Here is a 72,089-nt window from a genome sequence, read left to right on the forward strand (position 1 = left end):
AAGATGGCTGAGTAAAAGCAGTGACTTGCTTGAGCTCTCCTCCAACTCTTCCAAATACCTGTACAAAATGGCTCCAAACAAATTCTAAAGCAGCAAAACACAGAGACAGAGGTAAACAAATTTCCAGCCTAAGACAACCTGGATGGTTGATTGGAAAGGTCTATCGCACCAGGCTGGAAGAGAAGCGCAGTTCAGTGTGGGCAGGCAGTCAAAGATCAGGCCTTAGTGAACCTGGAGCAGTCCTCAGAGGACTGAATCACAAGCAGTTGTGGTGGTTTCCAGATTTCTCAACCCATGAATGACAAAGACAACTTAGAAAGTCAGTAGGAAGTGTCTGTGTCTGTGGTGAGAGAGAAGCTTGGTCCCAGCCCCAGTCCCTGAGTGTGGCCCCAGGGTGGTGGCTGCTTCCTGAGCTTCCAGACTACAGACTGAGAGGGAATCCAGTGGCTGATCAGAAAGGGATTGCATGGATCTCTTTGCTTGTGAAGGATTCTATTGCTTTGTCTGTGCTTGGATCTGGGTCACAATTCTGGGGGGGTGGTCCTAGGTTGAGGAGAAGTGCTGCCATGGTGGAGCTTGTGGTGGTAGTGAAGAGAAAATCCTCCTCACCATTTCAAGACAGAAAAGAGTGCTTGTGGTCATTCACTGACCAGAACACAGGCCAAGAAAGGAGTAAACACCTCATCCTTGATCATACCACCTTGGAATAATTGAAAACTTGCTGGTCCCTAGAAGAATCTCTGAAAACAGCTGCACAAAGCCACTAAAGCTTGGGACAGTACATTCTCCACCCTGGAAACAGGCTTCTACCTTAACAAAGAGTTTAGAACTCAAGTAATTGGCTGGGATCATGAGCAAACTGTGCAAAAAAAAGTCAGACCATAGAATCTTACTTTGGTAACAAAGAAGATCAAAATGTACAACCAGAAGAGGACAACTAAGTCAAAGCTCCCACATCCAAAGCCTCCAAGAAAAATATAAATTTGTCCCAGGCCATGGAAGAGCTCAAAAAGGATCTTGAGAAGCAAGTAAGAGAAGTAGAGGAAAAACTGGGAAGAGAAATGAGAGTGATGCAAGAAAATCATGACAAACAAGTCAATAGCTTGCTAAAAGAGACCCCAAAAATATTGAAGAAAATAACACCTCAAAAAACAACTTAACTGAAGGGGCACCTAGGTGGTGCAGTGGATAGACCACTGGCCCTGAAGTCAGGAGGACCTGAGTTCAAATCTGGCCTCAGAGCAAACACTTGACACTTGCTAGCTGTGTGACCCTGGGCAAGTCACTTAACCCCAATTGCCTAAAAAAAAAAGACAGCCTAACTCAAATGGCAAAAGAGGTCCAAAAAGCCAATGGGGAGAATGCCTTAAAAAGCAGAATTGGCCAAATGGAAAAAGAAGTCCAAAAGCTCACTGAAGAAAATACTTCCTGAAATGGGCACACCATACTGGATGGTTCTTTGTCAGTGTCTGACATGTCATGTAATTGATTCCAAAGGTATTCAGAGAGACCTTGAGAGTATCCTTGGACTTCTTCTTCTGATCACCATATGAATGCCTACCTTGAATGAGTTCTCCATAAAATAGTCTTTTATGTAAATGTACATTTGGCATTCAAACAGCATGGCCAGCCCTTTGGAGTTGTGCTCTCTACAACAGAATTTGAATGCTTGGCAGTTTATCCCAAGAAAGGACCTCAGTATCTAGTACCTTATCTCGCCAGATGATCTTCAGACTCTTCCTAAGACAATTCAAATAGAATTGATTCAGTTTCCTGGCATGGCACTGTCCAGGTTTCACACACATGCAGCAGAGCACAACAGCTCTGTAAACCTTCAATTTAGTGATCAGTCTAATACCTCTTCTCTCACACTTTTCTTCAGAACCTCCCAAACACTGAGCTAGCTCTGACAACACATGCATCAACCTCACCATCCATTTGGACATCCCTGGAGAGTATACTGCCAAAGTAAATGAATTTATCCACAGTGTTAAAAATTTCTTCATTTGCTATAACCAATGGTTCCACATATGAATGGTGTGGTGCTGGCTGCTGAAGAACCTGTGTTTTCTTGGTGTTGTTAGGCCAAAATTAGAAGAAGCAGCAGAGAATAGATCCATACTTTTTTGCATCTCAGATTCAGAGGTTGTATTGAGTACACAATCATCTGTGAACAAAAAACCATGCACCAACTTTCTGTCCACTTTAGTCTTGGCTTGTAGCTATTTCCAATTAAATAATTTACTAACAGTGTGGTAGCTGACCTTGACGCCATTTTTATCCTTTTTGAAAGTATCTGACAACATGGCTGAAAATGTCATGCTAAAAAGCATGGGAGCAAGCACACAGCCTTGTTTCACTCCACGGGTGACTGGATAAGAGAAAGAGCATAGTCCATTATCCAAAACTTGGGTAAGCATATTATCATGAAACAATAAAACAAAATCAAAAGAAAGAAAAACAAAAGATGTGAAAGATCTCCTCGGAAAAACAACCTACCTGGAAATATGCTGAGGAGAGATAATTTATGACTTATGGTTGAGTTGTTGTCCTTCATTCTAAAAGAGGACCAAAATGATATCACTGTGCTAGAGTGAAGTTACAGTATGTCTTACTGTGGCTGATCAGACCAGTATGAGCTCAGAATGTTCTACCACAGGTCAGGCAGAAATAGTCCATGTGAATATTTGGGGTGGATTCTTTAAATATACATACATGTATTTTGGCAAGCATACACTTTACATTCGAACAACTTGGCCAGTCCATTAGAGTTGCGCTCTCTGCAGTAGAGTTTGAATGCTTGACAGTTTAGTCTGAGAAAGGATCCCTGTGTCTAGTATCTTATCTTGCCAAGTGATCTTCAATGATCTTCCTAAGACAATTCAAATGGAAGCAATTCAGTTTCCTGGCATGGTGCTGGTATACTGTCCAGGTATCATAGACATTCAACAATGTCCTCAGCACAAAGGCTCTGTAGAACTTCAGTTTGGTGGTCAGTCTAATACCTCTTCTCTACCTCACTTTCCTTCAGAGCCTCCCAAACACTCAGCTAGCTCTGGCAATGTGTGTGTCAACCTCACTATCAATGTTAATATGATGTTTGCTGCCCAACAACTCCAGAAGAAATTCCAGGAGTAGAACAGAGGTCTGTACACAACGTTTGCAAATGTCACCATAGCCTTTGATACTGTCAATCATGAGGGCTTATGGAAAAATATGTCAAAATTTGGTTGCCCAGAAAAGTACATAGGCATTGTATATCAATTTGATGACAGCATGCTTACCTGCGATCTAGGTAATGGATGATGCTCTGGTGCTTTCCAAGGCACCCATGGAGTGAAACAAGGCTGTGCGCTTGCTCCCAGGCTTTTTAGGATGGTGTTTTCAGCAAACGCCTCCAATGAGGATACACATGGCATCAAAGTCAGCTATTGCACTGACAGAAAATTCTTCAACTTGAAAAGGCTACAAGCCAAGACTGAATTGGAGGAAGTGTTGTTGCATGATTTTCTGTTTGCAGATGATTGTGCCCTTAAGACTTATGGGACTACCCAAAAGCCATGACAAAAACAAAAGAGCCTAGATACTATATTTCATGAAATTGTAAACGAAATTTGCCCTTAATATCCTAGAACCAAAAGGTAAAATAGAAATTTCCTGAAAGAGATCACAAAATGAAAATTCCCAGGAATATTATACCCAAATTCCAGAGCTCCCAAGTCAAAGAGAAAAATACTTCAAGCAGCCAGAAATAAATCATTCAAATACCATGGAACCACAGTCATGCTCACACAGGATTTAGGAGCTTCTATTTTCAAGGAGCAGAGGGCTTGGAATATGATATTTTGAAAGGCAAAGGAGCTAGGATTACAAAGCAAAATAACCTACCCACAAAAACTGAGTTTAATCTTTCAGGTAAAACACTGGATATTTAGTGAAATGAATTTTTAAGCATTCCTGAAGAAAACACGAGATGAATAGAAAATTTGCCTTTCAAATACAAAACTCAAGAGACGCATAAAAAAAGTAAACATGAAAGAGAAATCATAAAGAACTAAAAAATGTTAAACTAACTACATTTTTATATGGAAAGATGATACACATAACTCATAAGAACTTTTTCCTTATCTCAATGGTTAGAAGGATTTTACATAGACAGAGGGCATGGGAGTGAGTCAAATATACTGGAATGATCTCAGAAAAGAATAGATGGATGAGAAAGAGGGATGCACTGGGTGAAGTGAAAAGAGAAAGGAAGAATGGGGAAAACTATCTCACACAATGTATGTATGGAATAGAGTTTTAACATGGAGGAGAAAATGGAGGGGCAGTCAACACTTAAGCCTTTCTCATCTGAATTGTTTCAAAGAGGGAAGACCATATATACCCACTTGGGCATAGAAATTTATATTACCCAAAAGGGAAGTAGGGAGGGAGAGTGATGAGAGAAAGGGGGTGTGTGATAAAAGGGAGGGCAGGTTAAGGGAGGCAATGGTCAGAAGCAAAAAGGACTTTTGAGGAGGGACAGAATAAAAATAGAGAGAAAAGGATAAACAGAAGAAAACAAGGGGCCACCAGGTGACACAGTGGATAGAGCACCATCTCTGGAGTCAGGAGGACCCCCAAGTAAAAGGACAGCTCAAGTGAAAAGGCAGGGGTAGCAATCATGATCTCACACAAATCAAACACAAAAATAGATGTAATTGAAATAGGTAAGTAGAGAAGCTACATTTTGCTAAAAGTCACTATAAACAATGAAGTAATATCAAACTAAACATATATGCACCCAAAGGTATAGCATTTAAATTCTTAAAGAAAAAGTTGCAGAAGTTACGAGAGGAAATACATAGTAAAATTACAATAGTGGGCGGCCACAACTTTTCCCTCCAAGAGCTAGACAAATCTAATCATAAAAGAATTTAAAAAGAAGCAAAGAAGATGAATGGAATTTTGGAAAAGTTAGATATGATATATATTGGGAGAGAATTGAATGGAAACAGAAAGCCTGCCTTTTTTCTCAGCTGTACCTGACACTTTCACAAAATTGACCATGTACCAGGGCATAAAAACCTCTTGAGAAAATGAAGAAAAACATACATATTAAATACACTGTTTTGGGATCATAATGCAATAAAGTTATATTCAAGACAGGGCTATAGAGAATAGATTAAAAATTAATTGGAAAGTTAATATTTTAATCCTAAAGAATGAGTGCATCAAATAATAAATAGTAGAAAAATCAATAATTTCATTAAATATAATGGCAACAATGAGACAGCATATCAGAATTGGTGGGATGCAGTCAAAGCAGTGCTTAGGGGAAAATTTGTATCTCTAATCACTTACATAAATAAAATAGAGAAAGAGCAGGTCAATTAATTGGGCATGCAAATTAAAAAAAATAAGAAAAAGAACAACTTTAAAATCCCCAATTAAATACTAGAATGGAAACCCTGAAAATCAAAGGAGAAATTAATAAAATTGAAAATAAAAGTACCCATTGGCAAAATAAATAATATTAGAAGCTGGTTTGTGATAAAAAATAAACCACTGATAATTTGACTAAAAAAAAAAAAAACTAAATTACCAGTATCAAAGATAAAAAAAGTGAATACACTACCAAAGGTAAAATTAAAGCAATTATTATGTGTTATTTTGTCCAATTATATGCCAATAAAACTGACAATCTAAGTGAAATAGATAGTTACAAAAATATGAATTGCCTTGTTTAATAGAAAAAGAAATAGAATGCTTAAATAACCCTATTGTAGAAGAAGAAATTAGTCAAGCCTTAAAAAAATCTCTATGACCAGATAGATTTGCAACTGAATTCTACCAAACATTTAGGGAACAATTAATCATAATACTATATAATCTATTTGAAAATATAAGGGAAGAAAGAGTCCTACCAAATACTTCCAATGATAAAAATATGGTTTTGATACCTAAAGCAAGAAGAGCAACAAACAGAGAAGGAATACTGTAGGCCAATTTCCCTAAAGAATGTTGCGTCAAAAAATTCAAAAAAACAAAAAAAAACAAAAAAACAAAACCACCAGCAAGAAGATGATAACAATACATCATAAAGATCATATGTTCTGAGCAGGTAGGATTTATACCAGGAATGCAGGGCTGGTTCAAAATTAGGACAACGATGAGCATAATTGACAATATCAGTAATAAAAACACAACAAAAATCATGTGATTACCTCAGCAGATGCAGAAAAAGCTTTTAACAAAATACAGTACCCATTCTTATTAAAAATACTATAAAGCACAGGAACAAATGGAGTCTTTCTTAAATTCTTAGCTAGTGTCTACCTAAAACCAAGATCAAGCATTATCTGCAGTGGGAATAAAATAGAAACCTTCCCAAGAAGATCAAATAAAGAAAGAATGTCCATTATCACCATTATTATTCAATATTGCATTAGAAATGCTAACTATGGAAATAAGACAATAAAAAAATTGAGGGAATAAAAATAGGCAATGAGGTTCTAAAATATTTAGAGAATTAAGATGAATTTATAAGAATACAAGTCATTCTCCAATTGATAAATGGTCAAAGGATATGAACAGACAGTTCTCAGATGAAGAAATTAAAGCCATCTATAGTCATATGAAAAAATGCTCTAAATCACTGTTGATTAGAGAAATGCAAATCAAAACAACTCTGAGGTACCACATCACACCTATCAGATTGGCCAACATGACAAAACAGGAAAATGATAAATATTGGAGAGGATGTGGGAAAATTGGAACACTAATGCATTGTTGGTGGTGGTGTGAAATGATTCAACCATTTTGGAGAACAATTTGGAACTATTCCCAAAGGGCTATAAAAATGTGCGTACCCTTTGACCCAGCAACATCACTTCTATTAGGGATATATCCCAGAGAGATCATACAAATGAGAAAAGGACCTACATGTACAAAAATATTTATAGAAGCTCTTTTTGTGGTGGCAAAGAATTGGAAACTGAGGGGATGCCCATCAATTGAGGAACGGCTGAACAAGTTGTGGTACATGAATGTAATGGAATACTATTGTGCTATAAGAAATGATGAACAGGCAGACTTCAGAAAATCCTGGAAAGACTTGTATGGTCTGATGTTAAGAGAAGTGAGCAGAACCAAGAGAACATTGTATACAATAACAGCCATGTTATTCAATGACTAATATTGATAGACATAGCCCTTCTCAGCAATACAAGGATCTAAGACATCTCCAAAGGCCTCATGATGGAAAATGCTAACCACATCCAAAGAAAGAATTATGGAGTTTGAATGCAGATTGAAGCATACTATTTGCTATTTTTTTCTTCTGTTGTGTTTTGTTTCTTCTTTCTGGTGGTTCCTCCTGTTGGTTCTCATTCTTACTTACAACATGACTAGTGTGAAAATATGTTTAATAGGAATGTATTTATATAGCCTATATGAAATTGCACACCGTCTTGGGGAGGTAGGTGAGGAAGGATGGGGAGGAAAATTTAAAACTCAAAAGTTTATGGAAGTTATTGTTGATAAAGCAAAACAAATTAATAAAAATTAGGCAATGAGGAAACAAAACCATCACTCCTTTAGATAATATGATGGGATGCTTAAAGAACTGTATAGTCAACTAAAAAACTAGCTGAAAAATAAATAACTTCAGCAAAGTTGCACGATATAAATAAAATAAACCCACATAATTCATCATCATTTCTACATGTTACCAATGAAACACAATAGGAAGAAGTAGAAAGAGAAATTCCATTTAAAATAACTGTAGACAATATAAAATACATGGTACCCTACTTGCTAAGACAAACCCAGGGACTGAGGACACAATAACAAAAGCTTTTCATACAAATATAGACAGATCTAAACAATTGGAGAAATATTAATTGCTCAAGGATATGCTGGGTGAATGTAGCAAAAGCACCAATTGTACCTAAATTAATTTATTTATTCAGTGCCATACCTATCAAACTATCAGATAATTATTTTATAGAGATTGAAATAGTAGTAACAAAATTCATCTGGAAGAATAAAAGGTCCAGAATATCAAGGGAATCAATTAAAAAAAAAACCTGTGAAGAAAAGTTGTCTAGCCCAGATCTCAAACTGTATTATAAAGCAGTAACTATCAAAACAGTATGATATAGGCTAAGAAATAAAATGGTGGATCAGCAGAATAGATTAGACACATAATGCAAAGTAGCAAACGATCAAGTAATCTAGTATATGAGAAACCCCCAAATCCAAGCTTTTGGGACTCACCGTTTGACAAAAATTGCTGGGAAAACCAGAAAGCTGTCTGGCAGAAACCAAGCATGGACTAACATCTCACATAGTATACCAAGACATGGTCAAGATGGGTACGTGATTTAGACATAAGGATGACATCATGAATAACTAGGAGAGAATGGAGAGCTTTGCTTGTCAGATCTATGGATAAAGCTAGAGTTTGTGACCAAAGAAGACTTAGGGAGGATTACAGGAAGTAAAATGGACGATTTTAATTACATGACATTAAAAAGGTTCTGTAGAAATAAAACCAATGCCACCAATATGAGAAGGAAAGCAAGAAACTGAGAAAGAATTTTTATGGTAGATTTCTCCAATAAAAGCCTCGTTTCTCAAATATGTGGGGAACTGAGCCAAAGTTATAAAAAGAAGGGCCATTCCCCAGTTGATAAACGGTCAAAGAACATGAATAGGCAGTTTTCAGAATAAGAAATCAAAGCTATCTATAATCACAGGAAAAAATACTCTAAATCACTATTGATTAAAGACTTACGATTTTTAAAAATTCAATTTATTTTATTCTGAACTTAAGAAATAAAACAAACACTTCCATGACATAGTAGAATAGGAAAAAAAGATGATTGTGCATGGAACTACAAATCTATTATATACAACTTGCTATTCCTTTTAAATATATAATAAAATTATCTTGTAACTTTCTTCCCTTCTTTCTTCCCTTCTCCCCCTCTCCCCAGATGGCCACCATTAGACACAAATATGTATTTTATGCACACACACACACACACACACATTATACATATGTAAAACCATTCTATACGTATTTCTATTTATCAATTCTTTCTCTGGATGCACAGTGTCTTCCTTCATATGTCCTTTGCAGCTAATTTGGGTATATGTAATAGTCAAAATGACTTAGTCACTTAAAGTTGTTGCTAAAGCAATAAACAGAGAGTTTTCCAATGAAGAAATCAAAACAATTTCTAGTCATATGAAAAAATACCCTAAATTATTATTGATTAGAGAAATACAAATTAAAACAACCTTGAGATATCATTTTACACTTATTAGATTGGGTAAAATGATTCAAGGGGAAAGCAAGAAATGTTGGGACACTAATTCACTGTTGCTGGAACTGTGAACTGATCTAATCATTTTGGAGAATAACCTGGAATAATGCATAAGAATTTTTATGTAACACACACATATGTATATATGTGTGTACATACACATGTATACACACATATACCCTTTAAGCCAGTATTACCACTACTACATCTGTTTCCCAAGATGATTAAGAAAAAGGAAAAGGACCTATATGCTCTAAAGTATTTATAGCAGCACTCTTTGTAGTGGCAAACTGGAAATTTTGGGGATGCCTATCAATTGCGGAATGGCTGAACAAGTAGTGGTATATGATTGTGATGAAATACTACTGTGCTATAAGAAATGAAAATTTAAACAATTCTGAGGTGCTCCCACACACTTATCAGATTGGCTAACATGATAGAAAAGGAAAATGACAAACGCTGGAAGAAATGTGGAAAAATAGGAACATTAATGCACTGCTGGTGGAGTTGTGAACTGATCCAACCTTTTTGATGGACAACTTGGAACTATGCCTAAAGGACCATCAAGCTGTGCATACCCTTTGACCTAGCAATACTACTAGTAGGTCTGTATCCCAGAGAGATAAAAGAAAAAGAAAAAGGACCCATGTACAAATTATTTTTTGGCAGCTCTTTTTGTGATGACAAATTGAGGAGATACCCAAACATTGGGGAATGGCTGAACAAGTTGTGGCATGTGATTGTGATGGAATACAGTACTGTTGTGCTAAAGGAAATGATGAGGTGAATGGTTTCAGAAAAACATGGGAAGACCTATATGCATTGGTGCAAGGTGAATTGAGCAGAACCAGGAGAACATTGTACACAGTTGACAGCAACACTGTGATGATGATCAGCTATGAAAGACTTTGCCACTCTGATCAAGACAATGATCCAAAACATTTCCAAAATACTTATGAAAAAAAATACTGTCTACCTCCAGAGAGAGGACTAGTGCAGATTGAAGCAAACGTTTTCCACTTTACTTTTCTTGTTTTTTGTGTCTAACATGATGAATTTGGAAATACATTTTACATGACTTCACCCGTATTATTGCTAGCATATTGCTTGCCTTCTTAAGGGTGGGGTGAGGGAGAGAATCTCAAACTCAAAAGTTTAAAAGATGGTGAAAATAAATAGATGTTTTAAAAGAGGTAAACCTTGTCAACAATGTCTTGACTTGGGGCAGCTAGGTGGCACAGTGGATAGAGTACTGGCCCTGGATTCAGGAGGACTTGAGTGTAAATCTGGCCTCAGACACATGACACTTACTAGCTGTGTGACCCTGGGAAAGTCACTTAACCCCATTGCCTAGCCAAAAAAAAAAAGAATGTCTTGACTTCTAAATTTCACTTTCTAGGATTTAACAACTTCATGGAGTTTCTCTGAAAGCATACTTTCAGGATATGCTTTAAAAATTGATCATGTGGCCCTCCAATCAGTGCCATAGCCTAGTTGCTGAATCCAACTCTCATCACTAATGAACACTTCCTACCCTAGGAGAAATTCTGCTACTTCTAGGAGAGGTGAGAATTAAAGCATTAATAGAAGACCTCCTCTTCCTTATGGCTCACCCCTTGAGCTCTTTGGTCAGTAACTGATGGAGTCTGTCATCTCTTCTCAAATTTAACACACTCATTCTGCAATGTCCTCTTTGACAGGGACACCTGTGAAATATGACAATTGTGTCTGAGAGAGGTCACATACATGAATACCGTAGCTAAAATAAGCCCTGATTTTTCTTGAAATGACCCTGGAAGTAGAAAAACTGCTACTCATGGACAAGAAGTCATACTGTAGGTTTATTATAAATGTCATGTTTCATGACCTGGGATCTGAGGAGGGTCATCTGGCTTTCAGAAAGACCTTCTCATCCTTTGTCATCTGTCACCTCAGCTGGGAGTTGTTCTTCCTCTTTTCTCACAGGAAACCAAGGCAAGGAATGCACAGCTCTCCTTCGGAGGAAGTTTGAGGACAGGGATGATGCACCAGCTCTCAGAAGAAATCTTCTTTTGGTTTGGAGAGCATCATCCATTTGAGTGACCCTGTCTTATCTATTGTGTTTTCAGCAAAGAGAAAATCATCTCTGCCAGTCCTGTGGGAGAAGTTAGAGAAGATGCCTGTCACCCCATTGGTATTATTGGATTTTACATCATTCTGTGGAGACTTTCATGGCTTGTTGGGACTGAAGCCTCCCTTGGCAGGGGCTGAGGGTGGGTTCTGAGGCAAATAGAGGCTGAGTGTCCAGTTAAGGGCTCTAATTAGTGCTCTCATTAGTACTGTTAGCTCAAGTGTTTTCATAGATACAGGAGGCAGCGGGCCTCTGAGACTTATTGGGAAAGATAAGAGCAGTTGAGAGTTGGTGGGGATGTCTTATCCTTTACTGGATGACTTTCAATTTTTAAATGTTGTTTCTTTATTCCAAGATAGAACCCAAGCCCCATAATTCATCCACTTCAATTGAGCAAGTGTTGATGAAGTACCAGTCATACATTTGGTTCAGGGGTGTGGAACCAAAAGACAAACAAGGCAGATTCTGCCCTCAGAGAATTTCCATTGCCCTGAGAAATGCAGCCCTGGCTTATTAAACCAAGGCTATTAGAGAGACGCAATATGGGGGAGATGGAGGATTGATAGAGCATGTATCCCAGAGGCTGCTGAAACTTCTAGGAGCCTCAAGACATGACAAAAATTCTCAGGTACAGACAGGAGGCATGCTGAGTTGGCATAGGGAAACACCATGTAAAATGCAAAGGGACAGGCACTGGAACAGCAAGGTCAAGGAACCTCTAATCATCTTGTCTGTCTGGAATGTGAAGTGTGAGAAAAGGATATGTAGAATGTAGTGGCCAATTCCTGAAGAATCAGAATGGAGTTCAGTGGTCATTGAGGTCAAGCTGTACCTGGAAGAGACTCCCACAGTGTCCTTGAGAAGTGGTCATTCAGTCTCTCCTTGAAGGCCTCCAAGGGCTGGAGCTCCCACCTCCTGAGGCTCCCCGTTCCATTTTCAGATAGTTCTCATTATTAGGGAGTCTGTGGTTTTGGTGGTTTGTTTCCTGATATTAAGCCTACATTTCCCATTTTGTAACTTGTCCTTCTTGCTGTACTTTGGAAACAAATTCAAAGGGCTTTAAAAGCTGGACGGAAGAGCTTTACATTTGATGTTAGAGGAGATATGGAGCCACTGAAAATTTTTAAGTAGGGCTGGGCTATGGACAGGCCTGGGCTCAGAAAGATTAATTTGGCAGCTCTGTAGGGGATCAGTTGGTAAAGGGAAGACCAGGGACAGAAACATCAACTAAAATCATTTACAATAAGTCATATAAGAGATGATGAAACTCTGCATGATGGCAACCATTGGAGTAGAGAGAAGGGAATGTATGCAAGACATGATGTAGAGTAAAACTGATAAGATGAAGCATATGATTGGCTTTTGGGTGCATGTGGGGGCAATTACAGAAGACAAGGGAGTCAAGGAAGATTTCAATGTTGACAGAAGTGGTCACTAGAAGGATGCTGTATCCCTTAACAGAAATGAGGAAGCTTAGAGAAGGGACAGGCTAAACTAGGAAGGTGATGAAGTGGATGTCTAAAGTCCACCTCAAAAGGAGAGAGGTGGATAGGTGATGGCAGTGCAAGGATTGTCTTGAAGTCACAGTGGGGTAAAAGGAGGATCTCCACTCTACTTCTTAGGTATTGTGTTTTTGGTCAGTCAACAAGCATTTACTCATCATTTACTACATGATGGACATTAAAATGGGGTGGAGAGGTAGGAGGTATGTTGGGGAGAAAGCCAGATGCCTATAAGCTTCAGAAAATAGAGATATTGTGAAACGAAGATGAAGGGGAGTTTGTCGGTAGAAGCGGAGCTCCAGAGGGAACAGTGGAACACATAATAGGTAAGTTTAGATATAAACTCAATAGAGATGGGTAAGAGGAAGAGAGGGAAAATGTGCTTGCTTCAGTAGATCATGACTCAATCACAAAAGTGAGGTGATCAGGAGGTCAGAGTTTCTACCCAGAACATGAAGGAAGAACAAGTTGATTGAGATCCCCATCCTCCAGTGAGGTTGGGAGAAGAGAAAGTAGCATCAGTGTCTCCTGGGTCACAGCAAACACTAGGGAGCTAGTGGTTGAAGTGGTGAGATTTCTGGTTGGATATTTAGGTCAGGAAATCCATAACTATTAGATTCTCAAGGCTAGACTCAATCTATACTCAGCCCACTTGGCACTGTACCCAGTGCCAAGAGAGTGGTCCAAAATACCTGATGTTTCTGGATCCCTGAGCTGTGGGATCTCTGGTTGTTCTGAGAAACAGTCATTTCAGCTGCTCCAGTGTCTGGTTTTGAGGAGCTCAAGACCCCTAGTTATTCCAAACCCTTGGTAGTGAGATGCTCTAAGGTTCACAGATAGGGTGAAGATGCCCTGGGTACCAGTAGGATTTAATTTGACAGCATAAGCCTATGTGCACAGGTGGTAAGAGTTTGGAAATTACCTGTGCTAGGGATAATTAGGATTGTCATTGGCACTGAATACATCAGTGGTGGAGGGAGGAGCCCTTTGTTGCCATCCTGAAAGGAGGGGTGGGTTGTGTGAAATAGGCAGATAAGCTACCCACATGCCCATAGAGGCTGGGCATCGCTGTGTGTCTCCCCCTCCCCAATGCTCAGATGAGAAATACCTGCATGGCAGGGAGCAGGTTAGAGCCGAGCATGCTGCCTGCCTAGCAGCTGTGCTAACAGCTCTTCAGGGGAAAGGGGTGGGCCAGATGTGTCATACTCCTGCTGGTTCCTTCATCCATCAGAAACCCTGATATGCCTTTCAAAGAGCAGGGCCCTTGAGCAATGGAAAATTTTCATGGATCATATTCAGGGAATCATTCTGGTTATGTCCATCTATTAAGTATGAATCATTCGGGTGGTATGTCCAAGATCCAGGCTAGGGACTAAGTGATGGCCTGAGATTGACTGTTCCCAAAGCCCTGGGTAAATTGTGCTCATTTCTTGGACTGCTATTGTCATCAACTGGTTGAAAATCTGAAACCAAACGTATGTATGTGAAATGTGGTGGCTCAGGTGACTCTTCCTGCTCATCAGTTCTGTCTCTGTTATCACTTCATGCATAGTAGATTATCTGAGTCACTTTCTCAATGCCTTCCACTCTCAGAGTGACTTTCATCTGCTCTGCATGTATCTTGCATGTGCCCAGTTATTTATTGAGTCTTTCCCCAAACAGAATAGCAACCCCCTGAGGGCAGGGCCATGTTTTTTTCTTCCTATGTATCCCGGTTTGTTTTTTTTTTTAGCACAGAATAAGTGCTTAATAAATGTTGACTGACTTGGTTTGACCTTCCAAGTCTGAACTCCTATATATTATGGAAATGACCCAAAGCAGTGCTGGCTGTCTGCCATGGACCACAGTTCTTGTCTGGTTCACAAAAGTGCTTTCATGTGGATCCATATTCTAAAATGGAGTTCATGCAGAAACCTCTTTGGTCCAACATAGTGTAGTTTCAATATTCCTTAAGAGAAGTATTAACAATTCTGCTTAGAATTGGTCCACTTGTTATAGGAAATAAAATTAATTAGAAAAATAAGATGTTATATATTTTTTTTCTCAGTATTAAAGAAATATTTGACTTGAATCCCAATTGTAAATCGGGGTTTTCTTCTCAGTCTCCATCAGACAAATCATCCATTTGTAAAGGGTTAGAGACCTACAACATAATGTTGATTTTCCTGTCTGAAAGATATCATGTTACAATTTCATTAAACATTTTTTTTTGATGGAATTAGCCTGACTTTTGGTCAAATGGTTAACTTGTCAACATTTCCTCACCCACTCACAACTTCCTGCAACCTGGCAAGGGACTGGACTAGGAATTTGGGTTCTTTACCATGTGCTTGATCTAATGGGCTCCTAACATGCAAGACATCACTATTCAATCTTCCGTCTTTCAAGATGACTCTTATTAGAAGGGCTCAGGCCTCACCTTTACCTCCAAATTATGGGTCCAAGGCAGCCAGAGTCCCTATTCATTATTTCCATGGAGCTGTGGGTAGCTAAGTCCTGAGGGAAGTTGGACAGTGACTATGAACCATCAAGCTTTCTTCTTTATGTATCCCTTGGCATTTTGGCTTTAGCTTGCATGGAGATCCAGCTCTCCATGTTCCTGGTTTCTACCAGGCCACATGTCTTCCCTTTATATAGCTTCTCCATTTGTGATCTGACTACTGATAGAATTCCAGAAATTCCAAGGTGGAATGGATCTCCTTCAGGTAGCCGTCTAGTCCCACTTTATGCCTGACCAAGAATCCTCTCTAGCCCACATGTAGAGATTTCCCAGGAAGGGGTGCCTGCTGTTGCCCAAGACAGCCCCTTCCTCTTGTGGGCACCTGGGACTAGCAGGAAGTTGTCAGTTTGTGATTGTTTAGTCATCTTAGCCTTGTCCGACCCTCTGTGGCCCCATTTACGGTTGTTTTTTGGGAAAGACACTGAAGTGGTTTGCCATTTCCTTCTCCAGCTGAAGCTTGAGTGTGCCTCTTTTTACCATCTACCAATGAACGTTCCTGGTTCTGCCCTTTGGCACCAAAAGGACAAGCCATACCTTTACTCCACAGGCTAGCCTTTCAGACACTCCATGACAGCTCTCATGGACCTTCCAAATCTTCTCTTCCCCAGGCAAAAAATCTCCACATCCTTTTACTGATCATTATCATGTGTCAGTAATCTCCTTGACTTTTTCTGGATTCTCTCCTGGCTATTAACGTCTTCCTTAAAACACCCCAAAGTGAACAAAATCCTCCAAATGTGTTTTCATCACAGCAGACAGCACCCTCCCCCTCCTTCTAGATGCTAGGCAGTTTAAGCCCTAATACTTCACATCTATAATGTCATGAACCTATTGATTCACATGGTTCTTCCCTTATTAGTATGTAAGCTACTTGAAGGGAGGAATTGTTTTAGTGTTTTTGGCTTTCTATTTTTTTTCCACAGTGCTTACCATAACACATGGCACATAGGAAATATTTAGTAAGTAAATGTTGGTTGATTGAGTGTTTGGTAAGTCAAGTGTAAACTTTTTCAATTTCTCTCTGTTACAATTTGCCTTTTCCATTTTTTCTCAGTGTTCTAACTGTCAAGATCCTTTGGGATCTTGATTCAGGCTTACAGTGGGTTAGCCATTCTTCCCATATTTGCTTCATCCTCAATTTTTGTATGTCCCCACTCCATGTAGGAGGCCACTAGGTTGCTAAGCAGGCAGAATGCGAGGGCTGGAGTCTGGAAGACCTGAGTTCAAATCTCACCTAAGACACTTACTAGCTGTGTGACCCTGGGCAAATCATTTAACCTCTGCCTTCATCCACTGGAAAAGGAAATGGCAAACCATTTCATTATCTTTGCTAAGAAAACCCCATGGACAGTATTTTGGTGTGCTATAGTCCACAGGGTTGGGAAGAGTTGGACACAACTGAATAGCTGAATAACAACAAGAACACTCCATTTGCACAGGGACAGGGTTAGTGTATATGATGTCATGAAACTTGCTTGGCCACAGTAGCTAGAGTCTAGCTATGAATAATGAAAGAGAAATGAGGGTGTGAGGGTGGGGGAGGAGCATGGTTACAACCTCATAATAGTCATTGAGTACTGGTTTTATAATGATTACAGAATGATTATTGGAGCTGTGGGAAAGATGCAAACCATAAGATGTAATAAGTCTCATTCCCAGCCCAAGTATCAATTCCATTTGTCTGAACTCCCAGCTGCCCAGCTGCAGCAGAGATGGCAACAGAAAAGGGAGGGCACAGGAACCCACTGCCATGAGAGAGCCTGCCTCCAACATATGCCATATGTGAATTCCACTTTCAGGCCCAGATGCTGGTTGTAACCTTCTCTACAACATTCCTCTTGTTTTTGGTTTGAGCAAACCTTCTCCTTGCACCCACATCCACTGACACTGACCCCTATAGTTTGGAAATTGTTCCTATTTAATGTTATTTGTCACTTCTTATTGAGCCAGCTGGCCCATCCGCCTCATAAATTTTGTCTGTTTGGCTTCAGTCAAGCTTTCTGTCAAGCTGAGAGGATCCTAACTAGAATTATCGCCATCCACAGTCCCTCAGGACTGTTACTCTAACTAACCTCTGGGATTCCAGAACCATCACTCTAGGCATTGCAACAAATGACAACAATAATATTCTTATTCAACTACAAAATAATGATAAATGATAGCAAGTATTTACAAGGTGCCCCAAAAGTCTTAGTGCAAGACTTTGAGGACATCTAGTACACAGCATTTTAAGGTTTAACAAGTGTTTCTTATATATACATATACATAAATATATGCATGAAAATATTGTTACATATAATTACATGCTATACATTCTACTATATTGCATTATATTGTATTATATTATATTCTGTTCTATCATATATGTGTCATGTATAGGTACATAGATAACATGTGTATACATGCATGGATATGTTCATTTGATCTTGATAACAGCCCTGAGATGCAGGCTATTTTACCTATATAGTCTACAAACCATTGAATACAGGAGAAAAGCAGGTTAACCTTTATAAGCAAACAGAACCCCAATCTTCACAGTACAAATGCAACCCCAGAACATCCTAGGGAATTCAGATTCTGAAGTGTGGTACAAACAGAGCAGTCACTCCCAGGTACCTAGACGTACCACTGCTCCATTAAAACCTGAGTGACAGTTTTAACAGATGTTGCCAAACCAATCCTCATAATTTCTAAACTACGTGGAATGAAAAGTTTTCAGAAAAAAAGAGTCTGACCAGAAGGAATGGAGCCGTTGGGGAGGGGATGAGCTATGTGTCCCTTAAGTCACACTAGATGTGTCCTTGTGCCTGATACTTGAGTCATCCCAAAAACATTTCCAGGAATCCCACAGAAGAGAAGTTTCCATCTGAGTGCTCCTTTTCAATTCTAAAAGCCACTCACTCTATACACCTGTACAACAGTCTACAGAACATTAGATAGAAAATAATAAAAGAATGATAATGACTAGTCCTTGGACTGTTTCCATATGAATCTCATAAAAAGATGAGGAAAAATGAGACAGCAGTGATAAAACTACTCTACTCTCAGACTATACTCTCCTTTCATCTCTACCATGACTCTCTTAGTGAACCAATTCAATTTGATGCTGTCCCCTCCTCTTGAGTCCCCTGCCTCCTTGTAATGTTGCCAATATTGTCCTGCCAGACATCAGCTTCGGTTCACTGCTAACACCTGCTGCCTTTGCTCCTACTCATGGGCTGCTGAACAAAGCTGGAAAAAATCACACTGACAGGATCATAACAAATTCATGTTATATAATCTCACCTGGACCCTGAGTGAAACAAGGTAATATTTTTTTACCTCACCAATTGACTCAATATCCCATTCATCATAGCAGTTTTTCCAAACCTTTTCAGTTCTCCTTAAACCTTGAATAGTTCCCCTTAATCCTTAACAATCACAGCTGAGAAACTTTCCTTGTGAGTCACTGAAAAAACTGAGCCTTCCTTCACTTCCTTCTCAGCTCATATCTCCCAGATGTTTTTTACCACTATTTCCTCCTTCACCCTTATCTCACCTAAGGAGGTGACCTGTTCCCTTGCCTAGGCAAAGTCTTCTAACTGAAAAACATGATCTCATTCCATTCAATCTTCTATTATTCCCACTTTCTCACTTATCTTCAATATCTTCCTCTCTCTCTACTGGTGATTCCTTACTGCCTATAGACATGCCCATGTCTCCTCCATCCTCAAAAACTCTCACTTTATTTATCCATTTCTGTTAACTGTCATCTCATATTTCTCTTCCCTTTTGTGGCTAAACTCCTTGAGAAAGTTGTCTATAATAGGTGCCTCCACTCCCTTTTCTCTGACTTTCTCTACACTACTGACCTCATTGTTCAACACAAATGACTCTCTTCAAAGTTACCAATGACCTTTTAGTTCCCTCCTCCCACATATATACATATGGAAACACACACACATATGTATGTTACATATATGTGTATTCATAGATAGAAATCTCATCATCACTGTTGTTCGGTTTTGTTCTATCAGAGATGTTTCATGAATGTTCTCAGTATACTTACAGAGGGTAAGCTAATATCCTAATACTTTTATTCAGCTATACAATAATTTTATCCACATATGAAAGAATTTCTAGAACTTTCAATATGAAGGAGGATGGCAACTTCTCCCAGGAACATTCTATCTGAACTTCACTGGGAAAAAAGGAGATAACAGCTGTAATGGAGGCTTAGCCAAGTCTATCCCTTATGATCATGCATAGTGCACTTGGCTTATGTGATCCACACATGAGTTTCAGATCATGTTCACTTATTCTTTTTTCCCCCTTGCACACCTATTATTTTATTTTTAAAAATAGTATTTTATTTTGGGGCAGCTAGGTGGTGCAGCGGATAGAGCACTGGCCCTAGAGTCAGGAAGACCTGAGTTCAAATATGGCTTCAGACATAACACTCACTCACTGTGTGACTCTGGGCAAGCCATCTAACCACAATTGCCTCACCAAAAAAATTGTATTTTATTTTGTCCCCAGTTACATGTCAAGACAATATTTAGCATTCATTTTTACAAGATTTTGAATTCCAAATTTTTCTTCCTCCCTCCCTCCCAACCCCTCTTCCGAAAATGGTAGGCATTTATACATGTGTTATCATGCAAAAATATTTCCATATTAGTCATGGTTGTGAAAGAAGAAACAAATTAAAAAAAAATGAGAAAGAATAAAGTAAGTGAAAAAATATGCTTCCATCTGTATTCAGAATCCATCAGTTCTTTATCTGGATATCAATATCATTTTCCTTGGTGAATCCTTTCTGCTTATCTTGGATCATTATGTTGCTGCAAAGAGCTGAGTCATTTGTAGTTGTTCATCACACAATGTTGCTGATACTGTGTACAATGTCTTCCTGGTTCTGCTGATTTCACTTTGCATCAGTTCATATATGTCTTTTCAGGTTTTTCTGAAATCTGCCTGTTTATCATTTCTTACTTAACAATAGTATTCTATTACATTCATACGCCACAGCTTGTTCAGCCATTCCCCAGTTGATGGGTATCCCTTCAATTTCCAATATTTTGCCACTATAAAAAGGGTTGCTATAAATATTTTTGCACATGTAGGTCCTTTTCCCTTTTTTGTGATCTCTTTGGGATACAGACCTAGTAGTGGTATCCAAGGGTATGCACAGTTTGGTTGCCCTTTGGGTATAGTTCTAAATTGTTCCAGAAGAGTTGGATCAATTTACAACTCCACTGCATTAGTGCATTAGTGTCCCAATTTCCCCACATTTTCTCTAGCATAATTTTCCTTTTCTCTCATGTTAGCCAATCTTACAGGAGTGAGGTGATATCTTAGAGTTGTTTTAATTTACATTTCTTTAAAATAATTTAGAGTACTTCTTCACATACCTATAGATATCTTTGATTTCTTCATCTAAAAATTGCCTGTTCATCTCCTTTGACCATTTATCAATTGGGGAATTTGTAGATTTTGTAGATTTGTAGATTTAACTTGTATATTTGACTCAGTTCTCTATATATTTGGGAAATGAGGCCTGTATTAGAGACACTTGCTTTAAAGATTTTCCTCCATCATTCTGTTTTCCTTCTAATTTTGGTTGCATTGGTTTTGTTTGTACAAAAGCTTTTTAATTTCATACAACCAAATTATCTATTTTATGTTTTGTAATGCTTTCCATCTCTTGTTTAGTCATGAATTCTTCCCCTCCCAATAGATCTGACAGGTAGATATTCCTTGCCCTTCTAATTTGCTTATGGTGTTATCCTTTATGTCTAAATCATGCCAAAGGTCTGTCATAGATAACTTTTCTAATACTTTATTAACCTCCTTAGATTCTTTCTTGTTTATTTCTTTGATTGGATTTATTGAGTTCTGAGAAGAGACAGTTGAGGTCCTCTACTGGCATAGTTTTGTTGTCCATTCCTGTAGCTCACTTAACTTCTCCTGTAAGAATCTGGATGCTATACCATCTGGTGCATATATGTTTAGTATTGATATTGCTTCATCATCTCTGGTACCTTTTAGCAAGATGTAATTTCCTTCATTATCTCTTTTAATTATGTCTACTTTTGCTTTTACTTTGTCTGAGATCAGGATTACTTCCCCTACTTGTTTAACTTCAGCTGAAGAATAATAGATTCTATTCCAGCCCCTTACTTTTACTCTGTATGTGTCTCTCTGCTTCAACTATGTTTCTTGTAACATGTTCACTTGTTCTATAACTGTTTCTGATCTTCACATGTTGAAGAAATGAACCCTCTTGGCTGATGAAGAAGAAGTGAGTATATAGACAAAGACAGCCTCTTTCTTTCTCTTTCATGCCTGGCCAGTTTGTGTGAGGAAAACATATTGTAAGCCTCTAGATGGAAAGGGTCCACAGGCACTCTCTACGTGGGTCGACATATGGCACATGAATATGGCCCTGTTTTTTGCCTCTTTTCATTTGTTCTTCCTGTTTTTAGGTTAATTTCAGTTTAGGCTGTAACCTTGTGAGATTCAGAAGGTCAGGGGAGTGAGTCACCCAAAGACTGAGGAGCTGGAGTTCACATTATGTATTTCAGATAGCTGAGACTAGAGAAAATCCTAATTCACCTGGTTGACTCAGCATAGCACTGGATGGAAGGCAACCAAGAGGGAGTGACAGTAATTCATGTACTGACTGTGCTACATTCAGAGGTGAATTTGATGGAGCAAATTCTTTGTAGAAACTACTTTAAGCTCATATTCCTCAAAGAATGAGTTGGCCTAGGGAGGACATGTTCTGGGTGTTTGGAAAATATATCTGTACTTTTGTTTTTGTTGTACTTTCTCAGTAAATACCCCTTTGCAAAAGCTAGTTGATATTAACTGGTTAATTGATATTGGGAATGATAATAGCTGAGAAATCAATCAGAAATATAAGGAAGATACTAACTATAGTTGGTGATTTATATTAGTGAGAACTCAATGGAATGGATGAATATTCAAGCAAACAAAGATAAACCCTCCCAGCCATATAGGGGTAACCCCAGAACCCTAAGGAGTTGGTATATCAGTCACTGTCTGAAGACCCCTGAGGATTCGTCATTGTAAATGGAAGTTGGAATAAAGACTTCCAAAATCTATTAGCTACATATAAAATATAATTGTAATAATAACATTTATACATAACAAGAACAATATTTGAATAGATAGCATCATACACATAATCTTCAAGCTATTTGGAATGGAAAGCTTTCAAAATATAGAGACATTTTAGCCTCCACATGCCCGTTCTTGAAATCATAATGTGTTCCTCCAAACTCTACTTTCTTCCAAATTTCCCTATTACTGTTGAATATACCAACATCTTCCCCATCACCCAAGCTCCCAAGCCCAGTGTCATTCCCAATTCCTCACTCTCTTCTCCCCTGCCCATATCCAATCAATTGTCAAGTCTTGTCATTTCTAGCTTTCTCACATCTCTCATATACGATCCTTCTCTTTTCTGACACAGCTGCCCTCCGGTGCAGATCCTCATCATCTCACTCCTGGACTATTTCAATTTCTGGGGGTCTAGGGGGATCCAACTCCAGCCCATCCTCCACTCAACTGTAAGATCTATCTTCTTAAAGCACAAGTCTGATTATATCACCCTTCCTCCACTCAATCAACTTTAGTGGCTACTTATCACCTCTCCTATATTTGGTTTTTAAAGCCCTTGATAACCTGGCATCTTTCTACATCTCCAGTCTTTCTCCACCTTGTCCCCCTTCATCTACTCTGGCATCCAGTGACACTGACTGTCTCACTATCCTTCAAATAGGACATTCCATCTCCCAACTTTTAGCATTTTCATTGTCTGTCACCCATACCTGGAATGCTCTCCTCTTCATCTCCACCTCCTGGATTCCCTGGTTTCCATCCAATCTCAGGCAAAGTCCTGTGTTTTGCAGGAAGCCTTTACTGATTCTCCATAATGCTAATGCATTCACTCTGAGATATAACTTCAACATATCCTGTATGTATCTTGTTTGTACACAGTTATTTGCTTGTCAATCTCCCTCATTAGACTGTGAGCTCCTTGAGAATGGGACTGTATTTTTCTTTTTTTCTTTTTTTCTTTTTTTCTTTTTTTTGGTGAAGCAATTGGGGTTAAGTGACTTGCCCAGAGTCATACAGCTAGTAAGCGTTATGCGTCTGAGGTGAGATTTGAACTCAGGTCCTCCTGACTCCAGGGCCAGTGCTCTATCCACTGCACCACCCAGCTGCCTTATTTTGCCTTTCTTTCTGTCCTCAACACTAAACACAATGTTTTGCACACGGTCATCACTTAACAAATACTAGTTGATCTATTTTTCATTGATGGATCATTCCTTTTTAATTTTTTATTTGATATCTCATTTCCCCCCAATTACATGTAACAGTAATTTTTAACTTTCATTTTTAAAAAATTATGAGTTACAAGTTCTCTCCCTCCTTTCCCTTTCTGCCTCCTTCATTGAGAAGGAAAGCAATTTGATATAGGTTAGACATGCATAGTCATGAAAAGTATATTTCTATTTCAGTTATGTTGTGAAAGAAAACAGAGAAAAACACCAGAAAAAAAAAGAAAGTAAGGAAAAAGCATGCTTTGATTTGCAATCAAACTCCATCAGTTTTTCTCTGGAGATGAACAGCATTTTTCATCATGAGTCCTTCAGGATTGACGTAGATCATTGTATTGTTGAGAATAGCTGTCATTCACAGTTGATCATCATGCAATATTGCTATTATCACATACAATGTTGTCCTAGTTCTGCTCATTTCACTTTGTATCAGTTCGTGTAAGCCTTTTCAGGGTTTTCTGAGAGCATCTTGCTCATCATTTTTTACATCACAATAGTATTCCAGATTGATAGATCGTTCCAATGAATCTATTTGTTACTGGAATTCTATAGATGGTGCTTTCAAGTGAGGCTACAGAAGATTGTTTTATATTGTAATGCATTTAGTTAACTATAAAATAGACTTATTTTAACCACTTGTATAATAGTCTGTAGAACATTAAATCTAAAATAATAAAGTAATAATTTGTCCCAGACTGTTTCTACATGAAACCTATAAAATGAGATAAGAAATATGAGATAATAATAATTCTGATTTATGTAATACCTTAATATTTACAAATGACTTTGCATATATTATCTTGTGATTCTCAAAAACAAAACTTGTGATTCAGGCAAAATATATATTATGTCCCCTATTTGGAACATATGGAAACTGATTCACAGAGAAGTTAAGTAACTCACCCTTGGTTGTATAGCACACATTGACCAGATGCAGGATCTTCCTCATCCCAGGTGTAATACTGCTTCTACATCTCACCTTTCCCTCTATGAAAAGTAGATAAGTGGCACTTCCAGTGACATTCCAGTCAAGAAGTTTGTCTTCTTCTCTAGAAGGACTCCAGTGATGACACTAAAGATAAAAAGATCCATTATTCAATGATGGTATGCACTGAAATATCTCCTTGTACAGATCAGGAAATCTGTGGGAGTGCATGCTCTCAGGGAAGCCTGAGGTGGCACATGGGATTAGCTTAGACACTTTGACAAGTGAACAGTAGGGAAGGGGACTTCCAGGTGTGAGAAAACACTTGGAGGCAGGATGAGTATTAGGGGAGTGTAAAGCATGGCAGTCTGGCCTGAAGGAAATAGACTCTTAGAGAGAGTAGTAATAATAATACCTAATATTTATGTAGCAATCACTATGTGCCAGGCATAGTGCTAAGCACTTTACCTTATCTCATTCAATCCTCACAATAACCCTGGGAGGTAGATTACTCCCATTTTACAGATGTGGAAAGTGAGGCAGACAGAGGTTAAGTTAAGTCTGAGGTCAGATTTGAATTCAGGTCTTTCTGACTTCAGGCCTGGTATTTATTTACTGTATCACCTGGATGTCTAGAACATCATACAATGTCAGACCCTGAAGGCACCTTAAAGATGAGTGACAAGAGAAAAAAATGAGTAGGTAAGCTGGCACTCCATTCTGGAAGGGCTTCAATAATACAGAGTTTTCCAAGTCTAGTCAGAAGAGCTTGAATTCTGGACAATTCACTGTATCACTTCCATTTTTAATAATCCACTGCAACACAGTCCCTTAAGCTTTCTTTGTAGCTTATGGTTAAATCTCAGACTAGGACTCTGTTGTGCCCAGGGCACATGAAAAATTCCAATTGCAACGGAAAGGAAATATGAATATGGTTTCTGAAAATAAACCATCCAGTGTGAAGAGTTCAAAGCAAAGTTGAGATTTGGCAATTACAGTTAAGTTTGATGAGTGTGGATAAGCCAGCCATATAAATGAGTTGGATCAATGCACTTTGGGCTTGAAGATTAAGAACTGGAGGGCTTGCTCATCCTGCTCCTGGAAAAATCACCGAATCTGCCCAGTGTCCAGGTCTTTTCATTTTATTTTTTGCTTAAGCTTATTGTGCACTATGGTAAATGTGTCCATAAAAGCTACGAGTAGAATAAACCACGGGGTGATGATATTGCCCATCAATCATGGAATCTGATTATTCTGGGCTCCAGGCATCCTAGGGAGAAACCCAGGAGCGGAGCCGTGCCTTTTTGTAAAGGGCTTTGCTGAAACAGCTGCTATGCTCAGTAGAGTCCATGCTCTCCTTGCACCCTAATTAAGAAACATTGCAGTCATGGTGTGGCTCCATAAACTTGGTGAAATATTGCAATGTAACACTTCCTATTATTTTGAGAACAGGGTTTGTGGTAATGTGCTTGGTGAAGGGGAGGGGGGATGTGGAAAGCATAGGCATTGCAGCATCTGTCTGTTTATTAAAAACTTTTTATGGGGAGTTAATTTCTCCCATCAAGCCAGGCAACGAAGAGAGGTCTTGATTACATTCCCTCTGATGAAAGTGTCCTGTTTTATTTCAGGGATGAGGCTGTGGCTTTGCAATGAGTCCCATATTTTATGACTTAATTACATCTGCTAGAATCAAATACTGCTGAGTTAGGCAATTCTTGTGTGTGTGTATACATATATGTGTATATATAAAGATCACACACACACACACACACACACACACACATATATATATGTATACCATATATACCACACGCACATATGTGCACCAATACCTACATATTCTTTCTGATAAACCCTTGCTTTTCTTCTTTTCACAATCTGCCAAATTGAAAACCAACAAGAAGGTGCAAATTATTGCTTTCTAGTGCATTTATTTAAAAAGAAGCTGTCACAATGGGTGAGACCACATGCTTTACATTTTACATGTTTGCTTTTCTCACCATCAAATTCCTCTAAGCAAGTCTTAATTTGGATGGAATAATGACCAGAAGGAGATAAATGAGTATCAATTACAAAATGGAGAAGGCTTTTATTGAAGCATGCATCAAGAAGCAAACAACCTTCCTTTTAAGATCTTATATTAGCCATCATATCTCCTCTGGGCAGAAAGCCCTGTGTAATTATTGCCCACAAGTGGGGGGCCATGGGGCACCCATCTGTTAGGGGTTTCCCAAGACTCTGATTGTATTGTAGGATATATGTATGCTAATCAACATGTATACCACACACACACACACACACACACACACACACACACACACACACACATGCTGTCCCTTTAAGTATAGTTTGCCAGACCAAGATTTTTTTTTAACTCACATTATGTGAAAGAGGGTGGAAGACCTGTAGTCAGTACCACAGACAGTGGTGATTGGAAAGTACGAAAGGTTGCCAGGCATTCTCAGCCTGGGTAAGGCTGCAGAATTGTTGTAGGTATTCAGAAGCAGTATGTGGTACTGGAGAACAATGGAAGGTTGGAGGAATAGGAAGAGCCCACTTCCCTATAGTAGTAGAAACCGGCTAGTGTTCTGGAACTTAAGGAAGTTTCAGTACTTTGGGAAGGCTTCTCCAACTCTTGAATGCCTATGGACATTTGGAAGGTGTTACTACATTGGCAATAACCTCAAGAGATTTCCCTTGTCTCCCTCAGGCTCTCTATATAAAAGCAGCCAGAATATATGTAATACATATATCTGTATATAGATGTATATACACATATGTGAGTGTGTTTTCCTTTTCATTGGAGTTTGATGGCACTGTGACTATACTTGGCACTTTTCCATTGACTGTGGAGGAACCAATAAGGGGGAAATTCTAGTCTAGATCTGATTTTCACTGACCAGGAGGGACTAGTTGCTAGAATGGAAATGATGGGAGCCCTGAAGGCAAAGGACCAGCTTCTCAAAGAGTTTATAGTAGAGGAAATGAAATTTTAACATAGTTTGTTATGTACCCTAGGTTTTGGGAAAGCTGACTTCAAAGGATTCAGAAGAAAGATTGGCATTTCATGGAATAAAATGCTACAGAGGAAGTCAGCCCACAATAGGTGAGAGATGCTAAAAAATGACATTCTGAAGCCACGAAATCTCGGTGAGGAGGAAAAAATGTCCTCAGTCTGAAGAGATTAGTGTGAATTCACCAACACACTGAGATTTTTAAAAAATGTGTGGAAGATTGACTCAGGGCCAGATAATTGAGAATGTATATGAGAATACAGTATAATTCTGTAAAACTAGTGTATGGAATGTTAAAGCTCAGGATGAGCTGAGGCTGGTAAGAGAAGCTGAGAACAACTAAAAGGCTTTACTGTTTTCTTTTTTCTCTCTTGGGAGAAAAAGGAGATCAAAGGAGGAAAAGGCTTTTCATTTCTAGGGATAGCTTGATGATCAATGAAAAAAAGAGAGACATTGACAGGACTCAGTAATCCCATTGGCCAGTTTTTTTCCGAATGTGAGGGGGTTATTCATCTGGGCCAGGTGACTCAAATTCATCAGACTCATCCAATGCTGTCTTACTATCTCTTTACTCGTCTTTGACTCCAACTTTCTGCAATCACCTGTGCAATTGTCATTCTTCTTGGCAGAGAAAACAGAAACACTTATCTGAAGAGCTGCCATGTAAAAGGGGAATGGATTTCATGAACTTGAAGCCAGGAAGCAGAATTAGGAGCAACAGTTTGATGATAATGCAAACGATCCAGAGCAGACCTGACACAAGTGTTGAAACAAGCAAGTAAGCACTAATTACCTCCTAACAGGAAGTATCCAAAACACAAACAGGCTGCTTGTGAAGACTGTGTGCACATCCACTGGTGCAAAGTCTATTGTAGAGAGGTGTCTTGTTTGGTTCTGGATTGGACTGGGGACTGTGAGGTTCTTCCTCCTCTGCAAGTCTGTGATTCTGTGATTATATGCATTCTCTTTAGCCTTATGAGCAATAAGTGCACTTAGGGGTGTTCCAATCCATCCTTGGGTGATCCTCTGAATACTTCTGGTTTCAGCCGTACTAGATCTCCTTAAGACCCATTTCTCTATTCCATCTCAACCACACACAGAGATAGTGACACACTTATTTTTCTCATCATCTAGAAGTTTTCTGAATCCACGATCAAAGCATTTGAAATTTCTTCATCTGATCCTAACCTCTTCTCACTCCATTCCTCTCCATGCCTCCACAGACCTAAATGAAATTTATTTATTTATTTTTTAACTTTTTTTGCTTTTAGGCAATTGGGGTTAAATGACTTGCCCAGGGTCACACAGCTAGTAAGTGTCAAGTATTTGGTCTGAGGCCAGATTTGAACTCAGGTCCTCCTGACTTCAGGGCCGGTGCTCTATCCACTGCACCACCTAGCTGCCCCTAAATGTTTTTATGTTTCAATTTATTATTTCTTTATTTCAACTATTCTTTTCTTTTTCAATTTCGAATTCCAAATTCTCTCTCTCTCCCTCCCTCCCACCCCCTCCTGCACTCATTGAGAAGGCAAGTAAAATGATGTCAATTATGCATGTGAAATAACGAAATCATATTTCCATATTAGCCGTATTTTAAAAAAAGTAACAAAAATAAAATGAGAAAATTATACCTTAATTTGCACTCAAAGTTGATCAGTTGGAGGTGGAAAGCATTTTTTTTTTTATCATGAGACCTTTGGAATCATTTTAGATCACAGTATTGATCAGAGTAGATACAGGTGATCATCATGACAACAGTGCTGTTACCATGTGCAGTGATCTCCTGTTTCTTCTCACTTCACTTGCATCAGCTCATACTGGTCTTCCCATGTTTTTCTGAAACCATCCCCCATACAATTTCTTATAGCACAATAGCATTCCATCACAGTAATGGCATAGCTTGTTCAGGCATTCCCCAATTATTGGGCATCCCCTCAGTTACCAATTCTTTGCTACCACAAAAAGAGCTGCTATAAATATTTCTATACATATAGGTCCTTTTCCTTTGATCTTTTTGAGGTACTGACTTAGCAGTACTATTGTTGAGTCAAAGGATATGCATGTTGGTATAGCCCTTTTCACATAGTTCTAAATTGTTTTCCAGAATGGTTGGACAAGTTTACCGCTTCACAAGCAGTTCATTAGTGTACTTATTTTCCCTTCACACCCTTCAGGATTTGTTATTCTTGCCAGGTGTAAGGTGTTACCTCAAAGTTATTTTAATTTGTATTTCTCTAATCAAAAGTGATTTAGATAATTTTTTCATATTACTAGAGACAGCTTTGATTTATTTTTTTCTGAAAACTGCCTGTTTATAGCCTTTAACAATTTATGAATTGGGGAATAGCTCTTAATTTTTATAAATTTGACTCAGTTCTGTATTCAGTATACATTTGAGAAATGAGGCCTTTATCAGAGAAATTTTCTGGAAAACTTTTTGATGTTACTTCATTGTCTATGGTACCTTTCAGAAAAATAGAGTTTTGCTTATTATGTATTTTGATTAGTTCTATTTTTGATTTTATTTTGTCTGAGATCATGATTGCTAACTCTGCCTTATTTACTTCAACTGAAGTATTACATTGTATTACATTCTACTCCAACCCTTCATTTTAAATCTGTGCATGTCTTTCTGTTTTAAGCATGTCTTTTGTACACAACATAATTTTGGATTCTAGTTTCTAATCCATTCTGTTATCTGCTTGTTTTGTGGGTGAGTTCATTCCATTCACATTCATAGTTATGATTATTATGTATTTCCTTCTATCTTACTTTCTTCTGTTTCTTCTCTCTCTTTTATCCTGTCCCTCCTCAAAAGCCGATTTTGATTCTAACCACTGTCTCCATTAATCTGTCCTCCCTTTTATCATCTTCCTCTTTCTTTTATTCCCTTCCTCTCCTATGTCTTGATTGGGTAAGTTACATTTATTTTTAATCTTATTTTTAATTTGTGGAATAAAACAAGCATTTCTATAACATAGTACAATAAAAAAGATAGCTGTACATGAAACTGCAAATCTACTATGCACAATTTGCTATTCCTTTCAAACAGACAACAAAATTAACATGTAAATTTATTTTTTCTTCCCTCCCTCCATCCTACCCTAGAGATAGCTACTATTAGATCCAAATAGGTATGTGTATGTATGCGTGTGTGTAAAATTACTCTATACATACTTCTATTTATCAGTTCTTTCTCTGGATACAAATAGCATCTTTCTTCATATATTCTTTATAGTTAATTTGGGCATTTATAATAGTCAAAATAACAGTTCAAAATCGTTCTTAAAAGAATATTGCTGTTACTGTATACAATGTTTTCTTTGTCCTGCTCATTTCACTCTTTATTATTTTATGCAAATCTTACCATGCTTTTCTAAAATCATTGAACTCATCATTCCTACAGCATGGCAGTATTCCATCACAATCATTTACTACAACTTGTTCAGCATTCCCAAGTTGATGGGCATCCCTGCAATTTCCATTTCTTTGTCACCACAAAGAAAGCTGCTATAAACATTCTAGAACTTATAAGTTCTTTTCCTTTCCCCTAACTATCTTCAGAAATAGACCAAGCAATGGTATTTCTGGATTAAAGGACATAGGCAGTTTAATAACCCTTTGGGGAAAGCCCAGAAAATATTGCCCCAGGAAAAACCCTGGAACAGCTGAACCAGAAGAAAGATGGGGTGCAGCAGTCCAGTAAGCTAGCAAAAAGCCCCACCTCAGCATACCAGGAGGAGATCCTGAAACCCAGGTGGTGGAGCAGGCAAACATCAACACCCGGGCCCACGAGTGACTTAGTGAGGGCAGGGGAATTGGTGGAAACCTGCCTGGGAAACCACCAGGTGCCTCCGCATTCTACAGCAACCAGCTCTCCAGTGCCTCAGCAAAACTAAAGGAAGCAATGTTCCAAAGGGTCCCAGGTGGATAAACATCCTGCAACATCCATCTGAAAGGAGTTGAAGTGAAAGGAAAGGTGAGCAGGAAATCTCCAGGAGCCACACTACCCAATCCTACCCACAGAGTTCCAGTGTTGCTGATTCCAGCCCAACACCAGGTAAGCTGCCAGAACCCTACAGCCTCCACCATTGTAGGCCCCAGCACACAAAGCCAGTTACTAGGGCCTAGGCTCCCAACACAAGAAGCTTGGGGCAGTGCCCTCTGCTCCCCAGCAGGAGAGTTCAATCTCTTTAAAGGCCAAGAAATAAGCAAACACCAAGAACAAAAAGAAATGTACAATTTCTTATTATGGGAAGAGTGAACATCAAAGCAGAAATTCTGAAGAGGACAACATTGTCAACAAACCCATATCTGGAACCTCAAAAGGGAATATGAACTGGTCTGAAGCCCAAAAAGCCTTCTTAGAAGAGCTCAAGAAGGATTTTAAAAGTCAAATGAGAGAGGTAGAAGAAAAAAATAGGAAAAGAAATGAGAGGTATGCAAGAGACAGTCAATAGCTTGGAAAAGGAAGTACAAAAATTAACTGTAGAAAACAAGTCCTTGAAAAAATACAATTGGTCAACTGGGAAAAAAATGCACTGAAGAAAACAAGTCCCTAAAAACACAATTGGCCAAATGAGGAAGGAGGTACAAAATCTAGTAGAAGAAAGTAATTTGTTAAAAATTAGAATTGGGCAAAAGGAAGCTAATGACTTTATGACAGAGCAACAATCAGTCAAACAAAAACAAAAGAATGAAAAAAAAAACAGATGAAAATGTAAAATACCTCATCGGCAGAACAACTGACCTGGAAAATTGATTCAGGAGAGAAAATTTAAAAACTATTGGTCTACCTGAAAATCACAATAAAAAATAAAAGAGCCTGGAGAGTATCTTCCAGGAAATTATAAAGGAAAACTGCCATGAGGTCCTAGAACCAGAGGGTAAAATAGCCATAGAAAGAATTCACTGATCACCTCCTAAAAGAGATTCCAAATCGAAAATGCCAAGGAATATAGTATTCAAATTCCAACATTACCAGATCAAAGAGAAAATACTGCAAGCAGCCAGAAAGAAACAATTTAAATACCATGAAACCACAGCCAGGATTACACAGGATTTTGCAGCTTCTACATTAAAAGACCATAGGGCATGGAATATGACAATTCTGTAAGGCAAAGCAGCCTGAATTACAACCAAGGATCAACTATCCAGCAAAAATGGGCATGATCTTTCAGGGGAAGAGATGGATAGTCAAAGAAATAGAGGACTTCCAAACCCTATTAAAAAAGACCAGAGCTCAACTGAAAATTTAATCTTTAAGTACAAGACTCAAGAGAGACATAACAATGTAAATGGGACAGAAAGAAACAACATGTTATTAATAAGGGCAAACTGTTTACATCCCTACAAGGGAAGATGACGCTTGTAATTCTTGAGAACTGTATTGTTATTACACCATGTTAAAGAGGTATACATAAAGGGGGTGGGTATAAGTTGACTTTGATGGAATGCTAAAAAAAATCTAATCAAGTGGGTTAAATGGATCCACGTAAGTGGGTTAATCTGATCTAAGAAAATGTACTGAGAGAAAAGGAAAGGAAGAGGCAGACAAGGGTAAATTACAGTACAAGAAAAGGCACAAAAACCTGTTACAGCAGAGGGAAAGAAGGGAAGGAGATGAGCATTGTTTGAACCTTACTTTCATCAGATTTGGCTCAAGAAGGGAATAATATAATCAGTTAGGTACTAATATTGATAGACTTAACCCTTCTCAGCAATAGAAGGATCTAAGACATCTACAAAGGCCTCATGATGGAAAACGTTAACCATAAAGAAGAAAGAACTATGGAGTTTGAATGCAGATTGAAGCATACTATTTGCTATTTTTTCCCCCCATTGTGTTTTGTTTCCTCTTTCTGGTGATTCCTCCTATTGGTTCTAATTCTTACTTACAACATCACTAATGTGAAAATATGCTTAATAGGAATGTATATGTATAGCCTATATCAGATTGCACACCATCTTGGGGAGGGAAGGGGAGAAAAATTCAAAACTCAAAAGCTTATGGAAGTGATTGTTGAGAAATCAAAATAAATTAATTAAAAAAATAACTCTTTGGGCACAATTCCAGATTGTTCTCCAAATGGTTGAATCAGTTCACAATTCCACCAAAAATGAATTAGTGTCCCAATTTTTCCATGTTCTCTCCAACATTTGTCACTTTCACTTTTATTTTAGCCAATATTGTAGGTGTAAAATGATATTTCAAGGTTGTTTTAATTTACATATTTCTAATCAATAATGATTTAGAGCATTTTTATGTGAGTATAAGTTATTTTAATTTCTTCTTTGGAAAACTACCTGTTCAAATCCTTTGACCATTTATAAATTGGGGAATAACTCATATTGTTATGGATTTGACAAAGTTTGTTATGTATTTTAGATATAAGACCTTTATCTGATAAATTATCTATAAAATTTTTCTGCAGTTTTCTACTTCCCTTCTGATCTTGGCTAGATTTTTTATTTGTACAAACTCTTTTTAATTTCATATAATTGAAATTATTCATTTTGTTACTAACTTTGTTATCTATCTCTTGTTTATTCATAGATTGCCTATAAGTCTGATAAGTAATATATTCCATAGTTTTCTAATTTTTAAAATAAAATTTCTCTTTATATCTAGTTCACATATCCATTTTGACCTTATCTTGGTAAATGATGGAAGATATTGATCTATGCCCAGCTATTTTTACCATTTTCCTTCTCAGCCTCTCTTTTCAACTTTATCTCTGTTACCTTATGTTCTCCCTTTACCTTCTTATTCCTTATTTAACCCACTCAATCCTTCTAAAGTCCCTCCCTCACCCTATCCCTCAGTTTTCTCACCTCTCTAGAACTTCAGAAGACTTTTAAACCTCTTCAGATTGTTTCTTCTTCAACCCAGATAACAGTAAGGTTCCAATACTACCAGCTCTCCACCCCCACCTGCATCTTCTGTATTAGTTCTTCCTTTCATGCCTTGTTTTTCATAAGATAATCTCTCCTTTTAACCTTTTCCTAACCAATTTTGGTTTTTTAGAACCAGCTCATCATACACAACTCAGCCCCAACCTTTCTTAGCAATAAAAAACAGTTTTAAGAACATGACTACTACTACTACTACTACTTTATAGTAAATAACAGTTTAATATAATAATAATATAATAATATCAATAACATTTTCATATATCAGAAGTAAACAGTTTGACCTTAACCAGTGCCTAGGCTCTTTCTTTGATCATGGTGTTTAGGTAGTCCAATAATTATTAAATGATCTTTCTTAGATCTGTTTTCCAGGTCAGTTGTTTTTCTGATGGGATAGTTCACATTTACTTGCATTTTTTCTTCCTTTTGCTTTATTTTATTGTTTCCTGATCTTTCATATTGTTATTAGCTTCCACTTGCCAAATTCTGATTTTTTCATTAGTGATTTTTTGTACCTTCTTTTCCATTTGACTAATTCTGTTTTTTTAAAAGAGTTTCTCTCTTCAGTGGATTTTTAATGCCTCTTTTACCATTTAAACAATTCTGTTTTTTAAGATGTTATTTTCTTCTGTATTTTTGTGCCTCCTTTGCCAAGCTGTTTATTCTCTTTTCATAATTTTCTTGCATCACTCTCATTTCTTTCCCTAAATTTTCCTCTACCACTCATCTCTTTCTCTAACTCTTCCAGGAATTCTTGTTGGACCTGGGTCCAATTAGTGTTTTTCTTTGTGTTTTTTTTAATAAAACATTTATTTTATAAATTTATGGAATAAAACAAGCATTTCCGTAACACAGTATAATAAAAAAGATGATTGCACGTAAAACCACAAATCTATTATGTATAACTTGCTGTTCCTTTTAACTATACAACAAAGTTATCATGTAAATTTTTTTTCTTCTCCCCACCTCACCCTAGAGATGGTCACTATTAGACACATACATACATACCTACATACATACATACATACATACTCGCATATGTAAAATTATTCTCTAAGTTCTTTTATTTATCAATTCTTTCTCTGGATGCAGATAGCATTTTTCTTCATATGTCCTTTATAGTTAATTTTCATGTTTATAATAGTCAAAATGACATTATCTCTAAGTAATTCTTTTAAAAATTTGTTTATTTATTTTTAGTTTGCAACATTCATTTCCATGAGATTTTGAGTTCCAAATTTTGTCCCCATCTCTCCCCTCCCCCACCCCAAGATGGCATGCAAGCTGATATAGGCTCTACATATACATTCATATTGAACCTATTTTCACATTAGTCATGTTGTAAAGAAGAACCAGAACCAATGAGAGAAACCATGAGAAAGAAGAAACAAAAAAAAAAAAGAAAAAGAAAAAGAAAAAATAGAGATCAAATAATATTCTTTGATCTGCATTCAGACTCCATAGTTCTTTTTCTGGATGTGGACAGCATTTTCCTTAATGAGTCCTTGGATCCTTGCATTGCTGAAAGGAGATGAGTCTGTCAAAGTTAGTCATTGAATATTGTGGCTGTTACTGTGTACAATGTTCTCCTGGTTCTGCTCACTTCATTCAGCATCAGTTCATTTAAAACTTTCCAGGTTTTTCTGAAATCTGCCTGATCAACATTTCTTATGGAACAATAATATTTCATTACATTCATATACTACAACTTGTTCAGCTATTCCCCTATTGATGGGCATCCCCTCAATTTCCAATTCTTTGCCACCACAGAAAGAGCTGCTATAAATATTTTTGTACATATGGGTCCTTTTCCCACTTGTATGATCTCTTTGGGACACAGACCTAGAAGTAGTATTGCTGGGTCAAAGGGTATGCATGTTTTTGCAGCCCTTTGGACATAGTTCCAAATTGCTCTCCAGAATGGTTGGATCAGTCAAAGTCATCCTTAAAACAATATCGTTGTTATTGCATACAGTGCTCTATTGGTTCTGCTCATTTCTTCATTATTTTGTGCAAGTCTTTCCACATTTTTCTAAGATCCTTGAGCTCATTATTTCTTATAACACAGTAATATTCCATAACAATCGTATACCACAACTTGTTTAGCACTCGCAAATTAATGGGCATTCCTGTATTTTCCAGTTATTTGCCACCACGAAGAGAGCTGCTATAAACGTATTAGGACATGTTTGCTTTTCCTTTAAAAATCTTTGGAAATAGACTTAGTAAAAGTATTGCTGGATCAAAGAGTATAGGTAGCTTAATAACTCTTTAGGCATAATTCTAGATTGATGTCCAAAATGGTTGCATTACTTCACAGTTCCACCCATTAGTGTCCCATTTTTTCCACATTTCCTCCAACATTCTCACTTTTCCCTTCTTTCATTTTAGCCAATTTGGAAGGTATAAAATTATATCTCAAGGCTGTTTTAATTTGCATTTCTCTGAGCAATAATGATTTAGAGCATTTTTATATGACTATAAATTATTTTGATTTCGTCATTGTAAAACTGCCTGTTTATATCCTTTGACTATTTATCAGTTGGGGAATGATTGATATTCTTATGGGTTTGACAAAGTTGTTTATATATTTGAGATATGAGACCTTTACCTGACAAACTTTCTATAAATCCCCCCTTCCATTTTTTGCTTTCCTTCTGATCTTGACTAGATAAGTTTTATTTACACAAACCTTTTTAAATTTACTACTAAATTTGCTCTCTATCTTTTGTTTATCCATGATTTGCTTGCCTATCCGTACTCTAATGGCTAATATTTTCTATGCTCTTCTATTTTTTTTTGTGATATCTCTTTATATCTAGGTCATGTATCTATTTTGACCTTATCTTGGTAAATTGTGTAAGATATTGGTCTATGCTGAGTTTCTGCACTATTGCTTTCCAGTTTTCCCAACAATTTTTACCAAATGTAAACTCTTATCCCCAAATCTCACACCTTTACATTTGTCAAATACAAGGTTATTATGTTTATTTGCTGATACAAATGGTATGTCTACTTTATTCTGTTGATCTACCTTTCCATTCTTGGGCAGTACCAAATAATTTTGATAATTACTACTTTATAATATAACTTAAGATCTGGTACTCCTAAACCTCTTTCCTTTACATTTTAAAAATTATTTCCTTTGATATTTTTGACTTTTGTTCTTCCAAATGGATTTTGTTATTTTTTCCAAATCAGTAAAATGATTTTTCAGTAATTTAATTGGGATGACATTGAATATTTAAATTATCTTGGCTAAAACTGTCACTTTTATTACATTGGCCCTGTCTACCCACAAACAGTATTTCTTCAATTATTTAAATCTGATTTTATTTGTAGAAAAATAATTTTTAAATAATTTTGTGTAAATAGTTACTGGGTTTGTTTTGGCAGGTGTATTCTAAAGCACTTAATACTGTTCAGAGTTATTTTTTTTCTTTTTTGAAATTTAATTTATCTATTTTAGTTTTTAACTTTCATTCCTATAAGGTTCTGAGTTCTAAATTTTCTCCCCTTCCTTCTACTCCTCCCCTCAAAAGAGTGTGTGCCATCTAATATAGGCTATACATGTATAATCATATTAAACGTATTTCCACATTAACCATGTTGTAAAGAAGATTAGAACCAAAAAGGAATAACCACAAAAAAGAAGAAATTTAAAAGAAGAAAAAAATAGTCTGCTTTGATTTGCATTCAGACTCTATTTCTTTCTCTGGACGTGGATAGCATTTTTCCACAATGATTCTTTTGGAGATGTCTTAGATCCTTGCATTTCCAAGAAGAGATAAGTCTATGAAAGTTAGTCATTGTGCAATGTTGCTGTTACTATGTACAATGTTCTCCTGGTTCTGTCCACTTTGCTCAGCATCAGTTCATCTAAGTCTTTCCAGGTTATTGTGAAGTCCACTTGCTCATCATTTCATATGGAACAATAGTATTCCATTACATTGATATACCACAACTTGTTCAGCCCCTCAATTTCCAATTCTTGGCCAATACAAAATTGGTGAAATTAGTACAATGTAGGAACTAAACTAAGGTTTCAATTGACTTCCCCGGAAAGAGATAGCATGTAGTAGAGTGTGCCCCAATCCTTTGGGGGAAACGTTGGTACTTGGTTTTTGTGCTATCTTCAAAAGAAATATTTCTTTGTAAAAGATAATTGATGTGGAGTGGTTAAATATTATTGGTCCATTAGTACTAGGTCCATTCAATGATTAAAGAAAAGATATCTGCCCCAAACTTCTCATGGCACCTGGTGCTCTGAGAGTTGACGTAGCAGGCCTTGCCATCAGAGAGTAGGGTCAGAGCACACATGCTAAATTAGTCATGGAGATTGATTCTGTCTTTGAGAGTCCCCTATCAAAGTGCTCACTAGATTGTGAGCTCCTGTCTTTTTCATCCTTTTGTATCCTAAATGCTTAAAACAATGCCTGGTACATAGTAGATACTTAATAAATGTTTGTGAATGGATTGATTGCTTGTCCTTGTTGGAGTTTTTAGTAACGACTTAAACTATTTTGAGTGCTAGTAGCCAACACCAAAGAGAAGATTCATAAACAGCTTGGCTGAGATAAAGGTAGATGACTGAGGAACTCTAGAATTATAGGCTCTGGGAGAAGGACCTAATGGGAGAGGTAAAAGGGCCAAAGGCAAACCTCATTTGCTTTGTCGTTTTGCCTAGGGCTGCTGCTTCCTGACCATACATTGAAGTCAAGGCCAAGAAGGAGCCAAGGTAAGCCAGGGAGAGAGGGCTGCTGATTCGAGAGCCACTACTGCTCTGAACTGCCCAGTACTTTGCCCAGGCAAAGGCAAAAAGAGCTGGATAACACTTGAAAAGCCTTTCTCCTGAAAAATCATATGATGCAGGATTCAATATACTCTCAGTATTCTGGTTTGCTATCTTTCCATCAAGACTGTGGTGAGCTCAGTGGGAAATGGATTTTTTTTAAAGAGAACTGGGAGCTTTCAAGGTTGTTTTTGATGTGATACTGGGTTTTTCAACAGAGCTGGAATTCCTCAGCTGGCAACACTACTATATAGAAAAGGGCATAGAGTGGATTGTCTACTTTCCTGGGTGTCTTTCTGCTGCAGAAGAAAGATCAATAGGAAAATGTTTCATGAGCTAGCTAATGAGTAACAAACAACAAAGAGAAGGCAATCACTCTCCACATGGTATGCCTCTGTCATACAGATAGACAGGCAGGCAGGAAGGAGTGGGGAGGGAGGAGAGAAAACACTGGACTGAGAGAAAGACCTGGGATCTTCTGATAATCCTGTTACTCCCTGCCAGATTATGAGTGTCTGAGGGAACTGGAGATGTTTAGCCTAGGGAAAACTAATATCACTTGTACCTTAAAATCACATTACATATTACATTTGTCATTTACATAATAAAGGAAATATCGGTCATGTATGGACTGAACTAGATTACCATAGTGATCCTATGATTTGTTAATGCCTATGTGAATTTGGAGAATTGACTTTACTCCTCTAAGCCTCAGTTTCCTCATCATTAAAATGAGGGGATCATATCACATAATTATAAAGTCAACTCCAACTTATAGAACACGTTCAGGTTTACAAAGTGTTTATTTGATATTATGTTCTGTAATTAAATACATCAAATATACTGAACCTGATTTTGCAAACAAAAGCAAAATGTCTGACCCTGGGGAGAAATGTTTTCAGAGATTCACCAGTGTTTATATTTTTGAGTCTTTAGAGAGCCTTGAAAGTATTATTGAAATGTACCCCCATCGCCATTCACTCATACTTATTGAAGAAGAGTGAAAGATATGTAAATATGTCTTAACAGAAAATAATTTCAGTAAGCCTGAAAGTGTGAGAAGATGACAGAAGCCAACTAGGAGGCAAAGGCATCTATATCAATGTTAGGGCCACAGATAATGCTGCATTGATCAATAATGAAGGCAGAGGGATGAAAAGAGCCTGCAACAGGCAATGAACTCAATGAATAGGGTTAGAGTATTGAGCAACTTAGAGCAGAAGATTCTGGGGAAAGAGTATGCAGGGGCTGGGAGGCCGATTCATAGTATTACATTTTCAGTGTAAACATTTATAATTTGGAAACAAACAAATGCTAACATTTGGGGTTTGTTTTGTTAAGGGTCTAGTCTTAAGAAGGTAATGGAGAAAATATTAGTAATTGACTAACCTTAAAAAATGTCTCATATATGTGTACGTATTTAAAATTCTAGAAAGTTAGTTGTTAAACATTTACCAGGTCACTACTGAGTATATGCCATAGAACCCAGAGAAAAGCTTCACTGATGAGGCCGGAACCTGATTCTGTGTCAAGAGGAACGTCTAGACAAATCCTGCTTGCTTAATTTGCAAAAAGAGACAATACAAGACCGTGACTCCATTTTGCCCTCTTTTTTTCCCATCTCCCTCCCAGGACAGCATGTATCTATTCCCAAACATATTTATGATCCTTTAAAATCCATTTTGCATTTCTATCCACCAAGTCTTTAAAAGGCAGTATTAAAATAAAAGCTATTGTCAACCAATATATATTGGTCTGTGTATATTTGATTTGCTCAAAGGCAGCAGAGGAGGGTGTTGCCAGTTAGTTATACAGGTAGGTGAACTAGATTATGTAGATTGATGATAGATAGATAGATAGATAGATAGATAGATAGATAGATAGATAAGATAGATAGATGATAGATAGATAGATATATAAGATAGGTGATAGATGATAGATGATAGATAGATAGATAGATAGATAGATAGATAGATAGATAGATAAGATAGATAGATGATAGATAGATATAGGTGATAGATAGATAGATAGATAGATAGATAGATAGATAGATAGATAGAGATGATAGATAGATAGATGATAGATAGATAGATAGATAAGATAGATGATAGATAGAGAGATATAGGTGATAGATAGATAGATAGATGATAGATAGATGATAGATGATAGATAGATAGATAGATAGATAGATAGATAGATAGATAGATAGATAAGATAGATAGATAGTCAATAGATAAAGATAGACACCTACATAGAAAGGCAGAGATACACAGAAGCAAAGATATTCTCTTCTCATTGCTGAAATTACCAGCTGGTGGCACATCAAACGAAATCTATTTTGTTGATAAATAATTTTATGACTTCCTCAAAACAGAGCATTAAAACATGAATCCCGATATGGATGTGGATTGAGCCAAGGAGGAAGTATATGGCAATTTGGTCGTTTTCCCTATGTTACATTATCCCATTCCCCAAAGGCAAGGTTAAAGGACTTGAATAAAGAGAAATTCACAGCCCAGAGGGAAAATTTCAGAAGAAAAGTCACAATCCAGATGGGTTTGAGGGGCCAGTCAAGAGAGAGTAGACAGTGTATGTTCTAAGTCAAACACTTTTTCCCCCATTCACATTGACAGTAAACAAATTACCACCTCCATTAGTTAGAAATCTTTGTAAGTTAGATAGTGTGTTATAAACTTCATCTGACTGATTTGGAAAGTGCGGGTTTAAATTCTAAGCAGCTTGCCAGTAATGACATAGATCACCCAGGTCTTCCGAACCCAAGGCTGGTGCCCACCTCCAAGAAGCCCATTCATCCTGTAGCTGGGAAACCAAAACTGATAACTGAGGGGTCAGGTGGTATGGACTTGCCTAACCCATCATTTTCATTACTATGAGTTGCTTGGATTATTTAGGCCCAACGTGAATGGGAAAAATCTGGTCCCCAGCCCTGTTGAGGGTCTTTACCTTTTGGGAAGAATATGATGAGTATACTAGGGTGAGTGCCACTTTATGGATTTATGGTTTCCTATGTGTCCTCTGCTGTGGTGGAGGAAATATAAAATCGTCCTATACATGATATGTATATTATACCCTGAGTCACTTTGTGGGAGTGGATCCTGTTACACATTGATAGAAACCCTTGACACTAGCCTTATCCAAGCCTGTGTAAAAGATTGTCCTGGGGTTTTATTACAGGGTTGGTGCAGAGCCAATGAGAGAAACTGATCGCTCCAGGGATAAGTCTCCAGGGTCACACCTGGTCCATGTAAGCTAAGAATCCCATGGGGGAAGAAAAGGGTTTTATTTTTTTGGGGGGGGCCAAGGACAACACTTAGAATAAACCTCCCCCTGAACAGTCTGTGAGTCTCCTTTCCAGAAAAGTCTCAACCCCCCCCCCCTATCCTTCCAGATAGTCTGAGGTCAGCAGAGATTCCCACAAAGTCACAAAAGGAATTGAAAGGTTGCTAATCCTTTTAGAAAAAAGTTGAAAGACGTAAAGTAATTCTGGAAAGTGGAGTCAGATTGGGAGATGAGAAGCCCAAACAGGTGAGTCCAAACTAGACCCACTCCACATTTTGGCTTCAGGTGGCATTGAATTATGCCACTTCGCAGTTCTCTGTCAGAGTGGGCTCTGTGAATGAGGCATTTCCCATGGACAACCACCATTTCCATAAGCTCTGCTCCTCCTTTCCATGTGAATAGAACCCTTTTGTGGACCATCCTTGGAGCATTGTGAAAAGCTAACCTGTTCTCTCTCTGCTCATAGCCCCTTCCTTCCCACCAGTGGTCCAGTGCTAGCTGGGCATGGGAGAGCCTGGGCAGAGGAGAGGGAGAATGGAGTGAAGAGATAGAGATGGGAAGTCCTAAGATAAGAAATGACTTCTAGTCCAACAAAAAGAAGGAAAAGGAGGACCTTGTAACCAGGACACTAATAATCTTATCCTACCCCACCCCCATTACCAGGCAGGTCTTTAGGTAATCCATATATGGAAAAGCACAGGCAGACAAAGCTGGTTTGTTCCTCTCATGCCCCAAGTTTCTGGAGTTGAACTGGCTTATGGTTGCTTGTTAGGGAGCCAGCTTCGTAGGAATGAGTATTTGAGTCCAGAGAGGGGCCAGCACACTGCAGGCAGCACTTAGACTTAACAAGGCATCAGCCTTGAAGAGGCAAGGGTAGACAAATGACATTGGGCTTTTTTGTGGAGGCCCTGCCCACAGTGAATAATTTTCAAGTGTCTCCACAAAACATATGTGCCCCCACAATGTCTCTGCTTCATCTCCCTGAGCTCATCAACAAGTGCTTTATACTTTGCTGAGGTCATTATCTTTATTAGTCCTGTACTTCAATGGGGCTTCAGTGCAGCATTCCAGAGTACCAGTTTCTATTAGTAGTGAACTCCCCAGCAGAGGAAGCTGCCACTGGGAGCAAAGCGACATTCTTCACACCACAGCAAGTCTTCGAGAGGCCAAAGGGAGCTTGACGCAGCTGGCTCTCTCTGTCAATGGGCACAACAAGGGCAGCCTCTTAAAGAAAGGCTAAGTTCAATTTATGCTTCTAATCTGGGCTGAATCCATGTTGGGAGCCAATAACAAACTCTGATTTCTTGGAAAAGACAGACAGGGACAAATAAAGCAGAACAGCACAGTGGGAAGGTCTCTAATTACAGAAGGAGACAGCCTAGGTTGGAATCCTCCTGGCTTTATCAATTACTACTCCTTGAATCCGAACCTCTCTGGGCTTCATATTCCCTGTTTGCATAATAAGGGGGTTGGACAAGAAAGTGCTTACCAGTTGTAACATTTTATGATCCTATCAGTGTCCAAGTAGCAAATCCTCACCTCCCTCAACTTTATTCACTTTCAACATAAATAACCACTGCCTTGACACAGAGAAATTTGTGTCAAAACCTGTCCCCCAAATGTTGGTCTTTTTCAGAACCATCCCTGAGCTCCAGGATCCAATGCGTTCTGTAGCCTAACAGAATGCTCAAGGGAGAGAGAGCCAGCAGAGAGAGGTCTTGGTGCTCCAGGCACCTCCAGGGCCAGTTTCTTATTTGCAGACAGTCAACAAAGGTTCCTATTGATGCTGACATTCTTTCATAATGACATTAAATGTGAAGCAGGAATGTGACACCTCAAACATCTTTGGACAAAGGTTTGGTTTGGCTGGCAGCTGGGAGATGGGTCCCAATGGAGTTGTTTAATTAATTAATTAATCCGAGATCACTGTATTTGTACCAGTGCTGGTTTTGGATGGTTTATCCTTCTTGGGTAATCTGGCCCCACTAAAGAGGTACTTGCAGACTCATTCCTGCTAACTACCACCCATTTCTTGAGCAAAGGACTTTCTGCTGGTTTATCACTCCTATAATAAAGGTTGAGGCTCACCTCTCATGGTATGGCTGTGTGTTGAGCTATGACATGGTACCAAAGCTTAGAGAAGCAGGGATGAGACACAAGGATTCCTATCTGAAAATATTTTTAGCATTTGGTATTCCTACTGAAATGCTTGATTTTTCCCATATTTTCACACACTCCCACAATAAACTTTCCTGACATGTGATATCTTTAATGTACCTCCATGTCCTTTCTTAGACTGTATAGTGGCTACTGGCCTGGAGTCCAGAGATTTCAGGTTCAAATTCTGCCTCAGACACTGACTCTGGGAAGTCACAATCTCTCTGGGCTTCGATTTCTTCATTTGCAAAGTGGGACAATGGTAACACCTATTTCCTAGGTTGCTGCAAGGATAAAATGAGATAATCTTTGTAATGGGCTTTTAAATCTTAATGTGCTCCTAAAATACTTAAAGAACCCCATTACAGAAAAAGAAATTGAACAAGACATTAATGAACTCCCTAAGAAAAAATCTCCAGGACCAGATAGATTTGTAAGAGAATTCTATCAAACATTTAAAGAACAGCTAATACCAATACTATATAAACCATTCAGGAAAATAGGGGAGAAGGAATCCTACCTAATTCTTTTTATGATACAAATATGGTGCTGATACCTAAACCAGGAAGAGCCAAAACAGAGAAAGAAAATTATAGACCAATTCCCCTAATGAATACAGATGTAAAAATTTTAAATAAAATATTAGCAAAGAGATTATGCCAACTTATCTCAATACACTATGACCAGGTAGGATTTATACCAGGAATGCAGGGCTGGTTCAATATTAGGAAAACTATCAGCATAATTGATCATATCAACAACAAAACTAACAGAAACCACACGAGTATCTGAATAGATGCAGGAAAAGCTTTTGACAAAATACAACACCTAGTCCTATTAAAAACACTAGAGAGCATAGGAATAAATGGAGTCTTCCTTAATGATAGATAGATATGATAGATAGCATCTATCAAAAACCATCAGTAAGCATTATATACAATGGGGATAAGTTAGAAGTATTTCTAATAAGATCGGGGGTGAAACAAAGATGTTCATTATCACCACTGTTATTCAATATTGTATTAGAAATGTTAGCTGTAGCAATTAGAGAAGAAAAAGAAACTGAAGGAATTAGAATAGGCAAAGAAGAAACAAAGCTATCACTCTTTGCAGATGATATGATGATATATTTAGAAAATCCTAGAGAATCAAATAAAAAATTACTTGAAATAATAAACAACTTTAGCAAAGTTGCAGGCTATAAAATAAACACACATAAATCATCAGCATTTCTATATATTACCAACAAAGCCCAACAGCAAGAGATAGAAAGAGAAATTCCACTTACAATTACTGGAGACATTATAAAATGTTTGGAAGTCTACCTGTCAAAACAAACCCAGGAACTATATGAACACAATTATAAAACACTTTTCACACAAATAAATTCAGATCTAAATAATTGGAAAAACATCAGTTGCTCATGGGTAGGCCAAGCTAATATAATAAAAATGACAATTCTACCTAAATTATTTTACTTATTCAGTGCCATACCAATCAAACTACCAAAAATTATTTTATAAAGCTAGAAAAAAAACAATAACAAAATTTATCTGGAAGAACAAAAAGTCCAGGATATCAAGAGAACTTATGAAAAGAAATGCAAGGAAGGTGGCCTAGCTGTACCAGATCTTAAATCATATTATAAAGCAGTAATCATCAAAACTACTTGATGCTGGCTAAGAAATAGAGTGGTGGATCAGTGGAATAGGTTAAGTATGCAAGGCACAACTGTCGACGACTGTACTAATCTAGTATTCGATAAATCCAAAGACTCCAGTTTCTGGGAGAAGAGTTCTCCTGCTGGGAAAACTGGAAAAAATGTATGGCAGAAACTGGGCATAGACCAACAGCTTACACCCTATGCCAAGATAAAGTCAAAATGGGTACAGGATTGAGTTATAAAGGCTGATACTATAAGCAAACTGGGAGAGCAAGGAATAGTTTACCTTTCAGATCTATGGGGAAGGGAAGAATTTATGACCAAACAAGAGGTAGAGAACATTGTGAAATGCAAAATAGATTTTGATTACACTAAATTGAAAAGGCTTGCACAAACAAAGCCAATGCAACCAAGATTAGGAGGGAAACAGAAAACTAGGAAAGAATTTTTACAACCAGTGTCCCTGATAAAGGCCTCATTTCTAAAATGTATAGAGGACTGAGTCAAATTTGTATGAATGCAAGTCATTCCCAATTGATAAATGGTCAAAGGATATGAACAGACAGTTCTCAGATGAAGAAATTAAAGCTATCTGTAGTTATGTGAAAAAAATGTTCTAAGTCACTATTGATTAGAGAAATGCAAATCAAAACAGCTTTGAGGTACAACATCACACCTATCAGATTGGCTAACATAATAAAACAGGAAAATGATAAATGTTGGAGAAGATGTGGGAAAATTGAAACACTAATGCATTGTTGGTGGAATTTTGAAATGATCCAACCATTTTGGAGAGCGATTTGGAACTATGCCTGAAGGACCGTAAAATTGTGCATACCCTTTGACCCAGCAATACCTCTTCTAGGTCTGTATCCCAAAGAGATCATAAAAACAGGGAAAGGCCCCACATATACAAGCATATTTATAGCAGCTCTTTTGTGGTAGCAAAGAATTTGAAATTGAGGGGATGCCCATCAATTGGGGAATGGCTGAACAAGGTGTGGTATATAAATGTAATGGAATATTATTGTGCTGTAAGAAATGATGAGCAGACAAACTTCAAAAAAGAAAATCTAGAAGGACTTACATAAACTAATGCAGAGTGAAATAAGCAGAACCAAGAGAACATTGTATACAGTAACAACCACATTGTGGGGACTGACTTTGATAGACTTGGTTCTTCACAGCAATGCAAGAATCCAAGACAACTCCAAAAGACTCATGATGGAAATTGGTATCCACATCCAGAGAAAGAACTATGGAATCTGAATGCAGATGGAAAAAAAAAATCTTAAAATGCCATAGAAATAACTTTTATACTTGGCCTGTGTGTTTATTTGGCAAAGTTGGTCATGAAAATCTTTTTGCTACCCATGAACTATAAGCCACTTTTTGTTCTTTACACATTTCTGTTTTCTTCCTAGGAGGATAGGTTTGATTTTTTGGTTAGACTGAGCCTCCTTGACACAGCTAGATTATTTTCACCCTGGAGCAATGTTATTTCATGGCTTCTGCTGGCAACAGATTTGATTGGCAACTTCTAGTGACTGTGTGTGGGTCCAGGCCTTTTCTGACTTTTTGGAGAACCAAGGGTGTGGGTAGAGTGAATCTGGGCCTCTTCTTCACCCCAAAACCATTGGGAGTCCTGAAAAGAGGTGGAAGAAGCCAGAGGGGGCCTATCCAGTGGCTTGCCATGGATAAGAAGTCCTCAGGAGAATGCTGAGAGAGTCAGGATTGTCCCCTTCTTCATAGGGGAGAGTAACATCCTCTGTAAGAGCAGAGAAGGGCTCAGGAGGTATTTTACAAGATTGTCACTGACCACATGACATAGAGGCACTCCTGCCAAACTCTGGCAAATTCCATGCCTAAGACTTCAGACAACCCCCAGCACGAGAGTCTGTCCAGGGAGACACAATCAGCAGAACACAGACATGCAAGGAAACTTACCAAGATTTCCCAGAGTCCCTGGATCTGTCTGTATGTGCCATAAATGGGGCTCACCTGTCCATCCCTTGAGCAGCCTCTACTCCTATAATGCACGTTCACCACTGTAGTATGATGTTCCAACCCAATATAAGCCAAGAGCACAGGCTCTCCATGCTTTTCTCTGCTACCTAAAAGGAATCTCTGAGGCAGAAATAGTCCAGTGCCTCCTTCAGAGCTATGAGAAAGACCGAAGCGCTGCCTTCCCGCCTTCCACACCAGAACTCAGCGACTCGGATCTTCCATGCCGTGCAGTCACCCCTTTTACAGCAGCCAGCCTCTTAGGCTACAGGGTATTAGTATCCCCTCTTACAAACTTGGTCTATTGAGCCTGCAGAAGAGAAGATTTGAGGATGGCGTGACAGCTGACTTCAGTACATAAAGGCCTGTCATAAGGAGAAGCAGTTAGCTGTGCTCTATGCGGACCCAGAAGGCAGAGACAGGAGCGAGGATTGAAGTTGGGAAGGGTTACCTGGACACAAGAGGGAAAATTCCAAGGACTTTCCGCAACGTATTCTTCACTTTGTAGGTACTTAATCACATGGATTAGCCATCACAAAGTCATTCAATGAGCATTTATTAAATGTTTGCAATTTTCCAGTAAAACTACTAGATCTTACTTTCAAGGTGCTCTCTGTGTAATGGGGAAGATGATATAGAAACAACCATATACCAATGAGCTAGAGATAGGAGAAACTGTGTGTGTGTGAGTGCATGTGTGAGTGTGTGTGTGTGTGTGTGTGTGTGTGTGTGTGGTCTCAGATGGCCCTACCATAAAGGTGGCTCAGGAAAGGCTTCTTGAAGACTGTAAGACTGTAGCTGAGCCTCGAAGAAAGGGAGGAGGTGGAGAGAAGGGGAGGGGCAAGGCATTCCAAGAATGGGAGATAGCCAGCAAAAATGCTTGGAATTGGAAGATGGAGTGTTGTGTGTGAGAAGTAACAAGAAAACTAGGGTCACTAGGGTATGTAGAGGGGAGAAGCATATAAGAAGATGGCAGAAGTAGCATGATACAGAGGCTTCTGGTAGTGGCAGAGTGCTGGACCTGGTGTCAGGAAGGCCTGAGCTCAAATTGATCATTAAACATCGACTAGCTGGGTAACCCTAGGCAAATCATTTATCCTGGCTGTCTCAGTTTCCTCATCTGTAAAACAGGAATAAAATAGCACCTATCTCTCAAGGACTTTTTTGTGAGGATAAGATGAGAAAATATTTGCAAATCACTTTGAAAACTTTAAAGCAGTATACAAATATTATTGTTGCTATCATTATCATTATTATTATTATCATCATCATTACTATTATTAGGGTTCAGGTTATGAAGAGCTTAAAAAGCCAGAGGATTTCATATTTGCTTTTGGAGGGGATAGTTAGTCATCAGAGTTTACTGAGTAGGGAGATGGCATGGTCAAACCTGTGCTTCAGGAAGGTCACTTTGACAGTTGAGTGAGTGGAGAGACTTGGGCCAGGGAGACCAGGTGGGAGATAATGAGAGTGCAGTGTCAGAGGATAGAAGGGGGCATAGAACCAATATGCTGTGGATGTGAAATGGATGGGACTTAGCAATGAGGTAGCTCTGGGGGAGGAAGCATGAGGAGGAGTCATTGAAGGAGTTCTGGAAGAGGCCATGACCACTATTTCAGTCCAGACAGAGCTTGGATGAACAGGCCCAGGAGGTCCCTTCAAATCACCTGGAGAGTGATGAGAGTCATGTACCACATGGACCAGCTCCTCTAACCCACTGCCCCAAACAGTTTCTGCTGGGACATATTCAATGAGTGGTCCTCCGGCTTTGTTTCCTTCCAAGGAAGGTCTCTTCTTGAGGCAGAGTACCCAAAGTAGAGATTGCTGTGATTGGGGGAAGTGTTTAGTTGTTTGACATGTCCCTCACTTCTAGCCTCCATTGGCCTTTCTTTATAGCTCCTTTCCTCTTCATTATACTTGCTCTCCCCTCTGGATCTGAACAGAAGAAGTCTAAACTCTCTTCTATATGAGAGGCCTTTAAATGCTGGAAGATAGTGCACGCTCTCAGTTCATCAGTCTTCTCTCGGATAAACTGCCCCAATTCTTTTCAGTGACCCTTTGAGTCTATGATCCATATTCCATGATGCTCTTGTCCTTGTTAACACATTTCTGGTGGGGTTTTTTTGGGGGGGCTTCTCCTTCACTGTGATGTTTACCCCTCTCTCTGCCTGGGGCAGCAAAAGGCATGGACCTGGCCATCAGCTATGACTGAGCAGAGAGATCTTCATAGTGCAGCCGATACTGGCTGGCAGGGATGATCTGGGTGGTGCCATCTAACAGGATGGCATCTCAGTTAGTGGTGGGTCACTCCTAATTTAAGAGAGACCTAATTTAGAGCATAAGGGTCAGTTATTGCAGCATATCAAACAAACAGAGGCACAAAGCAAGGGGATTCTTAGTTCCAAGGGCAAAGAGCACCCAAGGGGCTAGTGGCACAATCCAAGAAGTAAACTAAAATGGTCTAATAACAGACAAGAGATTGAGCAGTTGGGCCTTGCAGTGCTTTGGATTTGGACCCATTCATATAGCCTGACTTATTGGAGGAAGTCCCTTTTTCCTTTTTTGATGATGATGTCACGAGCCTGTCACCTGCCTTGGTCCCTAGGTCACTCTCTTCTCCAAACAGACCTTAGAGAAATTCCCATATTAAACAGTTTGTGTGAAACATCCACACTCCTCTCTCTTTGTGATTTATTGCTGTGTGGCAGGGTTGGGGATCTGGGGGGGAATGGAGAGGCTACTAAAACCCAGAAATTCCCATTCCATCCTTGCTTTGGCACTCATGGACTCCCCCTCTTCTGTCCATATATGTTATTTCATACTGACTTAATTTTCTTCTTTCTCACTCCACCAATTTCTCTCATCCAGTCCCTCTCCTTCACTCTTCCTTCTATGTTGTAAACCCCCACTCTCTCCTCGATCCTTTCGTCAAGCCAGAATTTCCTCTGAGAGAAACAATGAGCTCAACTTTTCCAGGCTAGCATTCCTTTTCCCACTCCCAGGCTAGTCTGTCACCCTCGGTCTATGACAGCCTGCTTTAGGGCTGTTGCTGCTCAGTCATTCACTTGTGTCTGACTCTTCACAACCCCATGGACCATACTGTCCATGCAGTTTTCTTGGCAAAAAAGATTGAAGAGGTTTGCCATTTCCTTCTCCTCCTCTTGCCACAGGGTTACTTTCTGACATTCTTCAATAGGCCTGAGGCATTGTGGGCAAGCATTCAAATCTTGAGTCACAAAACTAGTCTTCCAGCCTTTGACCCCAAGACAACCTCAGCATCTGATGCCTGACACATGTGCTAGCTCTGCTCTTTTCATCGTGCTTCAGCTGTGGACAGCTCCCATCTGCTACTCATATTCCCTAATCAAATCTAGCTGGTGGTAGGCACTTAGGGGCCAACCTTTCCATTTCTGAATATGTATACACACACACACACACAACACACACACACACAACACACACATAGTGGATAGAAAGTACTTTTCTCTACTGAGCACAAATCTCACTATTTGCAACTTTCACCCTTAGTTCTGCCTTCTGAAGCCAAACAGAAGAAACTAACTGTTCTTCTATATGACAGTCTTTCGGGTGTTTGAAGACAGCAATCATGTTCCCCTTCAATCTTCCCTTTTCTAATGTAAGCTAAAAAGAGGCTTTTTTCAGAGTCCATCACTTCTTCATCCTATAGTATTGTGTTTTGTCCTTTCCCTACCCTGTGTCCCCTGTTTGAACATACTCCAAACCTACTTAGATGATCAGAGCACTCACTGGATTTGAAATCAGATACTTTGGATTCCAATGCCACCTGTGGGATATTGGGAAAATCACTTCATGTTTCTGAGCTTCAGGTAACTCATCTGAAAAGTGAAGGGCTGACCCATCTGGGACCTTTGAGTTCTCCTCCAGTGCTAATTCTAAGATCCTAGTATCCAAGGTTGTACCCCAAACTTATGGATATAAAACCCAGTAGGATAATAACCATTGTATGGAATATAATACATTTTATGGAAAATTGAGAAAACCCTTCCCCTAGAAATTCAGATGTGATGAGTGCCCCAAACCTCCCTGTGGCTGTCTGCTAGACGTCCACCTGAGGTTCACAGTATAGTTTAACCTGGTGTAAGAAGGCCAGATCCCTCTCTGAATATAAGTTCCTTCAAGATTGCTTATCTAACCCATGCCTCCTAAATTAACTCTTTGTCCTCACTAAATCCTCCAGTCCCAGTCCCTGCACCTCTTCATTCTTCCAGGTTATTACCCTCCTTTCAGGGTTTTGCCACATACAAAAGCAATTCAATTGTACACAGTTCTTGTACAATTATACACAGTTTAGTTTTTGTCCCCTGTTCCTTCCATTCACACACTTCCAAAAGTCAGTTCTAGAGTACCACTGTTCTGTGCTGGATCAACCACTTCTCCTATGCTGATGAACACTGTTGGAGGAAGTCACACAGCCATGCAGATTACAACATAGAAAGGCTTTTATTCTTACTGATTCCCTCTCTAACCTGGTAATCTCAGCAGAGGAGCCATCACTTCTCCATTCCTGAAAGGGCACTCCCTACCCCAATCTCACCAATTTAAGACTCTAAGGACATGGTACAGGTACCTGCTTTATTAAGGAAATTGGGACTACCTCATATTTCTTCTACTTTGCATTTTTCCTACTTTGAGATTACTACTTATCTACTCCTCTGTTTTGGTCACTGAGGAAGGGGAGAGATCCTGTTGTTTCAGTGCTCTCTCCTGCATCCTTAGAATAGTGAAGCCCTGGCCATTGGACTATACTCCTAATTCTTCTCACATTTTCCCTCTGGGTTGGCTCACTCACTCCAGCTTATGCCCCTTCTTACAGTTCAGCCCTCCCCCCACCCCAAGAGTTTAATCATCCCTCTTTGATATAGGAGAATTATCAGCCAATGACTCACAAATGTATCTTCTGATCCCCCAACCGGTATGTTTTCCATTTAAACAAACCGCCTAAGATGATGCCATTGACTCTTAATTTTGAAAAAAATAAGAATAAAAATCAAGAGTAGTCATCACATAACAGCCCATCCATAAACCCATGTCACTCTCTTCTGTCAATGCACACAATGTCTCCAGACAAGAAACTCACAGAAACATAGCAAGGAGGCAAAAGGTTTGAGAAACCAAGGCAACCAGGGCAACTCATGATCTGCTTGACTCAATGCCCTTGGTCTTCATGGAGAACAGTGAAGTGGAGAGACTTCCCGCTGTGTGTGTGTGTGTATGTGCGTGTGAATGTGTGTGAGTGTATGTGTGTGTGCATGTGTGTGTTTCCTTAGCACGTAGAATATTGCCCTCACTTTCCATAGGCTTTTAATAAATGCTGCATGATGGACTGATTGCAATTTCCCAACCTTTCATCTAGGTCCTTCACAACCTGATGACCTTTCCAGGATCCTTTCATATTCATGCACTTGGCATGCCAGACTTGACATTCCAATGGATGACCCATCTGACTGACCCCAGAATGGTGCCTCCCTAATCCTTCCCCTGTTCCTTCACACAAGCCATTCCCCATGCCTGGAATGGGCTTCCTTCTCATCTCTCCCCCTAAGAATACTTGTCTTCTTCAAGGCTCATTTCATTAGAACCTTCCCTGAGGAAGCTCTCCTGATCTTGCACTCACTTCTGTTCTTTGTGTCCTTAAATCACTTGTCTTTCCTTATGTGCATGCATGATTCTTCCTTTGGTAGAATGCAGTCTCCTTGGGGGCGCAGACTGTTTTGCTTTTTCTTGCTATCCCAGTTACCTAGACAAGTGCCTCACAAGTAGAAGGCATTCAATCAACATTGTTGACTTAGATCTTATTGAACATCTGACTCTCTCTGGATACTTCTTGAGGCTCAGTGGAATACTGTTCTCCCCCTTGTGGACAGGGGATCTGCCTTGCATGCATGCTTTTGGTCTTCACTTTTCACAGCCAACAAACTACATGGATGTAAAAGTCTGTAGATGTGTCAGTGATTATCCTTCTACACCCTTAATGATTACATCAAAGCAGTTTCCCTCCAGGGGTAATGGGAGAGTATTCCATTTGCTGACTAGTTTTTTGTTTTATCTTTTGGTCCAGCCTTGTAGAGAAACCAATTAGGCAGAAATGATACCAGTGCACACACAGCCATGCCTGAGGCCCCAGGAGTGACTTTAGGTAAATGGGCAGTGGTAACTCAGGACACTTGGGGCCATTTTGCTTGTCTTATCTTCCTTTTGTCATTGAGAACAAAGAATCTCATTGCTGTCCAAAGAAACTCTTCAGGTGAGATTCCAAATTCTGATAGCTGGATCATCTGTTTTCAGATCATGGTATCTGGAGAAATGTTTTCCCCCAGTATATGAAAGGGTGGCCACTTGGTAGGAGCCTTTCAAATGTTCTTAGGTCTTACATGAAGATATTTTCTTTTCTTTCTCAGGCATTTTTAAACAGATTTTCTTTGGGCAACAATGAAAAAGTCTCTGTTTTAGAAAGCTCCTAGATCTGTTTACCTTGCTGGGGCTTTAGACTTGCTCTGGAACTCATGTGTTAAGAACTTTACTCTCAGTTCTGCTTCTGGGAGCCAAGATGGTGGAGTGAAAAGGTAGTCGCTCTCACTCTCCCCTATCAACCTCTGAAAACCCAGGAAATATCACCCCAGAAAAAAAAAACCCTGGAACATCTGAACTAGAAGAAAGACATGGAGCAGCAGTGCAGCAGCCCAGCAAATGGGTCTCCCAGTGCCTCAGCAAAAATAAGGGAGGCAGAACTACAAGGGGCCCCAGGCAGATAAGTACCCTGCAGCATTCATCTGAAAGGAGGTGAAGAAAACAACCTAAAGGCTTCCTAAAGCCCTGGCCTTGCTGATTCCAACCCAACACCAGGTGAGCTGAGGAGCCCTGAAGCCTCCAATTGTGAAGAAATCCTGAAGCCCAGGTGGTAGAGCAGGCAAACACCAACACCTGGACCTCCGAGTGCCTCAGTGAGGGGGGGACCGGTGGAAACCAGCTCAGAAAACCACCAGGAGCCTCTGCACTCACCCAAAGGAATCTCCCGGTGCATTAGCAGAAAGAGGGAGACAACACTGCGGGGCCCCAGGCAGATAAACACCCTGCAGCACCCATCTAAAAGGAGCTGAAGAAAGCTAAAGGAAAGGAAAAGCAGGCAACCTAGAATTGCCTGAAAGTTCCAGCCTTGCTGATTCCAGCCCAACACAAGGTAAGCTGCCAGAAACCTACAGCCTCCAATTGCCAGCATAAGAGGCCCCAGCACGCAAAGCCAGTGACCAAGACCTAGGCTCCCAACACAAGAAGCTTGGGTCAGTACCCTCTGTTCCCCAGCAGGAGAGCTCAATCTCTTTAAAGGCCAGGGAATAAAGAAACACCATGAGTAAAAAGAAATGTACCATAGATTCATATTATGAGAAGAGTGAAGATCAAGACAGAAATTCTGAAGAGGACAACATTGTCAACAAACCCACATCTGCAACAACAAAAGGGAATATGAACTGGTCTGAAGCCCAAAAAGCCTTCTTAGAAGAGCTCAAGAAGGATTTTAATAGTCAAATGAGAGAGGTAAAAGAGTCCTTCAAAAATACAATTGGCCAATTGGAAAAAAAATACACTGAAGAAAACAAGTCCCTAAAAAACACAATTGGCCAATTGAAGAAGGAAGTACAAAAACTAACAGAAGAGTATACTGAAGAAACAAGTCCCTAAAAAACACAATTGGCCAGTTGAAGAAGGAAGTACAAAAACTAACAGAAGAAAACAATCTGTTAAAAACTAGAATTGGACAAATGGAAACTAATGTCTCTATGAGAGAGCAAGAATCAGTCAAACAGAAACAAAAAAATGAAAAAATAGATGAAAATGTAAAATACCTCATCAGTAAAACAACCGACCTGGAAAATCGACTCAGGAGAGACAATTTAAAAATTATTGGACTACCTGAAAATCATGATGAAAAAAAGAGCCTGGACAGTATCTTTCAGGAAATCATAAAGGAAAACTGCCCAGAAGTCCTAGAACCAGAAGGGAAAATAACCATAGAAAGAATCCACGATCACCACCTGAAAGAGATCCCAAATTGACAATGCCAAGAATATAATAGCAAAATTCCAAAATTACCAGATGAAAGAGAAGGTGCTGCAAGCAGCCAGAAAGAAACAATTTAAATATCATGGAACCACAGTCAGGATTACACAGGACCTTGCAGCTTCTACATTAAAAGACCGCAGGGCATGGAACATGATATTCCTGTAAGGCAAAGGAGCTTGGAATGCAGCCAAGGATCAATTACCCAACAAAAATGAGCATCATCTTTTCAAGGGAGAGGTGGATATTCAACAAAATAGGAGACTTCCAAACTTTCCTGATAAAAAGACCAGAGCTCAACAAAAAATTTGATCTTCAAGTACAGGACTCAAGAAGGACTTAAAAAGGTAAATGGGACAGAAGGATACAATATTGTTAATAAGGGGGGGCTGTTTAAACCCCTACAAGGGAATATGAGACTTGCAACCCTTGAGAACTGTATTGTTATTACACCTTGTTAAAGGAGTATACATAAAGAGGGTGGATATTAGTTGACTTTGATGTAATGATAAAAAAAAATCTAATCAAGGTTAAATGGATCCAAATAAGTGGATCAATCTGATCTTAGAAAATGTACTGAGAAAGGAGGAGGCAGACAAGGGTAAATTACATTACAGGAAAAGACACAAAATCCTATTACAGCAGAGGGAAAAAGGGGGGAGCATTGTTTGAACCTTACTCTCATCAGATTTGGCTCAAGAAGGGCATAATATAATCAGTTAGTATAGAAATCTAACTTGCCCTATAGGCAGTAGGAGGGAAAAGGGGAAAAAAAGGGGGGAAGAAAAGGGAGGGGGGAAGAAGGGAGAAAAGCAGTAAGACTAAAGGGGAAGAAAAGGGAAAGGGATAATAAAAGGGGGAGGGACTGAAGGAGGCGGTGGTCAAAAGCAAAACACTAGTGAAGGGGAAAAGGAAAAAGGAGAAAGAAAAGCATAAATGGGGGAAAAGGATGGAGAAAAAGACACAGATAGTAATCATAACTGTGAATGTGAATGGGATGAACTCTCCCATAAAATGGAAAGGATTGCAGAATGGATTAAAAACCATAATCCTACAATATGTTGTTTACAGGAAACACATTTGAAAAAGAGTGACACATACAGGGTAAAGGTAAAAGGCTGGAGCAGAATATATTATGCGTCAGCTGAAGTGAAAAAAGCAGGGGTAGCAATCCTGATCTCAGACAAAGCAAAAGCAAAAATAGATCTAATCAAAAGAGATAAGGAAGGAAACTACATCCTGCTAAAAGGCACCATAGACAATGAAGTAATATCATTACTAAACATATATGCACCAAATGGTATAGCATCCAAATTCTTAGAGAGAAGTTCAGGGAGTTACAGGAAGAAATAGACAGCAAAACTATACTGGTGGACCTGAACCTCCCCCTCTCGGCACTAGATAAGTCTAACCACAAAATAAACAAGAAAGAAGTTAAGGAGGTGAATAGAACATTAGAAAAGTTAGGTATGATAGACCTCTGGAGAAAACTGAATGGGGATAGAAAGGAATATACTTTTTTCTCGGCAGTACATGGCACATACACAAAAATTGACCATGTACTAGGGCATAAAAACCTCACAATCCAATGCAGAAAGGCAGAAATATTAAATGCATCCTTTTCAGATCATGATGCAATAAAAATTATATGTAATAAAGGGCCATGGAAAGATAGACTAAAAAATAATTGGAAACTAAATAATCTAATCCTAAAAAATGATTGGGTCAAACAACAAATCATAGAAACAATCAATAATTTCATTCAAGAGAATGACAATAATGAAGTACCAAATAGCTGTGGGATGCAGTGAAAGCAGTTCTTAGGGGAAGTTTTATATCTCTAAATGTTTACATAAATAAAATAGAAAAAGAGGAGATAAATGAATTGGGCATACAACTAAAAAAACTAGAAAAAGAACAAATTAAAAATCCTCAACTAAACACCAAATTAGAAATATTGAAAACCAAAGGAAAAATTAAAAAATTGAAATTAAGAAAACTTGAACTAATAAATAAAACTAAGAGCTGGTTTTATGAAAAAACAATAAAATAGATAAGCCTTTGGTTAATTTAATTTAAAAAAAAAGAAAGAAGAAAACCAAATTACTAGTATCAAGAATGAAAAGGGAAAGCTACCACCAAGGAAGAGGAAATTAAAACAATAATTAGGAATTATTTTGCCCAACTATATGCCAACAAATTTGACAATCTTAGTGAAATGGATACATATTTACAAAAATATAAATTGCCCAGATTAACCGAAGAGGAAGTAAAATACTTAAATAACCCCATCTCAGAAAAAGAAATTGAACAAGCCATTGATGAACTCCCTAGGAAAAAATCTCCAGGGCCAGATGGATTTACATGCGAATTCTATCAAACATTTAAAGAACAATTAATTCCAATACTATATAGACTATTTGGGAAAATAGGTGAAGAAGGAGTCTTACCAAATTCTTTTTATGATACAAATATGGTGTTGATACCTAAACCAGGAAGAGTCAAAATAGAGAAAGAAAATTATAGACCAATTTCTTTAATGAATATAGATGCAAAAATTTTAAACAAAATACTAGCCAATAGATTGCAGCAACTTATCACAAGAATAATACACTATGACCAGGTAGGATTTATACCAGGAATGCAGGGTTGGTTCAATATTAGGAAAACTATCAGCATCATTGAGCATATCAAAACAAAACCAACAGAAACCACATGATCATCTCAATAGATGCAGAAAAAGCTTTTGAAAATACAACACCCATTCCTATTAAAAACACTAGAAAGCATAGGTATAAATGGAGTCTTCCTTAAAATAATAAATAGCATTATCTAAAACCTTCAGCAAGCATTATATGTAATGGGGACAGGCTAGAAGCATTTCCAATAAGATTGGGGTGAAACAAGGATGTCCATTATCACCACTGTTATTCAATATTGTACTGGAAACCTTAGCTTTAGCAATAAGAGAAGAAAAAGAAATTGAAGGCATTAGAATAGGCAAAGAAGAAACAAAGCTATCACTCTTTGCAGATGACATGATGATATACTTAGAGAATCCTAGAGAATCAAGTAAAAAACTACTTGAAATAATAAACAACTTTAGCAAAGTTGCAGGTTATAAAATAAACCCACATAAATCATCAGCATTTCTATATATTACCCACAAAGCCCAACAGGAAGAGATAGAAAAAGAAATCCCATTTAAACTTCCTGTAGACATTATAAAACATTTAGGAGTCTACCTCCCAAAACAAACCCAGGAACTCTATGAACACAATTACAAAACACTTTTCACACAAATAAAATCAGATCTAAATAATTGGAAAAATATCAGTTGCTCATGGGTAGGCCAAGCTAATATAATAAAAATGACAATCCTACCTAAGCTAATATACTTATTCAGCGCCACACCAATCTAACTACCAAAAAATATGGGTATTTACAACCTGTACTATTAGGACCTAATTAACAATATAACAGTCTCTTTATCAGCTCCTAACTCTTTTACTTCAAGTTATACTAAATTTCTTCTATCATAAAGTCACAGAATATCAGTATCAAAAGAAAATGGGGACTTCTGGATCATGTGACCAACAAAGGTCAAGAATAGTTATTCTCATCTCTCCATCTGACCTCCCAAACTCCCCCAAATAGGAATTCTACACAATGGATAAAGACATTTCAGCTCTCTCATTTCTAGGACACCAAAAACCTGGGCAGGGTACCTGATAAACTAATAGCAAATATAGCTAACCTCTAACCCCTAACGTTCTTACCCATCGTTCCCTCCCTTATAACCCACCATGGTCTGGCAAGGCTGCACAAAGCTGACCGAAGAGTTTGTCATAAAATTCGTTTCTACTCCCCCCCACACCTCCCAGAACCAGGTAATGAAGTTGTGGCAGCACTCTGTGCTGAAACAGAGCTTAACCAGAGAACAGAACAAAAGAAATTGCGACAGGGCACATGTATGTGATTGTGTGGTATTCCAGGAAGCCTGAACAAAGAGCCAATCTTCCAGCTGGGGCCAGTTATATAACCCCAGAAGTCACTTGGAGCAGAGACTGGGGTCAATAAAATGTGAATTTCCCAATGTGGGAGGAAGCTGAGATGTCTTTGAGGTTCTGTCCCTAGGGAAATCACCACCAAAGGGGAAGAAATCAGAAAGTGAGCAATAGGTGATTATGACAAAAAAAAGACAGAGACCACCAAATATCTCAAGAGGAAGAAGACTTAGTTAAGGACCTTGAATATAAGCAGATAAACCAACAGGGAAGCTATTAATAACAGAAGGGAATATGTCCTCCAGGTTATCTAAAAGAGTCCAGGTATCTATTATCAAATACTGCAATACAAGAGGAAATGAATCAACACCTGTTGAGATAAAGGACCCTGTGGATTCACAGAAGAGCATGGAACCACAGCAGAATGGTCCCTGAATGGCTTAAAGGAAAGATAACAATTGTGAAAGCAAAATTTATGACTTCCACAGCAGAAATAATGGGCAGAATAGATGGGAAAAAACCTAAGTCTATGATTTCAAGTCTCACCAAAGAAACAAAACAGAAAACGACTAATCGAGCATCCAAATACATAGAAGTGAAGGACAATCTGGAGGAAAGGAGCAAAAATCAATAATGTGAAAAGAAAACGGGATCTCCTTAGAAGCAAAATATATTGCTCTTGAAGACAGGACAGATAGTCAGCTTACGGATTAAAGGTCTCCCAGAAGAATATGACATTATAATGCAAGAGCAGTAGAAGAAAATTGCCCAGATTTCATAAACTTAGAAAACAAGTACCAGCTTGTGCCAAGAATTCAGTTTGCCTCCAGAAAGGAACTTCAGCAGCCTAGATCTAGAACAAAACATTCATGATATGATACCCACTCTACCATACCAGGCAGGTGGCAGTCCATACTCCACTTCAAGACCTTTTACAAGAAGAAATTCATCACTTCATTGCAGGGCCTCATTGAAACTCCCCCCACCCCTAACTTGTTCTGCCTTCAGGGGATAAATGGAGAAAATCTAGACCCTTGTCCTAATGACAGCCATCCAAATACTGGTAGAGCCACACCTCCCCCACCCTAGAAGCTCTGCACCTCTTATTGGGCCCTAAGGTTGCTTATCTTGTTTGGCCACCACATCACACTGCTGACTCAGATTGAGCTTGCACTCCATACTCCTAGATAGTTTTTTTTCCAGAACAATTGTTATGTATTTATGATTATCCTAGCTGTGCTTAATTAGTTGGGTTATTGTTGTTCCCATGCTATACTTATCCCTGTTCAATTTCACATTATTGATTCACCCCAATGCTCTAGCTTGTCATAATCCATTTGGTTTCTTGCTGGCATCCTATATTAGCTCTCCCTCCCCACCTTGGGTGTTCTGTAAATTTTTAGACTGGGCCATCTGTACCTTTAAGTTATTGATAAAAAAACCAAAAGCAACAAGCAAAAACAAAAAAAAAAAACCCGTTACCCAAGATTGAAGCATAGATCCCTGGGGTAGTCTACTGCAGATCTCATGGCACTGTAAAAATCAGGGCATTCAATCAGTTCAGAATCCAAGTGATTGTATTATCATCTGATCCATATCAATTGCACGTACAGGGATTGGAAGTGTGGGGATACTTTATCCACTGGCTAAAACTGGCTAAAATTAAGCTAAACTACAGCCTCCTTTTGTACTGTTAGTTATCCTGTAGAAAAAGCAAGTGAGATTAATTGATGAAGCTATAGTGACTCTTTGTAATCACCACTTTTTTTCCCCTTGATATTCACCAACCATCTCTCATGATTCATTTAGAAATTTCTCGGAATTTATAGTCAAGTTCAATGGCCTATAATTTTCAGTCTCTGTTCCCTTTCCCTTTTTCTTTTAAATTGAGATATTTGCTGTTCTTTAATCTCATAGTTGCTCTCCCATTTTCCACGATTTTTTAAAATGTTAGGAACAGTGGTTTTGGAATTACATCTGCCAGTTATTTCAAGGACCAACAATATAGTTCACCCGAGTCAGGTGACCTGACTACAACAAGGGCACCCAGAAGCTCTCTTGCTCTATCTTTGTTTATCTTGGGTATCATCTCTCTGCTAGTATGTCTTGTGTGTCCTGTCATTTCCAGTGCCTAACTCACTTCTTTTGGGGAAGAAAGAAAAGAAAAACAAGAATCGAGCAGGTCTGTGGATCCCTCTGTTATCACCATCATCACCATATTCACCTCAAGCTGAGGATATTGCTTTTCTTTGATCAAAGATGTGGATATCTAGTTTGGGAGTCATGTGGCTTTGCTGGTGTTGCTGTTGTCCAGGGTGCTGGGGGTGGGCACTAGCATACAGAGCACTGAGCTGGGTTTCAAGGAGATGAGTTCAAATCCAGCCTCAGCAACTTACTAGCTTGTGACCTTAGGCAAGTCACTTCACCTCTGCCTCAGTTTCCTCATCTGTAAAATGGGGATAATAATAGGACCTACCTCCCAAGATTATTGTTAAGATTAAATGAGATAATATTTGTAAAGTTCTTAGCATGGTTCCTGGCACATAATAGTGCTTCATAAGTGTTATTTATTATTATTATTCTATTACCCTATTCTGTCTCATCTTTTTCTGGGATTCCATTGTGCTGTAGAATATTTACTGTGGGTGGACAGGAAAAGAAAAGAAGTAAAACTCAATATTGGCACCTTCAGAATATATTAGACTTTTTGGAAAAATGTGGAATCTTGGCAAAGTTTGAAATCATTGACTATAATAGAGTGGGCAGATTACTTCTGGATTATTTCCCCATTCTCTTCTGTTCTCCTCCTCAACTCTTCTTCTGACAGGTAGGTGGTGCAATGTTTTAGAGTGCTGGGCCCAGAATCAAGAAGACCTGAGGGTTAAATCTGGCCTCAGACCCTCACTAGCTGTGTGATCTTGGGCAAGTCACTTAACCTGTTCGCCTCAGTTTCTTCAACTGTAAAATGAAGATGTTAACAGCTCCTACCTCCCTGGGTTGTTGTGAGCATTACATAACATGATATCCATAAAGTGCTTAGTACAATGCCTGGCACATATTAGGCGCTACATAAATCTCTCCCCTCTCCCAACTCCCAAACTAATCTGGAATTGTCCAAATTTGGAAATTGAGCTGGTTCACTGCCCTGGGTAACAATAAAAACCAAATGTCATTTCTATAGGAGTTTAAACTTTGTTAAACACTTGATGTAGATTATATCATTTAATCATTGTAATTGCCTCAGTGAGATGGAGGAATTACTCTGATACCCAGCATGCTCTTCAAATGAGAGATTCCAGTTGGTCAACACCTCTCCCAAAGATAGAAAGCGGCGGCAATCAGTTTTTGGAGAATTGAACTAAATCATAGCAAGTCTTTTGAGCTTCAATCTTATTTTCTGGGATGTTGAAGAAGGCAGTTTCAGGTCTCACTGCTTAAAATTCACCCTCAGATCCATTATTTTGTTATTCTTTATAAAGGGGGCAAGCAGAGGTGATGTTTTAGCTGATATAATGCTGTATAAAGCAGCTGCCATTGCATTATAAAGGAAGTCCTTTACCCAAAATAATACTGCCCACCATTCTTGGGCTTAATTGCTTCAAGTGTTCAGGGAAAACAATTTCTCAAGGAAGTTGAAAAGAACATAATCTGCTCTCATCTGCTAATTGAAGTGATGGATGGTGCAGCAGAAGAACAATCTGGTTGCAGTACACTGGGGCAGATGCGTGCTGCACAGAGCAGGGACTGCTAGGGGTCAGCAGCTTCCTGGACCACACCTGGATGGAAAGCTCCTGCTGCTGATCCAGTTACAAATGAACCATTTCAATATCTCTCAGATTCCTTTCGTTTTCTCTTCTTTATTTAGTTCCATTCAATTTGGCTTCCAAGTAATGTAATTAGCAGCCTTTGAATGGTGCTGCTGCTGCTGGTGGTGGTAGAAGCTATGAAAGAGGATTAATTTCTAAATTCCTTGAGGAGAAAAATGATCTTTTCAGAGGATTTAGGAAATGATCGCTCTCTATGGAGGGTTAGAAAATGACTTATTGAAAGCTGCCTGTGTGTTGTGCAGGTGATCTTTTTGAGCTCGCTGGGGAAAAGGCTGCCAAACCTTGGGACAGTGGGGAGGGTGCTTTGTTAATGGTCACAGGCTAATCACATAACATCGGTTGTTGCCCTAGAAAGGCTTACAATGGGGTTGATGACTTCAAGGGAAAAGACGCTGCTAACCATAGGAGAACCCTTATTATCCACACCAGCCACTCTGATTTTTAATCCTTCAGTTGGAGATGCTCCCAGCATCTCCCCATCCCCTCATTCTTCCCCTAAACAACTTGAAGAAGCTAGGGATGGTTAGTTGGGAGAAGAGAAGACAATGGTATGTGATAGCTGCCTTCAAATACAGACAGTTCTCTCTTTATGCAAGTGGACTATTCTGCAAACCTCTGCAAAAAGGGCAATTAGGGTTAAAGTTTTTTACGGAATGCAAATTTGCCCATGGATGTGGGGAAGGGAGGGAGGGAGGGAGGGAGGGAGGCAGGAAGGGGCCCTGGAGCCTGTGGAGAGAAGAAGCTGACATATGGTTCAAGGACACCTGGGGAGTGGGGTCAGAGAAGAGAGAGCAGGAGGAGGAACATGCAGGGGCCAAGACTAGCGATGTGTGGGCCTGGCTGGGACAGACAGGGAAAGGAGAAGATAGGCAACATGTAGGGCTTGGAACCTGGTGGGTGTGTTGGGGCAAAGGTTTCCTCTCTTGCCTGAGTCTCAAGCCAAGCCCAAGCTCTTCTGCTTTTACTTGGAGGGTTATTATTATTATTTTTTTTTGGTGTGGGGTAGGTGGGAGGGGAAGGATTGCCAGGTGGGGGGCAGGAGCAGGGAGAGGAAGCACAATACGGTACAGTAAAGTGAACAGGTGTTTTTTTTTTTAATGGGGATTTCTTACCAAATTCTTTACAGTAAAGTCAAATATGTGTAATGCAAATCTACCTACTAAGGTTATCTGAAGGAATGTCATGTGGCAGAGGGGTGTGAGACTTATTCTGTTCTGGCACAAGAATAAATGGATGAATAAATAAGGGAATGTATGAAAAAGCATTTATTAAGTGCTTACGTATACCAGGCACTATGTTAAGTGCTATGCATGTACATCAAAAAGGAGAAATAGCTGCCCCTGAGGAGATTCCATTCTTTAGTGGAAGACAACAGCCAAGGCATTTGGGAGCGGGGATGGGGAGAGGTGAAGCAGTGTCTGCCTTGGAGGGTGGAAGACAGAAGGGGCTGACTGAAGGTGATGACTGGGCTGGGTCTGCTTCTCCATGAAGGGGTTTGAAGGGGCTGCTTTGCAGTCCCTCAATCACCATTCAACTACACAAAGCCCCAGGCTGCTGTTCTAATGACCTGTCTCCAAATGTTGGTGGGTTTTATGTTACAGAGATGAGTGGATGAACTTCACCAGGGGACAGAGAATATGAACTCTAGAGTCCACCATGGGGAGGTCTAGGTCCAGTGTAGAGTGTACAGGTGGGGAGCAGAAAGGCCATAGCAGATGCTTTGTAATGAGGCCCAGTGCATGTTTGATGTCAGGGAAAACAACCAAACAACTTCCTATTAATGAGGGATATTTCAAAATGGAATAAACTACTTGTGTGGAAACACCAGCCTCAGTCACTCCCAGGAGCTAGGACTATAGGTATACCCAAACATGCTAAGATGCCATTCAATCTTTCCAGATGGGCCCATTAAGCCCCAAGCAGAATAGATGTAATCTTCCCTCTGCTGCTGCTGCTCCAATCTTGTGCTCCCCTCTCCTTCCTCTCCATCTGTTCACTTGTAGACTGTGTGTACCCTTTTAAGAACTTTGTGATGGAAATTACCCTTCCAACTCAGAGATCAAGATGGCCCAGATCATTCTCAGGGATGACGAGGCTTGTCCTTCTCAATGCCAAATCCTGAGATGCCAGTACATTCTCAAACCCTTACTACACATAAGATGGTGGTAAAAGCACATCTAGAACTACCTGATAGGAGAGGTTGAAAGGAGTAATCATGTATGGGAAGCATAGGGCTCCATTTTGCTCTGAGGGCATGAGTCATCATGTGATGGGCCCTCTTCAGAGGGAGGGATTGTTACTCAGTAGGAAGTCTTCCAGCAGGGGCTGAATGGTCACCTACTGAGTGCTTTCTAGAAGATTATTCTGCAGAACAGATTGGATTAGGTCCTCCTGCTCTGAGCTCCTGAGACCTCCTGAGCAGTCTCTTTTTTCCTTCCTCCACCCAAAGTGAAGGAGCTGGGGAAAGGTGGGGGAGAGGAAGGGGGGAGGAGAGGATGTGCCTTTCTTCCCACACACATTCTTACCATGAACTCCACTGAATGTAAGAAGGGGGAGGGGAAAGTTTTCACTATAATTCCATTCTTATGTCTATGTGTATAAATACATTCATATGAGTACATATGTGCTTTTTGGACATATCAATAGACCCATGTCCTCATGGCTGCTGTAACTCTCTCCACTGGAATATATCTTAACCTGTCAGTGTCATCTTGTCCTGAGCCATTCTTGCCCACTTTCATCCACAGAGTGCCATTGCATGTTATCATGCTTGAGCAGAACATCTACCTAACTGAATGGGCACTCTCCTTAGCTGACAAAACCTGAAGCAGGTGCCAGTGAAGCCTTCCCACGGCCCTGCCTCTCTGGTATCCTTCTCTCCTGTGGTGGGAAAAGATCCACAGGCCAAAAGCAGAGTTCTAGGGGCTACCCTTGCACCTTCAATCACTGACTTTGAAAAATACTTTATATTTATTTATGTGTTCATGATATCTTCCCAATAGATTGTAAGCTCCTTGAGGGCAGAGACTTTCATTTTTATCTGCCTGGCACACAGTAAGAGCTTAACAAATGCCTATTGATTGATTTATGTACAATGGGCATTATTTATTTATCTACTTGGCTTTACCTGTGTGGATACCTAAGCTCAAACTTTTTGAGGGGTCATTGACATTGAAGGAGCCCAACAGCATTATGGATGGCAATTGACACAAGGCCATCCCCAAATAGGAGCAATGGATGGGACTCTGCAGCTATAGGGTATCCCTCTTGCAGGTGGACTCTGACATAGACCCCCTCCAGGACAGCATTTAGCAGCAAACACGTATGTGTGTCTCCTGATTTTGTCTCCCTTGATATCAATAAGCACAGAATCATTGAATGAAGTTGTCTTGGCGGTTGCTTCTGTCAAAGACTCTGCTATGATCTGAGCATTTGAGTGAGAGACGAGAGACACCTTTTTGTCAGGGAGCCTTTTAGATCCCATTTGACTCTAACAAGTCAATTAAAAAATGATCAAGAAGCAAAAAACACAGCAGGATTGTGTGCACCCTTCAAGTCAATGGCCTGTCAGTGCTGATGTTTGCTGCAGAAAAGCATTTCTGAAAGCTTGCCTGTTCCCTTCTCACGTTTTCATCAAGGGCACTTTTGATAAAGCTGCTGATCAATCTCATAAAGAGAATTCTTCTGTATGTATATGTACATGTATATCATGCCCATGCATATGTGTGCATGAACACACATACATACACATGCATGTGCATACCATAATAACCACTAGCATTTATGTAACACTTTAATGTTTGCAAATGTAATCACCTTTAAGCTTCATGGTAACTTATGAAGTAGGTGCTCTGATTCTCCCAATTTTATAGATGAGGAAATGGAGGCTAAGAAGGTTAAACAACATCTAAACAACAGAGTGGTCACTCTCCTTAGCTGATGAGACTTGTCCAAGGCTACACAATTAGTAAATTTCTGAAGTGTGTCTTCTTGACTCCCAAACCAGTATTCTATCTACTGCTGCCTCTGAGTGCTTAAAGTAGGGACTAGAAATTAGATAGATGGGTGGATGATTGATGGATGGATGGATGGGTGGGTGGATGGGTGGATGCTAGATATAAATAGATATTAAATAGATGACAAATAGATCGATCAATCAGAATCACAGAATCAGAATTCTGAGGTTGGAGGGGACCTTGGAGATACCTGGGCCTATAATCACCTCTACAGGAATGCTCTCTGTGATCCACCCAACAAGTGGCCATTAGTCTCTGTTTGATGTTCTCTAATATTAGGGAATTCACTAGCTCCTGTGGAGGCAGTCCATCACACTTTGGGATAGCCTTTTTTGATAGCTGTAATAATAATCAATAACATTTATAGAGGATTTACTATGTGTTGGGCATTGTGCTAAGCAACTTACAACTGTTATTTCATTGGATCCTCACAATAACCTTAGTAGGTAGGTGCTATTATCATCCCCACTTTGCAGATGAGGAAACTGAAGTCAACAGAGTTTAGGTGACTTGTTCAGGGTAACATAGCTATCATTAAATGTCTGAGGCTGTATTTGAACTCTGGTCTTCCTGGCTGTGGACCCAGGGCTCTCTTCACTGAGCCATCTAGCTGCCAAACTATTGTGATATCAATTTTAAATTGATCTTTTTGCAACTGTCGTGCTTGCTCCTGGTTCTGCTCACTGGTGTCAAATGGAACCAATTAACTATTCCTTCCCATTACATTTTTTCAAATGCTTGAAGATAGCTATCATGTTCTGCTGGAGTCTTCTACAGGCTAAGCATGCCCAATTCCTTCACATGTCATGGACCCCAGACCATCACCATCCTGGTTGTCCTCCTCTGGACACTATAGCTGACCAATTTCTTTTCCTCACTCTGGGAGCCAGAACTGATGACAATACTCCAGGTTTACTATGATGAGGGAAGAAGATAGAGGGACTATCACTGCTCTCTTCCTGGGAGCTCTGACTCTTTTAATGTGCTCCAAGACAGTATTTGAAATCTGACTTCCATGCTTGTGAATGGTGGTTGACATCATACTGCTGACTTACTAGAAAGCCCAGCTCTTTTCCAGATAAACTCTTGTCTAACCATCCCTACCCCATCTCGTACTCATGATGTCCATTTTTAAACTCACGTAAGGCTCTCTATGTACCCCTCTTGAATTTCATAATATTGGATACAGCCCAATGTTATAGCCTGTTGATCACTTTTAAAAATCTTACTCCCAATCATCTTATGTGTTAGCTATATCTCCTAACTTTGTGTCATCTGGAGATACAATAAAAATGAGACTAATGTTTTTACCAAAGCTAGAAGGACTAGTGTTGAATGCTGGGTTTTTTACCTAATAGTCCTGTAACTTTGAGGAAAGGATTTCCCTTCTTTGTGCCTCAGTTTCCTCATTTACCACATGAACATTTTGAGTTAAAGAACCTCAAAGCTCCCTTCAAACTCTAGAATTGTTTCATTAAAACTCTTCACCCCATTTCAGTGTCATGGCATTTTATTCTTATTTCTTTTGAAAAATCCAATGTTTATGTAGTACTCTAAGGTTTGCAAAATGCTTCATAACTACTATCTCATTTGATTCTGTCACATGGTTATTGTTATTAGCCCCATTTTAATGAAGAGGAAATGCTGCTGATATATTTACCTGATTTCCCCCGAGTCACACAGCTCCCCAGTTTTTGAGACAGGATTTGAACTCAGGTTTTCATGACTCCAAGCAAGTGCAATACTATATCTAATACTCACTTACCTGCCTAGACATTCTCTGAATGGCAGTAACAATAACAACACCCCTCACCTCCTTGGTTCTTCCTTTGGATATGTAAAATGTAGTCAAGGAACAGTTAACCACCTCATTTGAGGCACAATTACCTATCCTTGGGCAAGTGACATCATTGCCTTTTTGGACCTTATCAATAAAATATGGGTAATGCTTCTGGGGTTCTGGGTAGGAACAAATGAGGAGTGAGATGTGAACATTCTTTGAAAAGTCAAAAAAAGTAAGGAATAAGAAACAGGAGGGTAAGTAATGAAAGCATCCTCCTCCTCCTCCTCCTCATTCCATCATCACTGCCTTCATAGTCAATTCTCTTAGCTGCATAATTCAAGAAGTTGGTTTCAAAATGCAGTGATTGGATTGGCCATGCCATAGGCAGGGTAGCTTGTCTCAGAGAAAGTGCAGTAGTATGGGATTTGTTCTTTAACCTACAAATTGAGATGTGGTCTGATGAAGGTAGAATGGAACAGGTCAATAACACTGTAGTTCTGCCACATCCACCTTTGGGCAGCCACTTTATTCTCACCATCCCACTAGAAGATTGTTTTCAGATAATGTGCTTCCTCACTCTGCTGCCCACCCCCTTCCTAGCCCTGTGATTAGGTCCATCCGATATATCTAAGTCTAGCCTATCTCAGGTCCTGATGCTGCGGCAGTTATACCTTTTAGCTTGGGGTCTTCCCCAAGTGGGTTTAGTGCACTGTCTCTAGCTTTTCTCAGTCATCAATAGAACATGTTAAAAGTACAAGATCCATCCCAGATGCTTGGGACTCCTTGCTGGGGACCCTGTCCAGGATGGCCTTTGACAGTCAATGCTTAATCTTTAGGGCTTCTCTTGGAGCAGTTCAACTGCATCTGACTATGCTGTTGTTTGGGTCACAAGGCTTATCTTGTGGGAAGGAGCAGCCTGAGAAACCTTGCCAAAGTCTCTCCTAAAATGAAGGGGAACAACCCCCACCTAACATTCCCCGGATTCACCATTTGTGTGAGCCTGTCAGGAAAACCAATAAAGTTGGTCTTACATGACTTGTTCTTCATGACGCTTCTCCAGCTTCCTTTCTTAGACGTTCCACAGACAACACTGTCATTGCCCATTTTAGTTTCCATCTAGAGTCACAATAAGATGCTCCAAGCTTTTGCTGTCATTGATGAGCACATGCGAAAGTAAGTTCATGAGAGGCCCCATCAGGAGCCAGGATTCACCCTAGAGTAGTATCCACAGAGGAAGAGCAACACCAGCCAAAGGCACATTTTCCTTTAGGAAAGTGAACCAAGTGGCCCAGCACATGAGTGGCAGAGCTGTGAGCTGAGCACACCCGTGGCTCAAGGAAACCTGTTTTGCATGCTCTGAAAGTTTACAGGATGATTTCTGGCAAACACTGGTCCTTTGTATGCAATAACAATCATAGTAAAATAGCCATTTCTCCATAATAGCTGCACTGAATCTCTAAAGGAAGCATTGCTGCATCATCTTTCCAACGTTTGGAAGATAGGTTAAAACTTGCTTAGGAGTTAACCACTTTTATGCTCCTGACAAAAGCAGTCATCTTCCAGGGTGACATGTGTAGATATTCTGCGCTTGTTTTGACCTGACAACTGCTGTCTGCTCCAGTTCTTGTCTCCATGGTCCTGCTTTGCTCCATTCCACAATGCAGCACCCTGGGATCCTTTTTTACATCAACATTAAAGGAATTTATGTTAACGTTCTCTCACCCTTGAAAAGTCCCATTCTCTGAAAATTAAACGAAGTGGTCTCCTTCCCACCATTTCCTGCACTTCTGCTTCCCCCGTACCTTTTTCATA

Source organism: Phascolarctos cinereus, unplaced genomic scaffold (genome assembly GCF_003287225.1).
Source record: "Phascolarctos cinereus isolate Bilbo 61053 unplaced genomic scaffold, phaCin_HiC Scaffold_4;HRSCAF=312, whole genome shotgun sequence".
Lineage (NCBI taxonomy): Eukaryota > Metazoa > Chordata > Mammalia > Diprotodontia > Phascolarctidae > Phascolarctos > Phascolarctos cinereus.